Here is a 72089-nt window from a genome sequence, read left to right on the forward strand (position 1 = left end):
TCATCACCTGGTTTATCTCCAACAGCTGCTAACTCATCCTTGACAAGTCTAAGCCTCATGAGGTAACTTGTAACATCTTCTCCCTTGTTCATCCGAGTATTCCTCAACTTTTCTCTGAGAATCAATTTCCTGTTAGTGGTCGCATTCTAGTACAGATTCAAGATGGCGTCCCACATCGTCTTCACTATATCCAAATCTATGATATGCAGAACAATATAATCCTTAACACTGTCAAGGATTATCCTCCTCGCCTTGGCATCTTCCTTCTTATAGGTTGCAAGAAGTGTGGGATCTATAGGTATAGTCACAACTGTGGTAACATATTCCTCGATACCATTCTCTTCTAGCAATAAAGAAATTTTGGCTTTCTAGACACCAAAATTTGAGGCTTCATCTAATCTATCCTGATCTCTTAAAACTATTGAGACCATCTCAAGGGATAAAAGAAATAATAATTCTAAAGAGGTCAAACTAGGTTTTATAAACCCTCGATTTTCTTTCCTTTGCCTAGGGTAAACCTTTTCTATCCTCAACTTGGCTCTGATACCATGTAAAAATTCTATTGTAGTTACTGATTATTAATATCCTATCTAAATAGATTATTTGACTTCCAAATATCCAATAACAATACAACTGCAAGTTCACAAATAAAATTACAGATAGAAAATATGCAACACAATGAACATAGTATTTTTGGACAAATCGTCTCTAGAAAAACCCTAAAGGGAAAACTAGTACTATAGGTGAGGAATTATATTAAACTTCAGAAAATTAAGAGATACATAAAATATCTTGCCTCTTACTGGAAGAGCTCTGGCAATCTCCCAATTTCCCCCGTCGAGATCCTACAATTTCTATCCCCAACACTATCACTATGTCCTTGCTAACGCTGCAAGACTATTTCTAAATCTGCAAATTCATTTGCTATCATTGCAAATGCTTCTCAAGTGTGTTCTCCAAATGCCTAATGACCCCCTTTTATACTACTCCCATTGTAAAACCAACATCCAAGATTAATTCTCAATCACTGGTTGAGATAAATAACACCTTAACAAACCCTCACCAAATTGGTTGCAAGGTGTCTTTAAGAGATTCATCTAACTAAATAAATAATTGTCCCTATTCTAAAAAAATTGTTTAGAAAACAATTATTTACTAAATCCTAGCAAATGGGCAAACATTTGTCCAAGCTATCCCATCTAACACAAGCAATTTGACTACACTCATGTATAGAAGACAACTGAAATGCATATTATGAATCGTTTGTAAGTGAAAGGAAATAGTCTATATTAAATGAAAATTTAAGTGATAGTGGTGGCTACGTGGAAATTATTTCCATTCCATCCCCTTTGAAAAGTACCGACATGCACAACAACAAATGAAGAATTAGATTGTCAATTGATTGGATAAAAGGATGGGGTTTGGTATTGTTTGTATACAATTATCTAATGTATTAGCTAACTATGTTTTCACAAAGAAAATGAGATAGAATCTTGCACTCACCAAAGGTTGTTAAAAACATGAAACCATAAAGGTAATATACTTGTAGATTTAAATTAGCCAAAACACAAATTCAATTTAACTTATAAATTTTTTATAGTTTTTATTCTATATCTATTACATCATGATTCATCTCAATATAGAGGTTACATTTTTATCTACATAAACAATACAAGAAGGTAGTGTTTTATAGAGCTTGTAGCCTCTAAAAACACAACATTTCACTACATCACCAATAAAGAAACTTCTAAAACGTGAAAGTTGCCATCTATAAAAAAATACCAATAAAAACTAAAAATTAATTTAGAATCTCTACCTAAAAATTCCAACTACACTTCTTCATATTATTAATTTCATTTTTAGTTGCACACTTGCATCACTATCCAACATACTCCCCCTTGATGCTAAGCAAACTCACAAATTAAATCTATGTAACTCACTATGCAGTATTACTATCATTATTGTACTAGGTCTTATAGATGCACAAGGTATATGTTTTATAGAAGTACCCAACTCTCTCCTTCATGAGAGATCACAAGGTTTTCCCCTCCTTTCTCTTATAGAGAGAAAAATTATGACACTTCACCTCTCACACAGATTGGTGGCATGGATCCTAACCATGGCAAATGAACTCCTTTCCTAGACACTCTTCACACTATCCTATTCTCATCCTTTGCACTTCCAATAAGTTTGTCACATTTACAATGCATATATTAAATTTCTGACACGAGTTCTTTACATGAGCCTCTCACTGCAACAATTAAACATCAACAAACACCAAGAACCTTACTCTTTGGATGATAAGATCTCCCATTCTCCAAACATATTAATAAATTTTCTAAATGAGATATGTCCATGATCTGATCTCACAAACACATCCAATAGAGTATCAGAAGATCATGCTCATAATCTTAAGCCCTCCCACATGAAGGAGTTAGGCCCATACCAGCTCTGATACCACTTTGTAGATTTAAAATAGACATAAAACACAATTTCAATTTAACACACAAAAAATATTTTATTTATTCAATACATATTACATCATGATTCACCTCAATATAGAGATTACATTTTGATCTACATAAAAAATACAAGAAGGCAATATTTTATAGAGGCTGCTGCTTCTAAAACACAATAGTTGATTGCATCACCAATAAAGAAACTTCTAAAAAATGAAATTCGCTATCTATAAAAATTACCAAAAAACACTAAAAAATGATTTAGAATCTCCACCTAAAAACTCCAACTATATTTCTCCATATTATTAATTTCACTTCCAATTTCACCCTTGCATCCCTATCTAGTTCACTATTAGAATCAAATACTGGTTTCTATTTCTTTTTCTACAATTATTTTCATGTTAGCAACTTTATATGTTTTGTGATGGTCTAATCTTAAAAAATAAAAAATTAACTATTGTAATTTCAAAGGAGAAATCCCTGAGGTAACATAGCACATGCTCCTCAAGTAGATAACTTACAATTTGAGCACTCATGTTGCCATGCACTTAGTTTTAGGCATCCAGTCAACCTAGAGGATTTTCCTCTTAGATAAGCATTCAAGTGAGAGTTTTGTGGGTGAGGTTTCACAAATTATCCTTTCAAAACAAACAAATCTTGCAATTGGATCTAAGTTGGTTGAGAAACAATGACATTAAATTTTGCCTAATTTGAACAAGTTGAAAAAAGAAGAAGAAGATTTAGCCCCTATACCCTTGCTCGTACGACCATATAGTCTTAAAGGAATCATATACGCAACAAAACAACTTTCAAATGCATTCGATATCTTGCAATGTCCCAAATCTTTCATGCATAGTCATGGGTTCAACTTTGCACCTCATCAACTTGTTAGAGTATTTAGGTATTTACTTGATTAATTAAACATTATTTGTTTAATTATTTAAGTTCCCTTCATCTCTTTTACACTTAAGCTAACTTTAGGTGCATATAATTAATTATTATGTGCAAACCTAGGTTTTCCCTTTCCTATTAAAGGTTGAGTTCTTTCTTTTCATTGTATGAAGAAGGATTATTATTGACAATACATTTTGGAGATTATTGAGCTCTCATCTTTGGAGCATATTTTTCCTGTGTATTCTTTCCTTCTATGATTTGCTTCATTGCTTCTCCTTGTAACAGGTTTTTCAGCTTGCAGAGATTATTTGGGCTCTTGTGGTGTTGTATTTTCTCAACTCCTATATGGTATCAGAGCCTCTGGGTGAATTTTTTTCTTCGATCTAGGCCGTACGACCCTGACACATAGATCGAGAAAAAAAAATTAAATTTTTTTTTTCCCTTTTTACGGCATGTAGGCTGAATTTTTGCTTATTTATTAAAAAAAAAGAAAAGGAAAAAAATAAAGGTTTTTTTTTTAAAAAATTTTGGGAAAATTTTTTTTGTGGGTACCGCAGGGTACCGGATTGACAGGCCTATCAGACCTGTCAGTCCGGCCTCTGCGACCCCTGCCGGCGGCCCCTCCGGCACCCACCAGCCCTCACATCTCCCGACGCTTGCTAGCTCGGCCACCTACCGGCTCCTGACCCCCGCCAGCCCAACCCCCTGCGTTCCTCGGCGGCCTTGCTCCGCCTACCGCCGCCGCTTGTGGCCCCCCTGCTCCCCGGCCGCTGCCTGGCCTCCCACCGCCTGATCGGCCTACCGCTGCCTACAACCCCCAGCCTCTGCCTCCCTACAACCCCCTCCGCCTGCGGCCCCCAGCTCCCGGCCACCACCCAGCCTGGCCTCCTCTGTCACCGGCTTTCGCTACCCGGCTCGGCCTTCTCCGCCTAGCCAGCTCGGCCTACCGTTTTCCCTTCCCATCGAATTCCGACCGACCTCTGCCTAGCCACCGGGCCACCACCAGGCCACCACCGAAGCACCATCGGAGTGCTGCTCCCTGGCCACCTCCGCCCAAACAAGCCACCAGACTCCCTTTTTTGGCTTTTTCAGGTGGGGTTTGGTTTTTTGGCCCTATCTTGGGCATACGCAGTCATTTTTTCAAAAATGAATAGGCGTCAGGAAGCTGGTTCCAAGGCCAACCTCATGGTGTTGGTATTTTTTTCCAATTTTTCTATTTGACTATCTTTTTTTGTAGTCAAAGTGAGGTCTCTTTTTTGCACTCCAGGGGACGTAGAATGAGCATCCGACCTCTATTTTTTGAAAACTTTGTATTTTTAGAAAGTGTGTGCTATGTACTTTCCAGCCATCTAAGTTTTATTTCCAGATTCTGCTCCATGCATATTTTTTTTAGTTTTTTGCTTTTCAGCACTCTGATGGATATCGTGGTTGTTTCAGGTCCTAGGATCTCTTCTCTGAGTAGGATGTCTCTATTTTGGTTCACATTTCTATTTCTAGTCTTCTTATCATTGTAGCTTGTATTTATGCAAACACACTGAGATAAAGTGCCATCATGCATTGTTTACTTGGAATCTTGCATATCTTGTGTTTTGTTGTACATGCACTATTGATCAAGTGCCATGAGGGGGTTGATGTTTGCTTGTTGTTTGCCATTTTCCTTTGTCAAGTGAGTGTTCCTTCCATGAAATTCACCTCATGATGATGTGTCTTAGCACCTTTGATGTTCTTGGTTCTTCGTCATGCAGTTGTTTTTGGCTATCCTTTTCAGTGTTCCTGTTGCTCTCCCACTTCTGCATTATGGGGAGGTTTATCTTGTTGGTTCTACTGCTTCCATGGTTCGATTGATTAGCTCTTCAGGCTTTGGTTTCTCATGCCATCTGTATCTTCGATTTCAGTTGTTTTTGCCCTATTTGCCTCCTGATTTGAGTAGTGTCATTTGAGGGCACTCATGCAGATTACAGTCTTCTCTACCTGGTCATGTTCTATTTCAGTGGAGGTTCTTCAGATCAACAGTTATTCTTCGACAGAGTTTGCAGGTTCTTCATGCTTCAATGGTGTTCTTTTTATCTCTTTTTGGAGTAGAGTTTTGTTCCCACATGGTTTTCTCTATTTATCCAGTTCATAGAGAGTTCATTGTATTTTGGTACTTGATCAGGCCTTGTTGTCGGGACCCATCTTTATTGCTTTCAGTAGCTGTTCTACATTTTAGCTTCTCCCTAAGTCTAGCTTAAGGGGGGGTGTTAGAGTATTTAGGTATTTACTTGATTAATTAAACATTATTTGTTTAATTATTTAAGTTCCGTTTATCTCTTTTACACTTATGCTAACTTTAGGTGCATATAATTAATTATTTTAATTAATTATTATGTGCAAACCTAGGTTTTCCCTTTTAGGGTTTCTTGACCTATTAAAGGTTGAGTTCTTTCTTTTCATTGTATGAAGAAGGATTATTATTGACAATACATTTTGGAGATTATTGAGCTCTCATCTTTTGGAGCATATTTTTCTTGTGTATTCTTTCCTTCTGTGATTTGCTTCATTGCTTCTCCTTGTAATAGGTTTTTCAGCTTGCAGAGATTATTTGGGCTCCTGTGGTGTTGTATTTTCTCAACTCCCATACAACTCATGTTAGGGCTATAACTCAAAATCCAACCTTGCAAGCTCTAATACCACTTTTTAGGGAATAACGCATCATATCTTATTTAATTTAATTTATTTCTTATGTAACCCATGAGACAAAATCAAGCATACAATCTTACAAAAAAATATTATTTGTAGATCAAATAGACAAGCTGCAAGATAACATAATAGGAAAACCCTCATGATGGAAAAACACAACCTCTAAAATACATCCACAATCCATTATATTATTCATTAATAAAGTATTACAAATAAATTATAGAGTTACAATGAATTTAATTCTAAAATAATGAGCCCCTCCCATGCATACTCTATTTGTTCCTGAATGAATCCACACAAGCCATGATTCTTCATAGATGCACTCCTTCAAAAGGCTTAATAATGACAACCCACTCACCTATCCAGCCTTTTTATTTCTTATATATAATCAAGCTCGTACAAATACAACTAATGATAAAGTAAAACCATGAGTTCATTAGATCATTGACCACACATTTAGTATTGGGTACCATGTTTTCAATTTATAAATATTTCTCCAATATTAAGTTTGATACATTTCCCCAATGTGAGACTCACATTAAATATTTTTCTCCAATGATACATAAAACACATAAAGTAGCCCTAAGAATGTTAACTCATAATAATTCATGCCCATCTGGGTCCCCCTATGTGCACCACACACATAATAAGTAAATAAACACTATAAACATTATTTAAGGAATACAACACCTTATCACAACAACAATTTAATTAATTTATTAATGATAACCTTCACAAAAGAAAAAATGCTATAATTTTACCCAAAAGTGTAGGTACAACCTCAACAAAATATTCCAACACAATAATGGTTGTATTAATAGAATCCCTGGTATCTATGGAATTACATTAGCACTCATTTATTTTTTTGATTCTATTCTTAGTGGCTTGATACCACTTTAATGGGGACCCAAGGCTTGTATTTATTATCTGTTTATCTTGTAGATCTTTCTATGGGACCCTAGTCATTTTTCTTAAGGTAATAAACTTACTCTCTAATATAGTGAGACCCTCATCTAATATTTTCCATACTCTACTATGACACTAAACTCTTCGCTCACTTCAATGTAATAATATTGGATAGCATCCTTGATTGGATTTCCACCTAGTGTCTCTAAGGAATTCTTCCATATTTTGGTGGCACTTATTATTCCATCGACATTCTACACATGCTCACCTTTTCCAGGAAAATTATATGTGGGAGTTGTAAGGGAGTTTGCATCAATTGATATATTCAAATATCTTATGTATTCTTTGAGCTAAATTACTTGATAATTCATCTTCTTCTTACTTAGTTTATCATATCCATTATATTTAGTATGGATTTTATTAAATCACTGAGGAACCACCTCTCTTACCTAGCTAGTGACCTAGGCTCATTATTTTCATTTGATAATATTGGGGTTTCATGGTCTCTTACTCCTTGTTCCCTAATCATCCACTAAGGTAGTTCTAATTTTACAATCATAATTCCCTAAGTATCAACTTAGATAGTAAATAAGCTTTTGGATCACTTCCTAATATATTGATTATTATTGGGATGCACTTTGATATAGTTTCATACACACTTTACCTCTTTTGTACTATGTTGTTGATCCAATAGGCATTCTTGAGTCACATGTGAAATTTATTGAATTTGGACTAGTACATTGGGTTTCTTAACTAATGCGTTGGGTTCTTTTTAGTTGGTAGTTGAGATAGGATAAACCTTACCTATTGAAAATTAGGAGTAGAAGGTGCAATATTTTAGTAGGAATATGTGTTCTTATACTAGATGAGGACACAATACCCTAAATTGATCTCAATTATATAACTTACACAATATCACCATCCATATGATCAAATTTACTTTCAAATGGAGACTAATAGGTAGATGGCAGTGTTGGATGAGTTATAGGAGGTTGGACTAAACTTTGTGTAGGTAGGGAAATGAGACTTTTTTCAAGAGAAAGATGGGAATTTTATTTATGAGTGAGAGGAGGGGGAGAGGGAGTTGGTTTATAAGATGGTATAATTAATGCCACATCTACAATAATAGGCTCCCAAGATGTTATATTGTATATAGTATCCCCACTCTTCTTTGGAATGCATGATATTCTTCTACCTCCTCACCATCTACGTTAACTTTGATGGTTTTTCTTGGTTCTATATCTCCTTTTTTTTCATTTTCCAATTGCCCCTTTACTACAACTTTATGTAGTGTCATAAATTATAACTCCTCTATTTCAGAATTTTGGGCCCTTGTTTTAAGGTTACTGTATATAGGTCACTTGGAGCATATTTTTGGCCTTGTCACATTAAAATTATCACCATATTCTAATGAGGTGATCTAATCCTATTTCTTGGGAATGTATACTTTGCACTTCTATATTTTGTTTGTCCCTTTCTTGTTGGATTTGGAATGTAGCTCACCCTAGTTTTAGTGGACTATAGCTCATTGTAGCTTAGTTCCTCCTAAATGGGCCCAAAATTGAATATTTATGAGTGTTGGTTCATGACATTTGTGATTTCATCTTGATATTTTGATATCACCATTGGAAGACAACACTAAATGTGAAAATACCTTGAGAACCCTATATAAGGCAATCGTTTATAATTCACAATCTAAGAATTCATAAGCTATGATTCCAATTCAATTTCTTCATTTAAAAGCATATTTGAGTACAAGGAGCATCGAGCTACAATAAATTCTCTTCAAGTATGTTTTCACGATGAATTTTGTTATGTTTTTGTCACATTATTGCATCAACACTTGGAGGACTTTCCTAAAGAGCATTTTATCGCTACCATTATTATTATGAAGGTATAATATTGCCAATTGATCATTTAATTTCTAATTTAGCCTCTACCCTACCAAGGGTAAGCTCTATTTTTATTATCATATCTATTATGGAGGTGGAAACACCAACACACCATATAACACAACCATTTTCCCCTATTCTTTGTGTATAGGTTATAGTGATGGAAATAGGGTAGACAACTGAGAGGGGGGGAATTATTTGTCACAAAAACTCATACAATTTAAACTTATTCTTAGATCCAATGATTAAACATGAAAGGGTAAATCAACAACACATCATAAACACACATAACACGAAGATTCTGATATGGAAAACCTTGTTAGGGGAAAAATCACCATGGGGATGAACACACAAAATAGGTATATATTGTATTAGAAGTATTAAAATGGGGAATGAAAATGCATTCAAGCACACTGCCTAGAGATCACTTCTCAAAACAAGAAGGCTCGCTACCAAAAGGTGATGCTCACTGCCTACAAACAATCATAGATTACATCCAGTAATTATGAACTTAGAAATAGAATCTCTGTAATGCCTGGTTCAGTCCCATTGAAGAACAAAATAAATTTCTTCTTCACACTTCTTCTTTACCTTCAAAAGATGTATACATTCAATGCAAATATGCACTCTTATCTTCTACACCTCAACCATTACCATCAAATGCAAAGATATTATAATTATTTATACATCACATTAACCTTGGAGAAATCATCAAGGTCGGCTCAATATTCATCACCTAATTACAAAGATACAACCACACTCAACACAAAATTACATGTGAACCAAGCAATGTAGGTCAAGACATAGCACGTCCACCCAACTCTTTCACCTTGAATATGTTACACTTCCAAGAATTATGCATCGAACATCCATTATATGCTACAAGCATCCAGTCGACCAAAAACATGAAGAAAATCAATATAGCAGAGAAATATATCAATTACGAGCACAATGATTAATGTTGACAACCAACACAAAAGGCACACGATCCAGAAACATCCACAAGTATCATGAAGTACCATAGCAACATCTACTCCAACACAAGTTACTAGAATCATGAACATCTTCATACCAAACCTTAGGAACACTTACTGCAATGATTATCAACCAAGAAACATCACTTGCAGACCTCCAAACCATGAACCACTTGAATTGACGACACACACTAATGTCCCAAACATACCTCCAAATCTACATATCAAGATATTATAATGCAGAGAAATGTAGATCAAAATACTGTCACCACTAAATAACTAAAAAACCAACCTCAACATAGATACCAATAACTCAATCAAATCTTCATACTAACCTCAAAAATTGCACTAAATCAACTATAGATAACCCTCTACAAACCCTTTAATCAGCAAACTCTAATCTTCATCATGCTGAACAAACTATCTTACTAAACTACACTGCATCACTATCTTAGATAGATAAATATGTTGACATCAATGAAAACACATCTCTCAAATATCACTCAAGCACATATTTTCAACATTCTTCCAACATATAAATCCAACAATAGAGAGTGTATTTTCATAGAGTAGATTGAGTCACACAATTCTAGACTTTGAACAAATGAAAACCCCTAGACTATGTTGATTAGTGCCATAGTCTAACACTTTTAGGATAATTTTTTGACAGAATGATCTACAGTGCATCTTTATTGAGAATCTAAAGCCTTAGTTGACTAAAGAACCTTCAGGTTTTAGGGTGCCTATCTTCATAAGTTATTGTCCTAATTGACCTTGATTCCAAATTACACCACATTACACTTCCTTAAGCTATCAACATGACTATATGTTGACATATTAAGAGGGGAATATAAGGCCTCCTTATTTCTTTTAATAATTCATTGATGTTCTTGGTGCCATTGTAGCACCCATTTTTTAGTCTCATTATTGTTTGGTGCACATTGCAACACCCATTTTGTAGTTGCATTTTAAAATTACCTATTAAATTGAGGTATTGTTTTTTAATATTTTTTATCTTGAAACTCACCTAGCATAACACACCTTTCTAAAGAAATGTGAGACCTTTACCTTAATATTAATTACATGACATAAAACACCTTGTTGGCTAGTGGGATTCTTCATTTTTTGTATGGACCCCTACCATAACATATCTTGCTATTTGCTGGACCATGGCTTCTTGATTCATCAATTGTTGTATTCTCTCATATATTTCTAAAAGACCACTTGTGCTCTTATAATAAAATTTTGAGAATGATATTAGAAGTTGAGACATTTTTTACTTCGAGGTCTCTCCAATTAATTGACATTAAACCTTTTGCTTGATTTTAGTGTTAATGTTGTTTTATTTGTGTATAATTGATTTTTTTTGCATGGATTGATATGATCCTATTCTTGGGGGCTTGATCATCCCTCAAATTTAGTGCCATGCAATCCCTAGCTTGTTTGTTGCTATATCTCTTCATTTTTACTTTATCATGAATATGAGCATAAGTTCATACTCCCACTAATGTGGGGACTAAATGTAGTGTCATAAATAGTAACCCATTTATGATTCCACTCTTCTTTTTGGGTCCTTGCTTTAGTATGGCTCCTTTTGGGTCATTTTGATACTATTTTTGGCCATATCACATCTAAATTTTCATCATATGCTAATAAGGTGTTCTAATCCTATGTATTGGCATGTGCACTTTGTAACGATGTTAAATTTGTCCCTTTTTGGCTCGAATATGGTTCTTAACACTCCATTCCTAGTAGAATTTGACATCTAGTACCTTAGTCTCTCCAAAAGGGGCCTAAACTTGAATATTTGTGAGCATTAGTTCTTACCATTTGTGATCCAATCTTGATATTTTGATATGACTATTGGAAGATTGCTTAAATGTGAAAATACCTTGAGAACACTATCTATGGCAATCATTTATCATTCACAATCTAATAACTCACAAGAAATCATTCCAATTCAATTCCTTCATTCAAGAGTAGAGTTGATTACAAGGAGCATTCATCTATAGAAACCTATATTTAAGTATGTTTCCATGTTGGGTTTTGTTACAGATTTGTCATGTTACTGCATGAACACTTGGAGGAATGATGAAAAGATCATTGCATCACCATAATTTTCAATTATAAGGTATAATATTGTCAAGTCACAATGTTATTTTTTCTTTACCCCCGACCCTATTAGTGGTAAGCTTTCTTTTCATCATCATAGTTATCGTGGAGCTAAAAACACCAACATGGGGTTTGGTTTAGACAAGCCCCTATACAAAAAAAACATTTCCCCTCTTTCTTCGTGTCTAGGTTACAAATCCAACAACATAGAGATAGATTTACATAGAGTATCAATAGACTAAGCTAGACAGTTTCAAACTTTGAATACACAAAACCCCTAGATTGTGACAATTAGCATCATAGTCTAGCACTTTTAGATTAAATTTTAAAGAGAATGATCTATAGTGTATCCTAATCTAAAATCTAAAGCCTCAAATGAGAGAACCACCTTCATGAATAGAGGACTTAGCTCCATAGTCTAGCACATTTAGCTCTAGGTTTTACTAATAGGTTAGCTCCATAGTCTAGCACATTCAACTCTAGGTTTTACTAAAATGTTAGTTTCATAGTCTAGCACTTTCAGTTGTAGGTTTTAGTAACAGGTTCCTCTTTGCATCACATTTATAGATCTATACTTTTAATTTTTCTTTCAAATTTTTATCTATCTTTTTTATATTGAATTTTGTCAAATTTTCACTATTTTACCTAGTCATTACACATCCATATCAAATCAAATCAAACACAAAAAGAGAAAATTATTATACATAACATCAATCTCTCCTTTAGGACTAAAGTTGAATCTTGTTGGCTATTTATTCTTATGAATGATATTGATTTGGGATTTAAGTTTGTCTCTAGGCTAGGATCACATTTCAATCCTTTTAACTTTGGAGGATTTCACATATCAAAGTAAGGAATCTTTGAAAATTTGATCTTGAAAGGGTATTTCAAATAAACTTTGTCAAGATTAGAATTGAAGAGGAATAACAACTAGGTACCTCAAACAAAAGAACCTCAACATTTTGAAATATTGAAAGATAAAAAATTTACGTATTTTTTAAACATGTCAAGCTTAGCTACCTCTTATTAAGGTAAAAGCATTGGGGTCCTTAGATGTATGAAGGCACGCGACAAGGGTGAACTCTAAATGCTTGACATTTTGATGACATTAGCATGACATTGTTAGGAAAAAAATGTTCTTAACCTCTATAGTTTGTTCCTAACAAGGGCACACAATGAATAGTCTATGACCACAAAAAATAAATGAAAAATAATGAGAAACTAAAATAAAAGAAGAATAAACACAAACACACAAATAATGTATTAGAATAAGAAAACAAACATTTATAGAAAGAAACAGTACATGACAACTAAAACATAAAAAATCAACAAACAAACATCTATAGGAAGAAAAACTACATGACAACTAACTATAAGGAAAAAATCTAATTAATAAAGATAAAAGGGCATGTAATGGAGGATGAGAAGCCACAAGAATTCCCCCAAACTCATGACCGTACACACACATGTAACAAAAGTTTCTCTATAACTTAGTTATTATGCTAGTAGCAAATTTCTTGAACTAGAATTACAAATATTCATACATGATGGTTTTCAAATCGCTAAAGAATGGGAGTAAACAAAAAAGACAATAAGTAAATAAAATCAAACAAAATAAAAATAAAAAAGAGCGAAAAGTCAGAAGCTAGTAGGTTTCCAGTAAAGCCAAGCTAGGAAGGTAGGTTGGGATGATGTAATAGCATGCATGTCAAGGTTACAAGGATAATTCGATAGGCATGTCAAGATGAGAAATTGTGAAATTCCAACAATGGAGAATCAAGATGTGGGGGATCATCTCTTGAAAGGTATGTCCAAATGACCAAGTTTGAAATTTTGTCAAAAGACAACATACTAAAAAATACTAAGGAAAACATCAAGAGTTGGGAAATGGAAACAAAGAGAGACAACACAAGTAAACCATTAGATTCCACAAGATAGTCAAGAAAAAACACTAAAAGTGGGGACCTTACTTTTTCATGTCAAAAATTAGACATGGGTGCAAGACAAAATAGTGCCCAATCTAATTACTGACCAAGTGTGAAAACATTTCTCAATATTTTGACTATTATATTGATTTCATTTCCAATTTTAATCTTCTTGAATGTTGTATTAATTTTATTCTCATATTTAATATTTCTTTTAAATATTGAATGAAATTTTTTTATTTTTAATTGTTAATTTATGATCTTAAAATTGAATATTTTTAAATATTTTTTTTTAAATCATTCATATGTTACAATACCGATTATAATACAAACATAATAAACTATATAGAAAGTCACAATTACCAAATCGCCAAACATAAATTGGCCCATAGTTTCCTGCATTATTTGATACTTACAAAACGTATAATTCCCGTGATGCGCGGGACAGCAGCATGACCTCCGACCTCTTGACTGCGAGGGCATTACAATAATTAATTGCTACGTGGAAACAAGGAGCAAGCATATCTGTTCATTAATTAAAGTAGTGAGGGTGATGCGTTATCCAGGATTAAACAATATTGTTCAATTCAGTGGGCATGAATAAACGTGCGATGGTTCCGTTGAATTGCAAAAATTCAAATGCTCTATTTATTTATTATTATATTCTCCTTCCTAGCAAGCCCTTTATCATAAATAATTACCTAGCCCACTCATGGACGCGTCTATTGACTCTATTCTGGTTTCAAAACGGACGCACGTGTTTTATTCCGTTGATTTTGCAATTAACGGCTGCGATTGACTAACCTGTCGCTAACACGCTGTATAAAAGATCTGTTTTGGAACCAGAATAGCTTCGGCCCCCCATAAGAAGATATTACCAGCCACCAAGCAAAATCATGACAGGGTGTTATATTTATTATTTAAATAATTAGAAGAAAAGTGTATTGACGTGTGGCCAAAGGGTCATGATCTCTGTTGATAGTTTAGCTCATGAAAATCTAGATAAGTTATGATATATAAGGAAACTTTAATTGAATTATTTATTTTTATTTTCTAAGTACAAAGAATATAGCAACAACAAGGTTGCAAAAGAATTTTCTGATCTCATTGTTTTCATAACAGATAAGATTAGATTTGAGTATTAAAAGTTACCTTGAATCATAACCAAAGTGCTAATGAGAAAAAATTGGCAAGAAAATAATGCGAATTCCAGGGAGATCCCCAAGAAAACCTGAAAGAACTTCAGCATTACATAAGCAGGATAAACATCAAGGTATGATGGGAAAGAGACCCTTGTGCATAGTCTGTAATACCCATGTAACCATCTGCAACAGACGATTTTTTTTTTCTTTTTTTGTCTGAAATATGATATATAATAATTAATGAATGCACCTTAACAGGACATAAACCTCGAGAAACATCCTCTCAACGACGACAATCTCGAAGATTTTTATGTTATCCAAGGTACCATTAGGTATGCTCATGGAAGGGTGCACCTGCTTCAAAAGCTTGTTCATAAAGGGCTTCTAATTTGTCTTGCAAATATGCACTGCTCAATTATTGTTTCCTCTCATGTTCCCCGTACTATTGAAGATGTTTCAACACTTACTTTGTTTACTCTATGGATGCTGTTTTGAAGAGTGTTGACTTGTTTATTAATTTGCTATAATTGATATATAAGTCCTTGCATATTTTTGAACAAAACCTAAGATGGGGAAAGCGATGAAGCAGTTTAAAAGACGACGTTAGTATAATGTTTACAAATGCCACTTGTCCGATGATTATAACCATTACAAAACTGTTGTATATCTGATTTTCTAAATATAGAAAGGAGTTGCATGCACCGTAAGTCAACAACAGTAGTAGTTTTTAAAACTATCTCAAGTACAGCCTCTTTTCAGTTTAAAAGATTAATTAAGTATAGCAGGTAGATTTCTAAAATTGGTAGTTAATTTTTTATTTATTTTAATAAATATCAATTCTATAACAAATGTTTCAAAATGTTCTAGAGTTTGAGGAAAGGAGTATTCAACAAGTTTCACATGCAAGGCTTTTAATCTCCAACCAATTAGCAGTTTGTCATATAATAGTTTTCAAGCAAGCATTTGAGCATTAGTATTGGCTTTAGATTTTCATGTATTCAGAAGCTCATCTTATTATATCATTTAGATTAAACCTATACCTCAATTTAACATTAAGGTGAGGAGTTAAGAATAAGATGAGGTGAAGAAGAAGATGTGTCTATTTTATAGGAAAGGAGGACTTGAGAGGGGGGTTGAGCACGATAGAGAAGTAATCAACTGTTTCATTGTGAATGTCTTCCTCTTTCAAGAGTAGAGAACCATTTGAATTGATCAACTCATTCAACTTGTTTCTATTCTTATGACAAATAGAAAACTTGTGGAAGAACTTGGTATTCCTATCACCTTCTTTCACCCATTGGATGCAAGATCTTTGTTTCCAATATAACTCTTCTTTTGAAACAATATTGTGAAGATCAGCTCGAAGACACATTTCCATCCTAACTATGTCAAGAGTAGCACCAAAGCATTCCATGTCAAATTGTATATCTTGAAGCTGGGACTTCACATCTTTCTTTTGGGTAAAAATTGAACCAAGGAAAAACAATTGTGATGATAAAAAGGTTGGATTAAACTAAAATAAAGCATAAAAAATCAACCAAATACACAAAAACCTTTATACCTTCACAATGTGATCTCTTGCTCCTCTGATTAGACCTTTGGTGAAGCCAAGGATGCACCACCTCCTTAGCTTGTTTAGATTCGTCCTATGATGGTGTGTTGAAAACTCTTCGCTACACAACAACAAAGAGAATGGATTCCATGATGGATGAATAGATGAATAAGGATGGGTGAATTTTCCTATAATGGTGATGCTTGAGGAAATGGTCTAATCTCAAAATAATAGCATAAGAGTGCACAAATTATGGATGCAAATGAAGAGGAGGAGACCCCAATTTATAGATTTGAAGGAGGAATGGAGGACCAAGATTGATTTGAAATAGAGGGATGCGATTGAAGGAAAATTATGGAAGGGATTGAGAGGACAAGGTGTGGAGACCAAGATATTTGCCATAAATGAATTTCTTGTCTCCACACTCCATAGGGTGCATAAGGAAGAAATCCCAAGTACATTGGGAGAATAAAAAAGAATTGTAAAATACCCTGGGAGAGGACAAGAGAATTAAAAGCTCTCAAATAATGGATTGCATGGGGAAATGAGTAAAGAAAAGGAATTCAAAAAAATTCCTTGTGAAGTGAGGATGCATAGGAAAGTGGAAGAATTTGAAATCCTTGAAATGACCAAAGTTGGTGCATTTAAGGTTGGGGATTGACAAGGGGACAAGTCATTTATGGCAAATGGTTGACTTATTCCTCATCATGGGGATTAGAAATGTGCAAATGATTAGCAAGAGAGATTAAGTAGGTTAATGAAGAATTAGGGAGTAAGTGGACAAGTTAGGAGGATTTGACAAGAAGAGAGAGAATGAGTGGAGGAATTAAAAATTGGAGAATAATGGTAATCAAGCTTGTAGATTAATTAATTAGTTTAAGTCGGGATTAGAAGAAGTGATTTGTAGGAATCACTCGACTTAAGTTAATTAATTAAAATTATTTAACTAAAGGGGACTTAGAAGAATTAATTGTTTAGATGACTTTAGAAGAATAGGGAATAATTTATTTATTTGATAAATCAATTATTGGACTATAGTGACAGGATTAATTAAATTTTAATTAGTTCTAAGAAGAATAAGGATAACATAATTAAATAATTTAATCATGTAGTAAGGATAAATTAATTAAATATTTAAATTTTAATTTGTTTTAGACATCAACAAAAATATAACCATAAATGTATTTACTTGAACTTCTTTGATTCTTCTCTAATAGCTTTTGTTTACAATTGATCCCTAACATAGTCATTCCCTTAACATAGGTGTTCCACCATTGAGCTATCAAATCTTCAAAGTTGGGGTGGTGAGACTACATAGGTTCAAAATGAAAAGGGAAGAGTAGGACAAGTCTATCTAAATCCTACTGGAAGAGGATAAGACAATGTTCCAAATAAAAATAAATCTTAGATGAGAGATGACATGAATTGAAAATATACCAAGAGGCCAAAAGCGTGTATCTACCAAGCCTAATAAATCTTAGATGAGAGATGACATGAATTGAAAATATACCAAGAGGCCAAAAGCGTGTATCTACCAAGCCTAATTTGAATGACACTGTCACCACTATGAAGGTTAGACCCAATGAAGTTCCTACCCTTAAAATCCAAATCAACCAATTTACTCCTAGACAAGAAATCATGGAGATCTAACATGTTGTCAAAGAATTTAGAAGAACCTTCCATTTTTTCAAAGGGTCTTCCATGAACATCCAATTAGAGTTTTTAAAATTCTCACTTAAATCAAGGAGTAAATCCTAAAATCTCCTTCTCATGACCAAGTTATTAGGTGTATAGACATTAGTGAGGGTCCACTACACTGAAGACATACCATTCACTAAAGAAATAATTTGATAATTTTGTCTTGACTCCTAATGGTCCCATTGAGTTAATGGGTTTCTACATAGTTGTTAAATCTCTAGAAGAACCATTATCACTCATAGCTATGAAATTAGAGAAGGGCCAAATGAAGTTGCACACCTTATTAAGGGCATCAAAACTCATTTTAGTTTCCTAGAGAAGAAAAATGTCCAATTTTAATTATTTCATCATATTTTTTACCAAAATTTGCTTATGGGAACCATTTAGTCCTCAAATATTTTGAGAAAGTATTAACATTTCTTGAGTTTCCAGGAGAAAACATTCTCTAAGGTACTTTGGCTACCATTAGCCACATATCTAGTAGCATTGAATTGCCTCAACTCCCTCATTGAAATCCTCTCCAACTTTGAATCCTTTCCCACATCCACAAATTTTATAGCATTTAATTAACAAAGGCTAGGGGATCCTCGAGAAACTAAAAGTCTTTCTGATTTGGAATCATCATTAGATGCAATACAAGGAGAATCAACCACCACTCCTCATTAAAGGCATTCTATATCTAGAGGCAAGGACACCCAACCACGAAAAGGAGTGACCTACTGAGGAAAGATCCAAGAGGCAATCGCTGAGGGGGGAGCCCCTTATCAAAATTCGATATCACAAAGGGAATAATATACAAAATAGGGTATGGTGAGACAAAAACCTTAGGCCCTCTAGCAACTAGAGGACAAACAATCTCCTCCAAGGTATTCTATAGAGAGAGAACAACCTCCAATGAGACTTCTAGAGTTGAATTTATTGCCCCTTTTAATGGGGGTTTCTTGTTTGTATTAATAGCCCATGGAAGTGAAGACTCCATGCACATCGACATCAATGGAGCCACAACAATAGAAAATAATTCATTTCAGGAAAATCCTAAGATAAAGGAGCAAGACCCAGACTCCTCATAAACCAAATTTAAAGCTAAAGTACCTTTACCTTTTGCCCTCGAGAACAACCCTTTACAACAACATATCTTGCAACGAATATTGAGATGGACCTCCAAAGAACAAAGATGACAAAAGAGGGTCAATTCATACTGAATCTATTATGTATAGGAACCCAAATGAGACTCTAGTTCAATATTAAACAAAGGTATCAACAAGCTAAGCACAACACAAGCACAAAACCATACAAACACTAGTCTTGACCTTTGTTTAGTGAAAGTTTCCAACGAAAAAAAATGGCCAAAGGAGTTCACAATACCCACAATGATTTATTCATCCCATAGTTCCAAAGGAAGGCCTAAGAGCCAAACCCAAGTTGGAATAGCCCCTGCCAAGTGGAACTTAGGGTTGAAACACAGGCTCCACTTACAAAGAAGAAGTTTTTTCTTACCAAAAAAATAGGTCCTAGAGGAGAAAGTATATGTGAAATCTTCAATAAGAGAGATGGTGAAGAAAATCATACATTTAGAAAGAGAAAATAAAAAGAGACTATCCTTTAAAGACCACTTAGCTTCCATCCACCTAGGAACCATAGCAACCTATAGGCATCTGCCCAGAAACTTAGCCACCAGAGAGTTATCCATCTTATCCAAATAATGATTCAATGAGGGGTCTTTGATATTAAGACATGCGCCTTTGTTAGTATGATCCACTGAAATCCCATCCATAGAAATGAAGTTCCCACTGTTAAAAAGGTCCTTCTAACTACCCTTGGGATTATTGCCCACTAATTCCATTGAGGAAGGAAAGGATCCACTACTCTTTTCCTTAGCATTGTCCTCCTTTGAAACAAACATAGAACAAACTCCCAAGATGTCCCCACCTTCCCTAGGCAGCCTCCCTTGTACATGTATTTGAAGGAATAGGAGAAGAAAATCCACTCAATAGTCCTCATTTTGAGCTAATAGTTAGAAGGTTCCTAGATCTTCATTGCACCTGTCCTGCCCCTGCAAATTCTTTCCTACACTAGCACCAAAAAAAATCCCACCCATTGCTAGTAGAGCACATTTCAAATTTTTTTGAAGCTACAAGCAAATAAAAACTATGTTCTCTAATATCATTTTTCAACGTAGATCAAAAATAAAATATAGTTCAAATTTGAATTGAACATGATGATGTTTCATTGATTTCCTAGTGAATTTATAAAGATTTGTTTTCTCATGTGTGTCTGATGCCTCCTCAAGTGTTGTGGAAATAATCCCTCCTCTACTGGACAAATCAACAACCAAACATGAATACACCTAGTGAATCGACAAGAAATCTTCCCCCCTTACTCCTTGAAGGGACACAAAATGCCAAGCCCCATCTTTTCTTCAGGGACACAAATTGAGTTCTTCTCATGCAACTAATCATCCTTGAGTGAGAATCTAGCTTGGGATGATAGAAAAACTTCTCCATCCATTGCCTCCAACCTTTTATTGAATGTGATACACTTTATCCACTTAATTTCATATATGATCCTTTTATAACCTTCAAACAAATTTTAAGTATAAGAGGGAAGGTCTCAAATATATATTCAATAATTTTATCAATGATGCATATAAATAATTTCATCACAAATACAATTACAAAGTTTCAAGTTTAAATCTTCCCTTCAATACACACTCTTCACATAAAAAATGTGTTCAATAAAATCATCAATTCTAAATGTAAAATATAGTGAGCATACATTTCAAAAGCTTCCCCTTGAGCAGTTTATAACCCTTGTACCTACTTGTGAATCAACACAATTTGTATAAAATAAATTCACATATACCTTTGTCAATGTCACACCTCTATTCATTCAATGATGACAATGGCTTTTGCAACTATTCATCTTCCCTCTTTCAATTCCTTTCAAAAATATTAGACACGGCAAAACTTATCACCCTTCCATTTGACATTTAAACACTTAGAATAACAGAGATGAACTTTGCAAATTTTACCTTTTAAACAAATTTCCTCACACTTTTATTTAGCATCTTTACACAACAGTGTTGGCATAAAATAAACAATAAAAACTATTCTAACACCTTTAGAAAATTAACAAATGGCCTTATACCACTCTTCATGGCTCTCAAATTTCATGTTAATGGTCTTGGGTTTATTTACCAACTAGTTATTCATAACATAAACTATAATGGATATGCCTTTGACCAGTGACAATTTATCCAACAATAACTCAGAAATTTTTTTATTTTTTTATTGTGGCCTTTCTCTATGCAAAATCAGAATCAAATGACCATACCTTAGAAATGGATTCATCAATTATAACTTATAGTAGATTTATCCAAGCACATCTTGAATCTCAAATTGTTCACTCAATACTTTCTTTGAAATTAACATCCCTAACTTTACTTGTCTCAACACTAAATCTTTCCTTTAATTTTATAAGTAACCAAATTTCATCCTCTATCTTCACATCTTTCTTTTCTTTCTTTCTTTAGGACCATAACAATGTCACTAGCACACTTTCCTTATCCCTCTCTAATTATATTATTCTTAAAATTGTTTACCCCATTATTCTGATACAAGTTCCTAATCCACTTATATTCTCTAATTTTTCTAAAGTTATAGGAAGAGGAATGGTTTGTTCTCTGATACCATATGTGAATGTAGATAAAAAATTAAAAAACATAAAGTTCAAATTTTAATTCAATATTGTATTATATTGATTTTCAAATGACTTTAAAGTCTATTTTTCTATGAATAACTTCCTACGAGAATGCAACTAACCAACTTATTTAATTTATTTATTAATTTAAACTATAAAACTAAAAACGAACCTACACTAATGTAATATTATTCCATAGAAAAATAGTATTAATTAATTAATTAAAAGTTAATGATTGATATAGTGAATAAATAACAAATATGATGATAACTAATGAATTATAAATAAATTTGTTTTCACTTATAACTGACACTTGTAATGATTTTTAGCATCTATACTGGAGTTGTGCAAATAAAATGTTAAAGAAACCTATTTGGTTAAGTCATTGATAACCCCTACAAGACTCTTGAAGGTGTTGCATTTGAATCATTTTCAAGATAGAAACTAATAATTTAATAACTATCAGGTCTAGTACTGAGAATACCAAATGCTAAAGAGTTCCAACCTTATACGTTTAAGTTACAATGAAGAGAGAATAAAATAGCAAACCATCATTGGTTGTACTTATATTTATTATATTTTGGTTTAGTTAGTAGAAATGAGGGAGATTTTTTTAAGATTAATAAATAATGGAGTAATAGATGTAGGATATTTTTTGTATGAATTATATTCATAGCTTGAATTCAATGTATTCTAAAAAAGTTCAAAAATATAAAAAATAACTTGATAAGTTATTTGATAAAGTCGATGCAAAACTATATAGCAAAAGACTTTTTATAGAAGCAAAACCAAAATAGTAGATTTTAGAAAAAAAATTTGTCCAATTTCCAAGCTCCTACATACCAGACTAGTGTGTTTTATAAGTGTGTTATACAATTTATCCAAATATATGAGTGATAATTTGGTATTGGTGGAACTTAATAGAAAATTGTGCAAATTTCATAAAGTACTAGCTAGTAACCATAGACTAGGTGTATCACTTCTAGTTGGCATCAAAATATATATTTGTCTTTACTTTAATGTATAGTGTATTTTAGAAGACAATTAAAAAGTTCTATTTTTTATTCAAATGATAAAGTAAACTAATTCAATCCTTTAGGAAACATAGATAAATCTATAAGCTTTTTATTTAAATATAAATTTGAAATTGGATGTTTTTTGTGATAGTTGTATTGATGAATAAAGTGAGAAAAGGGAAAAAAGTCTTTTAACTACCTTTTTGATAAGATAATTTGAAATTCAAATATTTCTAAAAATATACACATGAAGGAAATGCTCAAGATTATTTTTGTGATACTCAAGATATTTTCTATCTACCTATTCCTAATGTACACTTGTCATAAAAAGATGACAATTTAATATAGGTCATAAGTCAAGGAATTATCAATGGATGCTTAAATTGTCTTGATATTAAATTATAATTTCCAAGTCATATAAGGAAAGCTGAAAAGGATGGTAATACCTCTATGTATACTTATAAATAGAAAAGGAAAATAGAAAAATAAGAGTAATCCATAACATTGAGAATTGAAAACTTAAGTGTCCTAAACCTTGAACTAGAAGAATATGAAGGAGATGAACCAAAACTTGTAAAGATGAACATAACATTTATTGCCAAATTAGATGAGTCATCTAAAAAAGAATGTTGTAAAGAAGTCCTTAATGTTTCTATTCCCTCAATTCATATTTCCACAAAAATTCCAAATTCTTCATCACTCATGATAGAGTAAAATTCTAATACCCCCACTTTTGTCTCCTCTACTTTTACCTATATTTCCATTACTATATCCTATTTTCTCCACTTCTCTATTAGAAAATATTTTAGATAAATTTTTAATACCTCATTTATCTCCAATGAAACATCCTACCCTTTAGAATCCTATTCCTTTTTCTCAATATTTAAGGCTATGTCTCCAAGGAAAAACCCATCATAAATTTCACTACAATTATCTCCTCATATGATATATAAGTTTATTAGAAATATGAAAAAACATCAAAAGAAGTTGGTTATTCACTTATTGTAGTTCCTAGATGGTTGAATATATATGTCAAAAATAAAAAATATATTATTAGACATTTCACAATATAAATAAAGAAGGATGTATTTATCTCTTCCTTATGGGATTCTCAACCATGAATGATAACATGCATTACACTCTTATTTCTAACAAAGATAAAGAGAAATTAATGTTATTATATTATTGATTGTCTAGCGTAAATTTGACAATTATGCAAACCATTTAATCTAATCGCAAAATTATACTATAGGTTACTATTGTTTCCAAAATAAAATGAGGATTATTAGACAAAGAAAAATTTAAAGGATTGTATTAAACAATTGAATTCATATATTAAGAACTTGGTTTTACCTCTTAGCTCCTCCCAATTGCTAATTGTTCCACATATCATGGTCTCCATTAATATTATTTAGACATTAATGGGATTAAATATACTTGAAGTTATACAAAGAAATGGTTTAGTGACTTATTAACATATGGTTATAAGATTATTAACAAAGTTGTGAAGTTACAAAAATAGAATGGAATAGGAGGAGTGGGAGGAGTGGGAGTGCAAGGGTTTGTGGAGGAAGCAATAATGGTGAAGAGGCAGAGGAGGAAGATGGAGATGGGGATGTAAAGATTTTTGTGTTTGATCTAGGTTTGTGTGCTCTTCTCTGGATCCATTGGTGTTTTTTTCATCTCTTTGTTTTCCCTACCACAACTAGGTATGGGGGTTGGGCTGTCTCTATCATTCCCTATTTTGGTTCCAATCTTTGAGTCCTCTTTCCTTTGAGGGCTTTGCATTTGGGTCTATTCTTGGGATTTTTTCTTTTCCTTTTCGTTTGTGTTCTTTTCTTGGAGTTCTCTTGCATTGGGTCTTTCTATAGTGGTGTGTGGGTTGTGGGTGGGAGGCGGTCTTTTCCCCTCTTTAGTTGTCAGTGTGGCTTCTTTTGGTAGTCGCTTTGGTTCTTTTGATGTGCCTTTCAGCGTATGCTTTTTGGACCGATGTTGTTGTTCTTGGATTTTTATCGGACATGGGCTTCGAGGATGGGTTCTCCTCTTTTGGGGCATGTGTTTGGTTGGATGGCGATTTGGTGGATCACCCTATTGTGCGTTTGGGTTGGTTTTGTTCTTCTTGGGCCTAGGATTTGTGGACTTCATGTTCTTATCTTTGTAGGATTTGTTTGGTTTTCCTTCTACAGTAGAGTGTCTTGAAGGAAAGGGTTTTGTTGCGCACAAAGTTATTCTATTTTTTGACTCTTCTTTGAAGTGGTACTGCTTACTGGGGGCTTTTTTCTCCCTTTCTATCATTGTTGCCCTAGTCTCTCCTATTGAGGTGGAGTTGGCCTAGTTGGTATTTTGTCCTAAGGCTCAGTGTCATGTGGGTATGATCTGTGATACACCTCTAGTTTTTAATGGTTTCTTATTTGAAATGGTGATTATTTATTGGGGTTTTCTTTCCCCTTTCTGTCCTTTGTGCCCCAGTCTCTCCTTTAAAGGTGGAGAGCATCTAAATGGGAAGTTTGGTGTTTATTTCTCAGCATCACAGTTTTTCTTCAGATCTTCATATAGAGGTGGTGTCATTTTCTATTGAGTTGAAGATGGTTTTTTCTGGAGCTATTGTGTGGTTTTGCTTGAGGGTTGTCAATGCCTTATTTTTTAGGTGGTCTATTTTTCTGGGTCTTGAGGTTATGGGTGCCTTGTCAAAACCCACGTTTCAGGTTTTGGGAGACTTTCAAAACCCTCTATCTTTGTATCACCGGGTTATGGGAGCCTTGTCCAAATCCATCGATTCAGGTTATGGAAGCCTTGTAAAACTCTTGGTTTAGGTTATTGGTGCCTGACAAAATCCATTGACTATGTTTCTTTGAGGTCTCCTATTTGATGGCCTTGGACTCTTTGGTGGTTCAGCCAGTTCTTTGATGTTCATTTTCTAGTGTTGGGTTGTTGGTGTATCATTGATTAGTCTTAAATTTGAATATCTAGTTGCAACAATGTTCCTTTTGTGGGTTCTGCATCCCCGTAAAATCCTTCTACATGGGGTTTCAGGTCCCCTCAAAACCTATTGTTGTAAAGGGTTTCTCATACCTTCAAAACTTGCTTTCCTCTAATAAAAACCAAAGTCACAAAGTTTTTCAAAAGATGATGAATATTTAGAGATCATTTAAGATTTTTGATTCAATTTAATGATGAACTATGAATATATAGGGACTATCTTATCCAAATAAAAAATACTGAAAAAAAAAAATTAAATTCTTATATCATAAGATATTTTCAATAGAGTTGTTTAATAAAATATTAATAAAAATGAATAAATAATAATATGAGGATTGTTCTTATACATGGAGGAAGATAGAGGATATATAATATTTATATCATGACTATTCACATAAAAATAGATGCACATGAGCAAATTGATAGAATCATATGACAATAAAATACAAAAATGATAAAAGAGTTAATTTTATTATGCCTTTAAAAATTACCTTAACCAAGACGCCAATAAAGAGTTAGATCGATCACTTAATTTTAGTGATGTAGGTCATACCATAAGTTAACGAAGACAATTTCTTTTCTAATAATTCAAGAAATAGGTAGATAAGAAGCACATACAAGCTAGCAAAATTGAAATCCATTTGAGCATGTATCATTTAAATTCCATCAACATAGGGAAAATAATTACAAATAAAATAAATAAGATATTAGAAATATTTTCACAATATCAATATGTTGGAGAAAGAAAAATAAGATATAATCATCATTGAAGGTATGACTATGGGAGAATATCAAGAAAGGAATCAATTCGATAAAAGAAATGATTTTTTTTTATCATTTTTAAGGCTAGATGTAATTGCTAAATTTATTTATTATGTTATGATTAGATAAAATTGGGAGGAGGCCTTAGCCCTTAACATAATAGGCCAAAAAAGAAGACTAGTGGGAGGAAGTTAGTAGTGAGACCACAAAAACCAAAAAAGAGAAGACCCTTTCTTGAGAGAGAGAATTTTGATGAGAGAAAATAAGAGGTGGGATCGAGGGTCCCAACGCCCAAAAAGACACATTTTTAGAACAGAGGAGTTTAGGAAAGCACCCTAAACCATCTTCTTGGAAAAACCCCTTGAGTTGGAACCAAAACAACCAAGGGAATAATTGACAAGAGGTGAATTTCAAAAGGATTCCCACAACCTTTTACTCAAAGGACCACCTTCAACTGAGACTTTCTCACACATGTAAGGAGGCCACAAATATCTATGTACATCTAAAAATATTGTGCCAATATAATCACCTAAAGAAATACCTAACCATCCCAACAAAACATTACACAGAATAACAAGAGAATGGTCAAGATCAGAAAAGTTGAAAGGGTTTTGAAAGACATCCCTTAACCTTTTACAAGAAGGATTCCTCATAGACATAATATTATAGACCACATCAATAGGTTTCTTGTAAACAATACCACTAAGAAGAAAAATCCTTGTAGGAAAAACCATAAGGGAAGATGCCACCTCCAAATTTATTTTTTATGTTATATGCTTCAAACTTCATCATTTCAAAATACTTAAACTTAGAATTGTTATATTATTTTTTAAAGACAAAGTTGTAATTTTTTTTTGATAATTAAATTACTAGAAGGGCCAACACCCATTTTGATTAAACAAAAAATTAAACATTATCTTCAGATATTTAATTCAAAGGCATAGTTTCAAAGCTTGAAGCTCTTATGTCATCATATACTACATCTATTCTATTCTATATTCTATATGAATTCATAACTGTTTGAGTAAAACTTCAAAATAGAGAACTCAAAAATATTAACTATCTTTATACATCTTCTATTACAGATTTCTCTATCTCTTATATATGAATTTTCTCCTCAAGTCCTTCCAAATGGATATATGTTTGTGATCGAGTCTAGGTTCTCATTTTCTTCCATTAAAGCTGTAAATATTATTGTTGTATATGGTTAAGTTATAGAACTTATAATTTTTTAAAGAAAACTAGGCCCAATAGAAAAGAAAGATCTTTGAAAATTTAGAGGTTTCAAGAGAGATAATTTGGGATCACCTTCTTATGTCCTATTTGACATTATTGTTTTCTATTTTTTTAAATGTTGGGATTAGAGTAGCAAAGGAAAGGGCCCAAACCCATTACATAACCGCCTTGAAGGAAAAAAACTAATCTCACAAGGATTGAGATTGATTGAAAAACCAAAAACAAAGATTTTTTAAAGCATATTTTTAATGTTATTTGTAACAACAATTATATTTTTTCTTATATATGATAGTTTTGTTATTTTATATATGGGTACATTTCTTTTGTTTTTGCACATTTTTTGTAGTCTTTTTCATTTATCTATCTGAACTTTATTTATGCTTTTGTTATTCTTTTTTTTGGAAAAAATCTAGAATGTATTAATCAAAGGTTCCAAATAAAATACAGAGAAAATTTCATATAGTCATAGGTATCAGAACAAGAAAAACAAGGAGGAGCCAAGAAGGTCTACCAACAAACCTACAATTCCAAAACCCCATGAATCTAACAAAACCCAAACTAGAAGAACAATAATTAGCCCACATCATGCCAAAGTAGCTATTAAAATTGGAAAACTTGTTCAAGAGATAGAGAATCCCAATCCCAAAAACTTCATCCATGAGGTGTGTTTGAAGCCCATTTAATAAAAAAAATTAAAAATACATTTCATTTGTGAGGAATATGAACAAAATAGATGGAACTAAAGTGTTGAGATAAATCAAGAATTTGAGTATAAAAAGACATGAGATGCCAAGATAAACTCACAAAATTATTATTAGTGAGAAGAGAGATTAAGATTATAGAATCAATCTTACAAACAACAGTCTTCCAAACCAGCTAACAAGCTTAATGTAGCGCAACAAGAAGGGAACAAGCTTACATTTTGTTATTAGTTCCAACACCTATAGGTAGAGAGAGAAAAGATTTACATAGAACTAGAACTATCCCAACAAACACAACTAATCCCAATTGGTCTAGGATTTTCCCTAAAATAATCATGAGTGTTAATTCTAAATCATCTTTTGGATGAGGTGACCAATGACCATCTCTTCTAAACTTGCTAGAGGGCGGTTGCATAGAAGAAGAAGCCTAAGATTTAGAAGTAAAAGAGCCAAGCAAATTACCTAAAATGAAATGTTGGAGAGTCAATGAGATCCTAATACATTGCCACCCCTTTTAGTGGTCCCTTTTCAAGTAGACTAAGGCACCCAATAAATAGGGGCCCAAATTGAAATGTGTGTGAGTGTCAGCTTTTCTCATTAATGATCCTATCTTGATCTTTTCATTTGATCATTGGTTGTAGGCCTACATTTGAAAGAACCTTATGGACTCTATATAAGGCACATCTTCAATTAATCACAAAGTCTAGGTTACAATTTAAATGATCAAGCAAGCACTTCAGATCTGAGTTTTCAGCATATTGATCAATAAACTATAACATTCAACATTCAAGTATGATTTCATGTATGTGATCTATATATATTATGTTATTGCATTAACATTTGTAGAACCTATCTAAAGAGCATTGTATTGCCATCTTTATGTGAAACTCCATGAGAAGTTTCGTACCTAAGGTAAAGTCATTTCATTTCAGCATTTCCATTTTTTTTTCCCTCTATCCCTTTAAGGATACCTTATCTTTTACATCGTCATGATTGGTATTGAGGTAGGAACACCAACACCATTTTTGACTTGTGCAAGCCCTTACACACCACAACCATTCTTCCCTATTTTCATTTGTATAGGTTCAGATCCAACCGCAGAGAGCATTACAAGAGAGCAAAATAGACATCGACAGATATTTAAAAGGATTAGGAAATTGTTGTTTTCATGAAGATCCATACGTTGTTAGTTTGTATGTATGATTTGAAGACCTAGGTAACTTTGATGAAATAAGAACCCCGCGATCATTTAGCATAATTTTTATTCTTTGTTGTGTTTATAAATAGTAGATAGCTTGAAGATGAAGCTGCAGAAACTGAAGATACCTTATGTTGAAAATTTGAGTATTGTATATCAGGTTTATTGTTTTGGTTGTTGAGGTAAATGTGATCTATATCTGAAATTTAATAGGTGTTTAAGATTTGGGAAACTTATGGTATTGTGGTGAATATTTTGGATTAATTTGCATATCTTGGCCCATTTTAGGTAAACCTTGTGGGTTACTGACCTTATCAACAGGAAATCCTGTCTGCCAAAGAGCGATTGATTAGTGCCCACCAATCGGTTCTTCACCTTAGCTGACTATCACGTATGGGGAAATAACTGATACAAGAATAATTGAATTGTTTCCAGCAGAGTTATTTCTTGGAGAACAAAAGATAAAGCTGATATGATATTTTTGATGTAGATTTCTACATTTCATACCCTTTCCTGCCATGTCTGTGGCCTATAGAAATCCATAAATAATACCTACGCGGCAATAGACTATAAGTGAAAGGAAATAGTCCACGGAAAAAGATAAGGATCCATTTTCAGAAACGTCAGTAATTGAATGAAAAAACTTCAGATTATCTGAAAATGTAAATGATGACACCCACGTATGAACTATTTCCATTTCATCCCCTTATAAAAGCTTGGATTGAGAAGCTATAGACATACACAAAAATAAATGAAAGTTTAGTTTATTAATTCATTGGGAAATAAGCTTGGATTGAAAAGTATTTATCTAAATCGTTATACGAAGAAAATCAGATACAATCTTGCGCTTTATCAAAGGTTGCGAATAAGCTTAAAGCGCAAAGATCCTCCTTCAATTGAGGTGCGGGGGTTTCTCCTTTTTCTGCAATTGTATTCATATTCGCAACTTTTACATTTTGTGATGATCTAAAACAAAAATAAAAAGATAGATTATCATAGATTCAAAGTACACATCCTTGATGGAAAACATGGCGAGCTCCTCCAGTAGTTACCATGCAGTCTCAGCATCTCCGTTGCCTTCCACTTTGTTTTGGGCGTGCAGTCGGCCTGCAGGAGCATCAACAACTTTATCACGGTGCCGACCTCCAACATCTCCTTTAAAATACGCTCTGACGGACAGAATCGGCAAAGCGACCAAAGGATCCCTACAGCTTTCTCAGTTGCCGATTGTGATACTCGCAACATTTTCTTAGAGATCGCAGGGATGCCCATGGCGTGATCGGCCATTGCAACCCTTCCTTCGGAGCATCTGCATAACACGTCGAGAAGACATAACATTCTCTCGCAGCTGCTCTTCCTCTCCGCCGTCTGCTCGGGAAGCGATTCGATCAAGATGGAGACTGCCCCTGCCTCGACAGCTTTCATTCTGCTCCGCTGGCTGTTGATAGCCATTGCGGTTAGCACTTGCAGGGCGGCCACTGTAGCTTTCTGACACACCTCCTCCGTCACCAGCTCTAGCAGCCCTTCCATTAAATCATCGTTGCCGTTCATTACAAATTGTTCTACGCTTTTCATTGACGCTTTCTGTAAGAGCATGGCGGCATAAAGGCGAGAGTTGGAGGTGCCCCTCTTAAGAATAGAACCAAGCGAAGCCAGGCATCTGGGGGTGACAAGCGGATCTAAGGCCTCGTCCGGCAAGTGAAGAGAATGGAGAATCCGCAAGGCTTCTTCGCATGCAACCGCGACATCGCAGCAGCATCCGGTTTCGTCGGCTTCTGCGGATTGGCTTTCAATGATGGAAATCAAGGCAGCCGGTGCTTTCGATGAAGCGATGCACCGTTTGTTGGTGTCGTTCTTGTCTGCCAGTGCCCTCAGTCTTTTCAAGGCCTTCAAAAGAAAGGGCGGCGATGGGCAGGCTTCGATGTCTCGCAGCAATCCGTTGAGGTGTTTGGTATCGAGGGGATCGTCGGGTGGCGTGATGCGTGGGACGCCCATGGAGGAGTTGGCGATGCTCCACTGCTGAATGAGGCGGCGGAGGGTGTGGTTGGGTGTGAGCTGCCGGTTGTGGAGGACTTGCATTGTTGCGGGGCAAGTGTTCTTCCGCAACTTATATATCCATTTCTCAATGCTCTCCCTTTCGTAGGTGACGCCCGTGCAGACGGTTACAGGATCCCGCATGATTTGCATGGATATTGAACACACAAAATACGAGGGGACTTCGGCCTCCTGATCCATTCTCACTGCAAACTATATTAATGTCTACTTGTTTCTTCTTACAGGGCTGTGAAATACCTCAGCAATGAATTGAGTTTATGAGTTCGGGAGAGATCAATGGATGAAGATTTTCATACGAAGCAAAGATATAAAAGGGAGGAAGACGGTGGAAGATTTGTGAGGAGGATTCAGTGGTGTTTGGAGAGTTAATATGTGCATTAAAGTCTATCCGGGTGCCCTTTATAAATAGAGTCATCCTTCCTATTGCAAATTTGAAGTGGTTGCTAAAGAGTCAAATCTTGCTTATTTTGTGACGCTCACACAACCTACCAATTCAACGGCTGCTACACATAGCTTGTCATAGTTGTTATATTCGTGGAATAACTTAGGCCGCCCACTAAGCTTGTTGCTTGTCGCTATTACCGTGAAAAATAATCAATGAGAAAATGGACGACTTAAAAAAAAAAAAAAGTAAAAAGAAATTGTTTGACCATGAATTAATATTTTTGGTCAGAGGATTCAGTTGGAATAGTAGGATGGATCTGAACTTTTCCGTCGTACTAGAAACATTTTGAATGCGACAAAACTACCGCCTTATTCTTTTTCATTGGTGACTTAATACTGATATACATATTTTATCAATTTTATAGGTGACTTATACTGCTATTTATATTTTATCAATTCTTTAGGTGACTTATACTGCTATATATATATATATTTTATGAAAGAAGACATTTTTAGAGATGTTCGGTAGTTAGTATTTGTTATTAGAATAGTGTAATTAATAGATTTTTTCTTGTTTTGATAAGTAGGAAATGTATATTGTTGTTCTTGAAGAGTGTTTCTAATATGTTTGAATTTATATTATATTTATGCAGAAATATTGGTGTTTCTAATATGTTTCATTTATATTATATTCATTCATAATATGTTATAGTTTGTGATGCATATTAGATATTGTGTAAAAGAGTTTAGGAATGAACGACATTTATGTTAAAATGAGTTTTAAGTTTGTATATGTTATTAAAAAATTGAACTAATATATTTTTTCTTATTTTGTTAAGTAGGAAATGCACATTGTTGATCTTGAGGAGCGTTTCCAATAAATTTGAATTTAAATTGTATCGATTAATAAAATAAAATTAATCTTAAAAGTTATATATTGTATTAATTACTAAAATAGTTACATATCTACTTAACATATCCCTTACATACTTGATCATCCATTCCCCTATTCGTACTCTCCTAATCCACTTCAAAATTTGCAAACAGTTTCTAGACTTTCAACTATTTACCTACCCCTTTAAACATTGTTATAGATTTCCTTTCCTCCATGACAAGCTAGATACATATATTAAGGGGTCATACAAATACAAAAATCTTGACTATTTGGAAGATTCTCCTTTGGTGAAACCTCTACTAAGCCAATAATCCTCCTTTCTAAATTATGACTTCACCAAGTGTTCTTCTTCATTCCATCCTCTTCCTCTTGATCTTGTAAAGCAACCTCTCTATCTTTGAGGTATTCCTTAATATGCCTCCATCCATCCTTTGCTTTAGCTCTTCTTGCTTCGTGATCATCATTTACTCCCCATATTAGAAAAGGTCTGAAAGGTGACTCAAACTCAGCCGCATGCATCCATGTGCTTCATTCGCTCCTCTGTTACTACCCCTTTGAATGCTCCTTGTAGCTTGGCAACCTCGAAAGAAAATTTGGCCTGCATATATGTTCTGTCTGCACCCTCTACTATTTTCCTTCCCTCTAAATCTCTACTTGCCTCTCTGTCTCCTTCCTTACTCCTTCGATTTAGAGTTTGGAATGGATTTGGACCATTTTAATCCATTCATCTTTCTTTGATTGATGCACTCCTTAGGTTGAGGTGTTCGAGACCGATGACGTTGAAGTTAGTTTGCCAATATGCATAGACGACTTCTTCCTCTGCCATTTCACATTGTAGACGTATAAATCTAACCATTTGATTAAATAAATATTCAATGTTTATTTATTCCATTAAATCAATTCCTTTATTAATTAAATCATATTTAATTAATTCTCCCCCCACATTCTTCTATTGATTAAATAAATTATTCAATTTATTTAATTTAATCCAATTGACCACATTCTAACCTTTAATTAAATAAAGCATTTTTATTTAATTAAATCCCCATTTCCTATTTAGTTAAATTTACATTTAATTTAAATCTTTCTCCTATTTAAATAAATCAAATTTATTTAAAAATCCTTTCAATGCAAGTTGTAACCACTTTTTGAAATAAATCATTTTATTTCAAAATTAAATCCAAAAATATCCTCCCACTTGCATATCTAATCCCCCTTCTAGATTCTTCTAAACCATCCTAATTAACCTAATTACCTCTTAAACATTTGCACATTCCTTAAGGGAGGGTCACTTCTCAAAAATCCCCAAAGTCTTCATAAACCATTAAAGGTTTTATGTCTTCAACAAGCTAACCTCCAAAGTCTTCAATAACCATTAACGATTAACTCAAACTTGACCCTTGGTTAGAGATTTTCTCTCTAACTTAACCCTTCTCTAACCCATGGGTCTCTTTAAGAATTCATTTCTTTGACCATGGTTATCCATTAACTCTTTCACAAGAGTTTATCCTTTGGACAAAAGGATTATCCAATAACTCAACCCTAACCTTACCCCCTAGGGTGACCACCATGTCTTCTCAGGCATTTAATGCCTCTTCTATCTCCTCTCAAGCCTTCTCATGGTGACACTTGTCAACATGAGATTGGGTTGAAAGTATCACAGGGATTCAGGATCATTCAATACTAGCCCTTGTTAAGATTATTGAATCTTAACCATCGAATTGCCCATTTCTTCTATAAATAGGGCTCATTTCTCTCATTATTCATATCCAGGTTTCATATATCTAGATTATAGTCTACTTTCATCAAGCATTTGTATCTCTTTGAAAATTAGTATTTTAATCATTTAGGAGCATATTAACATAGCATTTTAATAATGAATCATGTTATCATAGCTTGTTAGTTTCTTTATCATATCATTATCTTCATCATAACACAACTAATCATATCTGAGTAAGCTTATCATATCATATAGATCTTAGCTGCATCTTGTATATAGATCATTTTCATCCATTATCACTCGTTCTTGGAGTTGTCATTTCAAAAGTAAGTTGCTCAATGATTTGAGAGAAACCATTGACTTGAGGAATCCTATGAGCTACAGAACAATGAGACACACCTTGGAGGATTAGCTTATTTAATTAGTTTATGCTTAGTTAATCTTTATATTCAAAAGTTTCATTGGTGTGTCAGTTTCTAGTTTTTTAAATTATTTAGCTCATTAAACTAAAATCTTGCATACACACACCAATGAAAGACTATGCCTTACAAACCCTCATCCATCACTTCATCCTCACTATCAACATCCTCATCAATTGGGAAAGGGATATTATCTTTCTCGTGCTACAACCGAATTACATCCACCCTATCAAGTCCACACCCCCAATTCGAAGCTCTATCCACAAGTACATTTCCTTCCCTTAGAATATGGGATAATTTAAAATATTGGAATTATTAAAAGAGGTTCAAAATTAGTCGGATGTATCTATTAATCTTCCAATTTTGAGTTTACCCTGATGCTAGAGTATTTACATTTAACCGTGAGTCACCTTCTAGATCTAATCTAGATACACAAAGGTGTCTTCCTAATCCAATCGAAAGAAAGGTCACATGAGCTTCAACCTCATTATTGGTTCCATCCTTGATTCTTTGGGCTCCAATCACTAGAATCACTCCATATCCATTCCAGGCCACACATCCTACCCCAGAAACTCTAGGATTTCCTTTAGAGGCACTGTCGAAGTTTATCTTTACCCATCCTTTATTCGGCATTTCCCATCTCACATTCTTCTTCTGCAAACTATAAGGATCAACCCTTAACTACCCCTGGATAGGCCTAAATTTCAACCAAGGCCATTGAGCTTGAATCAACTTGTCCATCATTATCATAGGATATTTTTGAAAATTCTATTGAGAGGACGTAGTAGTGATAACTTTTAAGATTGCTAATTCCATCCATGTGAGGAAGCGCCACATGGGCTCCTCCTTCCTCGAAAAAACTCCTCTATTTCTTGATTTCCAAATTTCCCAAATCAACAAGTGAAGGAATGATATACCAAATGTAAGAGTAAATAGATGTTACACCTTCTAAATTCCAACTATTGAATCATTCCAATAATTTTGTTGGAATAGGAGTTTTCCATCCAATTCTTCTCCTAACAAAATGCCAATGCTCTGTTCAAAACATATAATGCAAAAGTAAATGGTCTAATGTCTCCTTTGATTTTTTGCACAGACTACATATAAATAGTCCATGAAAGTCCAATTTGGTTAATCTGTCCCCTGATAAGATTCATCCTCTTATTGAAAGTCATGAAAAAGATCTTACCTTTGGGAGATAGTGCTTGTTCCACATAATTTTTTGAGGCCATTTTTCTCCTTCTCCCTCTTATTCCAAAATCTACTACCCTTCTTTTACTAAGTATTTCCCATTTTTTGCCCCACACCAAAAAAACTCATCTTCCACCAAAAAACTCATCTTCAACCTCAATAAAGATAATTATCCTTCTATCTACGAATTTTTTGAATAATTCCTCATGCTGAAATGAGATGGTCAGTTCACTGGTATCCTTCCATTTCCACTTTCATGGCATCTCTCCCTCCTCTATAGAAAATACTACTTAGTCACACACTTTACTCCCTCATTTGCAAATGAACACTCTTTACCAAATCACACTCTTGATCTTCACCCACTTGCTTGTACCCTTCCCAACAAGTACATCCAAAAGTCAGTACTTTTCCCATTACCAATCTGCCAAGAGATGTGGTTTGTGATTACATGTCTACACGAAATAATAAAGTTCCATATTACAGATCCATTGGGAGGATTTTGGATAGTTAAAATATGATCCTTTCTATTATTGTCAAGATATTTTTTCCTTAAATTTTTGTGTCCATTGCTGATTTGGTTTTGAGTAGATATTCTACACTAATTTGGCCCCCATAGCTTCATTCAATCAATGCTAATTTATTAGGCTATCACCCCTTGCTTCTTTCATCTTACATGTTGTCTGCCATGCTAGAAGTATGATCTTCTCTTGTTCATTCTTTTTATTCCAAAACAACTTTCATATTTTATGGCTTATAATTCTAACTTTACCTAGTACTTTAAAACACATCATATAATAAATAAGAATAGTTGATATTACTACCTTAAGGATTAAAATTTTACCTACAATCAGTAACCATGTAATTTTCCATCCTTCCATCTTATTCAAACAACTATCAACAAGTTTATTCTACAAAGGTGATTTGTTCCCTCCTAAAAACAACGGGGTTCCTAAAAATATTTCCGGTGGTAGTCCTGCTTCGATTTCCAAAATTCTTGCAATTTATCTATGCTTGCTAATGTTTGAGTTAAAGAAATATACTTATGATTTGTGTCAATTAACCTTTTTCCCCAAAACCAAATAATATTTGTTCAAATATTGTTTAGTACACCTTTCTTCCTTTAATGATGATTCTCTAAATAGGATTGTATCATGAGCAAATTGTTGATGTGTAGTATTTTCTATATTGGGTGTTATACAAATTCCCTTCCATTTTTCCTCTATTGTAAATTTCTTGATGAATCTCCCCAAAAGTTCATCCATTAAAATAAATAAATATGGGGAAAGGGGATCACCTTGTCTAAACACTCTATTTGTCTCAAAAAAGCCTCGGGGGCTACCATTAATGAGAATGGAGAATTTTGGAGTAATGATGCAAATCCTGATCCACACAACCCACTCCTCATAGAAACCAAAATTTCTCAAGACTAATAATAAGAAATTCCTATCCACTTTTTCATAGGCCTTCCTCATATCTAGCTTAATAATCATTCTATCTACTTTGGTCCTCTTGGTAGTGTGAATGGCTTCATGAGCTAGTATTATTCCTTCTAAGATGCATCTTTGATGGATGAAGCCACTCTATTCTTCAAAGATGATATTAAAAATTACCTTGTACAATGTGTTACTTAAGGATATTGGCCCAAAATCTTCAAAGGATGTTGCTTTATCTTTTTGGGGGATTAATGCTACAAAGGTGTTGTTTAAATCCCTTGCAATATGAGTTTCTTTTCTTGATTCGTCCACCACTTTCCATAGGTCTTTTGAAATAATCTCCCAGAATTTTTGGTAAAATGATGTTAGAAATTTATCTAGCCTTGATGTCTTCACTTCTTCCATAGTGACTGGCATGTAGAGAGCCTTATTTTTCTACTCTGATATGCTAGCCCATATCCCTCTAAGCATTTTTGTAGAAAGATTTAAATCTTCTGGATGTCCTTCTGATGAAATCTTTTTCAAATGCTTAATCACTTCCTTACAAATATCTTCATCCTTTGTAAAATTTATACCATCTTTATTTTGTTTCATATAGATTCTATTTTTATATCTCTTATCTCTTACTAAATAATGAACAAATCTTGTATTTATATCTCTTTCCTTAAGCCAACACTCCCTTGATTTTTGTTTCTAGAATATTTCTTCTCTAGCTAAAATTAATTCATACTTGGTATTTAAAGCTTTCTTCTTGGAATGATCCTCTCTCTCCATACCTGACTAAACTATTTTATTTTAAAGAGCTTCCAATCTTGATTCCACTTGCAACTTTTCTTCAAAGATGTTTATGAAACTAACTCTATTCCATTTTGTCAAATTTTTTTTGACAAATTTCAATCTATTGATAAACTGATAGGCATGTTTCCCTAACACTTCTAGAGCTTTCTTCCACCATTCATCAATCAAATCTATAATCATTGGATATCTAAGCCACATTTTTTCAAATTTGAAGGGACATCAAATGGGAATCGAATCTGTTTGAGCAATCAAGGAAAAAGGTAAGTGACTTGATCCCATAAACAGAACAATGTTTTCTTCAAAAATTAATGACCTCTCTTCCCAAGGACCAACTACAAAGAACCTGTCTATTTTTTTCGCAATGTGTGTTGATCTTGCTCTTTTATTGGTCCAAGTAAAAGTTCCATTTTTGGGAGAAATTTCCATCAATCCACATTTCAAAATGAATTTCTAGAACTCATTATTCACACCTTCAATATCTACTCATCCTCCTCTTTTATCCAAATATTTTAAGATAGCATTGAAATCATCCCCTACAAAGATCACTAATTATTCATGCTATTGAATCACTTCAGAAACTTGGTTCCAATAGTTCTTTTTATCACCAAGCTTTGTTAGGCCATAACAATTGATCAACACCCATTCATTACCATCTATTAAAGATGAGATGTTTGCAACGTGCTAATGATTTGAGTGTTGTTCACTCTTCATGTTCATTGCGTTTGAGTTCCATACCATTACCTAAACCCCATATTTCCCCTGTAGCTTCCACCATTATGCTTTTCCATCTTCTCATATTGTTTTTTTATTATGTAGTAGGGAGAAGGCCCTGAACCTATGAAACAACAAAATCATAGAACAACAACAAAAGCCCTGGCCTCAAACAACTAGTCACAAAGATCCAAATCCAACCCTACAAAATGATAAAAAAATAACATGTCTCTGTAACTAAACATGCTAACTCTAACTAATGACCATCTATCTATCATAATAACTCTAACTAACCACCATCTTCCCCTATTGTTAAAAATGTTATTCGCTTCATATTTCCCTAATTTTTTTTCTTACAATATCATGAAATCTACTTACAATAGGTCAAAGCATCTCTTGATCAGTCATTTCTTGTTAGGGGAATTGTAGCCCTAACATTCCAACTTAAGATCTTCATTGGCCCTCAAGAAGAGAATTCCCCTTCCTACTAAAAATTTTTTCTGGCCTTTTGCACACCCAACCACTTCCAACTTCACTCGATTATACTTCCCGTTGCATTATTTTCTCCTATCGTACAAGTCTATAATCCCAATTTGGATTTTGATATTTTTCTCACTTCTCTAATAGCCAAATAGTCTTCAAAACCCCATAGTTCATTTTCTTCTAAATCATTCCCTACCGACTTATACTCTACCTCATCTTCACTAATCTAATGGCTATCATTTTTAATCAATTTTTCTCCCTCTCTACACTTAATCGATGATTCATGTATATCTTTGACTATGTCCTCTTCATCGACCCCTTTGTAATGAGTTGTCTTGCCCTAAAGCATGTTTGATTTTATCGCCTCATTTCTTCCATTTTGTAAAGATATTATTGCACCTTCCACTTTTGCCAAAGCTTCTTCTACTAGGTCATGACTTCCTTACTATATTCCCCTACATCTCCGATTTGATTTCTTGACTTTAAATCACTTTCCTTACCGAGCCCCTCTACATTCCCCTCATTCTCTTGATTATGCTCCCCTTGGGTTTCATTATGCTTCTTATCCATATTATATCCTTCATTGTAATAGTTTAGTAGGTCACTCTTGATCATATCTAGGTTAGACTTTAGATCTTCCTATTACCCCTATCTTTGCTCATTTCCTCTGGAATGTTCAAATCTGCAGTACGCATTGGGTCACAAAAAATTGCTATTTTATTCATCAACTATTTCAATGTTGTGGATTTTCCTTTTTGTACCATACATTTCCCTTCTATGTCTCCCTCCCCTTTACTAACTCAACTATGCTCCATAATCTCCTCCACTTTTACTTTTTGAATCCATAACCCTGCATTAATTTTGATCTCTAAGGTATTTGACAGTGGAGAATGGGGCTTCCAGCCAATATAGATTCTTGTGTACATAATAGAATATTTTTCCTCAATGGCTTTATCTACTTTAATAAAAACACCTAACTTGTTCCCAATTTTTTGAGGAATATACAAATCCTAGTATTCCCTTGGGAGGTTATATAGTTTCAGCTAGATTGGGATCTCTTCAATAGTTGATTTTAGAGGGTCGAAGTTTGGATCCCATTCTTTAAAATACATCCCTCTTCCTCTCATGAAAAAAGGGTCATTATTTACAACCCATTTTTTGAGTTTTCCATCCTCCCCAATAACCATGTAATAGCCATTTGGCATGGTCTTGATTTCATAGGCAAATTTCTAGTTTTTAGAGAACCATTTCCTTTCATGGCCAAAAGCCAATGAATCCCTACCCATTTAAAAAAAAACATTCTCTCTGAAATAGGATAGTGACCTATTCTAGGCTTGAGAATCTAAGGAAAGCATCATAACTCATTCATGAGTAGTTAATGGATTACACATCTTTTTAGTTTCCTCAGTAGTCACCTAGCCTTTGGGTTTCCATTATTTTTCAAATGCACTCCTATTTTCCTCATTCGTTTCCTCCTTAGTGATGGAAAAGACAAGCCTCCATGGTGATCAACCACCCCTGTTATTAAACATTCTGCAAGGGCTCTGGAAGTTTCTTTTCCTGTCATTGTAAAGGCTTCTCCCCTCCTGTTTTTCCCATGCCTAAGTCTGGGGCTTCCATTCCTTCTATCTTCCACACATATTTATGTTCGCAAAACCCCATCTTCTATACTTTCCAAACATACCACAGTTCTTGCATAACCCAACAAATTTATTTGTCGCCATAGTTGAGTTGAAAAGAATATATCGATTCATAAATATGATTTTTTCTAATATATTTTGTTTTATATTGTATTCATTCCTAATATAATATATTGTTTTTCATACATTATATAAAAGACTATATGAATGAATCATATTTATGTTAAAATGAGTTTTGAAGAGGACATGGGTGTCATGAATTTTTTTTCAAGAATGGCCTCAACACGTTGATCTTCATGGGGTCAGAAAGCTTGGGAGTTTCATTTCTCAACTACATAGTTGGTAGCATTTTAAAAACCTAAAAAATGATATGTGGAAGGTGTTGAAGAAGGGTGTGTGAAATATTATACTACTAGCATTCTATACTATGATAGCAACTTTGCCTCTCACTTTCTCGCCAATGAAACTTTGAACACCAAAGTATTATTAGGGGTCTTCAATTCTTTTTTCAAAAACTATTTCATAAATAATAAATAACTAAGAAGAGAGCTAATATAATAATGGACATCACCATATTTGTGGTCCAAGTGGTTTTGAAAAGTATTGTAAAAGTGAATTAAATAAATTCTATATTCTTGAAAATAAGACAATTATAGTTATTACATATAATTTTAAGGATGTAATATATTTAAATATATTCAAATTTAAAAATATGTGGTTCAAGGATGCACATTTTCTAAATATGATAGAGATATGGTGGAAAGGAGAACAATTTGATGGCTCTAAGATGTTTTTTTTCATATCATGATTAAAACATGTTAAGAAAAGGTTGGTTGAATGGAATAGGGCACATTTCAAAAACATCTTTTAGACTAAGGGTAGAATTGAAGAGGAGTTAAAATCTCTGAATGAAGAAGTAATTAAGAATGGAATGTCTCAAATTGAATCTCAGAAAAAAAGAATTGTTGAGGGAGTATGAAGATGTGTTATAAAAGGAAGAAATCTTTTGAAAGTAGAAATCAGGGGAGAATTAGTTAGAGGTAGGAGATAGGAACACTAAATAATTCTATAATATAACAAATAAAAGGAGAGGGATAAATAAAATCTCTAGACTAGAGTTGGAAGGATTAGTAATTGAGGACCCTATAGTTATTCGAAGTCGGATAATTAATTTATTTGAAAAAAAAACAAAAAACCAAGAGGGCTCAAGGTTATATGATCAAGAGGCTTTCTTGAAATTTATTTTGAAGATTATATCTGAGGAGTAGAAGAGGGGCTTAAATTCTAATATTTCTCTCTCAGAAGTAGGACTTAATTGAACCAATTAAATCCAGATAAGGCTCCATGACCAGATGACTTTCTAGCAAGCTTTTTTCAAAATTGTTTGAACATTCTAGGGAAATATATGTTTGAGGCTCTAAAAGCAATAAGGAATTTAGGGAAGTTTCTTAGAGAAGTCAATAATTCATTTGTAGTCCTCATTTCCAAAAAAGGATAGAACTTTGAAATTGGAAGAATTCTAGCCAATCTTGCTTTGTAATACATTATACAAAGTCATAAATAATATAATAGCGAATAGGCTTAAAAAATTTCTCTCGGATATTCAGAAGAATAGATAGGTTTTGTCCTAGACCGAGCAATATTAGATGGAGTTATTATAAATCGAGATGAAATTCACACTCTTTAGAATATAAGAGAATCTAGAATTCTGATAAAGCTAGATATAAAGAACGCATATAATAAGGTGTATTGGAGATTCTTATATAAAATATTACATTCCTTTGGTTTTCATAAGCAATGGATAGACTGGATTTTTGAATGCATCTCAATTCCTAGATTCTCCATTTTGGTAAATGGGACCCCAAAATATTTATTTGAAGTGTCAAGAGGACTAAGGCAAGGGGATCCTATATTTCACTTTCTCTTAATTCTATTGGCAGAGGCTCTCGGGAGAACTATTAAGAGTGGACATTCCTTGGATCTATTAAAAGGTATTAGAATTTCTAGAAATATTGTAGCTACTCATCAACAATTTGTGGATGATACCTTTCTCTTGAGAACAACTAAAAGAAAGGAAGCCAAGCAATTTCTGAAAATATCAATGTCCTATGAAAAGGATTTGAGACAAGAAGCTAACAAGGAAAAATTAGAGGTTTTCTTCTTCATGACCTCTTAGAAAAAGGAGATGGATACACTAGAGGTTTCAAAATTCAAGAGAGGTGAAATATCTTGTTCATATTTGGGACTTCCAATTGATGAGGTTGTTAGGAATAAAAAATTATGAGACCCTTTGAAGGATAAGATAGATAAGAGATTAAATTATTGGAAAGGGAAATGCCTCTTGTGGGTGGGTAGGTTAGTGATGCTGAAATTAGTGATTTATTCACTCGCAATTTATTTTCTATCTTATCTCTCATTGACAACTAGTGCTAATACATATTTAATCCAAAAAATGAGGAACTTTTTCTAGCAAGGAATGGTGGAAAAGCATAAGATTGGGCCCTTATTGCTTGGGAAAAAATTTGCAAACCAAAAGAGTATGCGGGAGTGGGGTTGACATATCAGTAGTGGCAGAGTATATCTCTTGGGGCCAAAATGGTGTGGAAGATGATTAAATAGCCAAATCTGAAATGGGTTAGAATTTTACAATCTAAATATTTGAATAATTGAAATCCTTCAGAAATGGTTAAGGTGAAAAATACTCCTAAAGAATCCAGGGTCTAGAATTTCTTGTTAAAATGCAAGTCAGTAATAGCAGACTTTGTTTCTTGGGATGTCTATAATGGAGAGTCAAGCTTATTTTGGAAAGATTATTGGGGAGGCTACAGAAGTATAGACAACTTGATCTCAGTTGGAAATGTTATCATGTACTATTAAAAGTTGGATAGAAGAAGATAAATCTATCTTATCCAACTTTGACAAAGTGAGAATTTCCCATGCCTTTAGGGAAGCTAATAAGGTGGCTGACTACTTCACCAATGAAGGGGTTAAGCATATGGATTGATGTACATGGCAGGATTATAGAGATTTGGGAGCTTACATCAGAGCCTTAATTGATTATGATATCATTCATGGGAAAGTTATATTTTTTAATAATGATGAATTGGAGTAGATATTGGTAGAGTGTTATCATTCGATATGGTGGTGGCACCTTAATTATTTCTACGGGTGGTGAGGGATGGCACGTATTGTGGGTGCTTTGGTTTCATTGCTGGCTCTTTGTTCAGGTTATTTGTTCTCTGATCAACAAAATAATTGCCTATGAGAAAATGGGGGGAAGTAGGAAGAGGGTTGAGTTGAACAAATGTGAGAAGAACAAGAAAAATACAAATGTCTAGAGGCATATCGAGACGGGCGGGGGGGGGGGGAGGGGGTTGAGTCCTTTTCTCAAGAAGCTCCATGGTGCTAACCTTGAAATTATAGTATTTCACCAGAAAATTGAAGGAGGATGGGATTGTTCACTCTGGGAGAAAGGTTAAGATTGATGAGAATATCATTGGGGAAATTACTAGGCTCTCTAGAGAGGGGATGAATTTATTTCACGACAAAAAGTTCTTGGATGAAGTGGTCATCAAATTCCCCAAAACTGACAAGGAAAGGGAGGCTGGTCAAAATCTCTAACAGCTATTTTGAAGCTAGGAAGGTTAAGATGCTTTGGAGGGAGGTGCTCAGAGTTATCATGGTGTATATCACGGTGGACAACAAATTTACCAGAGTCTACGGCTACTACTTTTCCCTCCTCAATCACTTTCGACGCAAGGTAAAGATTTGTTTTCCTTACTACTTGTTTTTCTCTTTGAAACATAGTATTAAGAAACACCGAAAAATCCCTAGGAAATATCATGTCCTACATGCGGGCCTTATTCAGTTAATCTATGAGCATTTTGTTAATATGTCGGCCTTGTCTAACCCCATCTCGCCTTTAGCCTAGGAAGGAGGGCCTCATTGATATTAGCATGTATGAGGATGAGGGTAAATGGGACACTGATTGGGAAGAGAAAGAGACTCCCCCCCCATAATATTGGGTCTATGAAAACCTTACAGAGAAAACACTCGAATAAAAAAGTCTCCTATGTGAAAAACCTCATTGGCACTTCTCACAAAGCTAAAAACAAGGAAAAATCCCTCCCCAAGAAAAAAATGGTTTCCTATTCTAAGGACTCCCCAAAGGATTCTTCTGCTACCCCAAATTCCACTGATAGCTCCCATACCTCTTACCCTCAAACTGACAGAGAAAATAGGCCTAGATATCCTGCTAATCTCAGATTTGAAGACCACTACTTCAAGCTTGACCGGGAATTTCTTGATGATATTTTGGCAATTGCTAGAAATGGGGCGATTTACTATTTCAGAATTATTAAGTGGGCTTTTCATGAAATTAAGGACATGAGTATAAAGAACAAGGTTGTTTCTAGTAAGCTGGATGAAATGGAAGCTCATGGAGAAGACGAAGAAGGAAAATGAAAAAAAGATAAAATATTTGGAAGGGGAAATCGACAAAATTGGGGTAACTTTGAATTCCATCATGAAGCAAAGCCGCAGAATTGTGAATAATTCTGCTACTATAATGAACACCTTAGTGGCTAAGTTGGAAAATACCTAATAGGGGACCTTATTTGTGGACTTGGAAGCGGACAAAGGCAAAAGCCAGAAAGAGGATTCTGACCCTTCGAAGAGGACTAGAGCCAACCTAAAAAGAAAAATGGATTTGGCACCTCAAGAGATCCACGAGTTGAAGAATGTGGCTCAGGAGATGAATACCCTTGAAGCTAAGAATGTCGAAAAATTAAAGTCCTTATGTTAGTTTTGTTTGTCGGGTGTAGGCCTTTTGCTGACTTTTGTCTCATTGTTGTTGTCATTTTATGTCTGTTTAGCAGCTTTCTTGTCTTAGTGGAATTTATTTGAATATTTTATCTGGCTTGTAAACTCTGTGGTTACGTGTCCCTGTAAAACCTATTTTTAACTTAATAAAAAATATTGGGAAGTTAAAGTGGGAGAATAAGAAATCTTCCCTAATGGTGACCCGTCTTTAGGATGGGAATGGAAAGGTTTATCTTAGCTTCCTTTACTAGTGGTAAAAACCTCATTGTTAACACAAGTTATTAAGCAATAAGAGATGTATTTTAGAAATGGAGGGGATAAATTAATATGGGCAAGGTCTAAATATGAAAAATATAATGCTAAGGAGGGATATAAAAACACTGCTAATTGGCAGTAAAGGGAAAGATCTAATATCCCTATTCAATTATGTTGGGGTAGGTAGTGTGTGCCCAAAGCAAGGTTTTTTACAAGGGCTACTATCCAAAAGAGAGTTCTTACTACATAAAAATTTAGAAGGATAGGTTATAAAGAACCTTCAACTTGTACATTATGCAAGATTAATGAAGAGAATATAGATCATATCCTTTTAGGATGCCCCTTCTTATATGAATGCTAGAGATGGATGTCTACCAAGTTTTGTTGCTTATTTTAGCATTACTAAATAATTTTGAGGCATATAAAGTCAACCACATCTATAGAGAAGAAAATAAAGAAGTAGATACCTTGGCCAACAAAGTAGTTGAGGGACTGAAAGAATTTTACAAAGTGAATAGTTTATTCATATGTAACCCTATAGTAGATGTATTAATGTTTAGGAGGAAAGGGCATCCAATGGCTAGCATATCATAATATTTTAAATTTGAACATGGTGGCAATTCTACTATGGGGATATTACATCTCTAGGTTGACGCAAGTACAAGTGCCAACTCTACTCCTTGGCGAGTATGAAGGGTAGTCATTTGATGAGGTGGAGTATTTGGTTAAATAGTCTTATACATCATGGCAAATACATGGATTCTCTAGGTTTTTATTTTTCAAATAGATGGAGAGGAGGTAGATGAATGTTAGTTGATAGTGATGAGTCATAAATTCTATCAATTGAAGCTAACAAAATTGTTTGACTTACAATATTTGTCACTCCTTCATTAATGCATAGCAGTTGGTGTGTGTCCTTTTTATCTTCTTTGGTGGTAGTGTTTGGATCAATATTTAAATTAACGGGAAAGCTAGATATGGTAGATCAACTAAGGGATTTGAAAAGACTTTGAAATGGGTGGATTTAATGATAGATTTTATCATAGAATTCTCTTGAGAAGATGACAAAACCTAAATATTATTTAATATAGTTTAGTGAAAGTATGGCATTTATATCTTCTCTTCTACCTAGGCAAGCATTTTCCCTTGTTTTCACCATTATTCTCCTCTCTTTTGTCATGGATTCTCCAATCATACTAGTATCCAGCAAATGACAAATGCCTTTTTTAGGTGAGATTACTCAAAAATGCTTGGAGGAGGTAATCAATTTCTCACATAAGTTAATTTTGTATGCAATAAAATTTGTTTGGGCCTAGAGTTTATCCTTGTTGATCATAGATATCGAGTTACCTCAGATATCTCGATGATGTTTTTGGCCATAATACTATACATGGGAGAAAGGAAAAAGGTTTCGAAAATATTGTGTCGCCCTCTCTTCAAATAAAATTTTCTATATGAATTTGATAGGGTGTTGTTAGTGGTGGATGAAAGACTCATAATCTCACACCCAGGATAATATCTTATGGTTAAAACTAGAACAAGAGAGGTGCCAAGGATTTCAATTCTTACTATATGGAACCAACAAATCTTTGAGGCAAGAGAATTTAAGATTAGGAGGGGTTGGATTTTTTAAAGAAAGTTATGGGTTTCTCGGATTAGGGTTGGGAAAAAGAGAGTCATAAACAATGATGTAAATGTTGCAAGGTGTGTGCACTTGGTCTACTTGTACTATGTAACACAATGCTCGAGTTTTTGAAATGGCTTAATTGCCTCCTGTGGATTCTATAAGTCTAGTGGTTGTATCGGGCATTAACAGGTCGATCTTTTGGTGCAACAACAACCACACTTGTAACAAGTGGTATCAGAGCTTAGTCACATGTTCAAACCCTATCGCTTGCGCTAGGGGGGATTTTTGCAAGGTGTGCGCCCTTGGTCTCCTTGTACTATGCAGCACATCGCTCGTATTTGTGACATGGCTTAACCGTCTCCTGTGGATTCTATAAGTCTAGTGGTTATATCAGGCAATAACAGGTCAATTTTTTGGGGCAACGACAACCACACTTCTAATAGTTTATGAAGAAGAAGTTTGGGTATGGAAATACAAGCATGATGAGCACTTGGATGGTCTAGGAAGTCTGGATTATTTTGAAGAAGATGAGGTGGAGCTGACTTTAGAGTAGGTGGAATGACTCTTAGAGGTAACTGAGCATGTTAAAAGGCATTCACCAACATCTTCCTAGGAGAAAAGAGGTTGAAGCAAGGAGGTCTTCTTTTTTTGCTCTAAACAATATTATTTACTATTTTCTTCCATTGCTAGTTTGGTCTTGTTTTAATATAATCATTATAGGCTCTGATACTATGATCGGTCATGGAAATTGTTTATATGGCCTTCTTGTTTTGTTTTATGCCTTAAAAAATCTGCATTAATCTTTTACTACTCAATAGAATCTCTGGATTCAGTCGTTTACTGAGCACAAACAAATTAATAATAATATTCCATATTAAGATTAGTTTATTATAATTATTACGTAATATTTTTTTTGATGAATAGGCCATCTCTATTATATAAAAATATTAGATTACATATTCACAAAAAAGGGCTGGGGGATACAAGATCACCCTGCAAGAGTCACACGATAGGAAGTCGAAAACAAAAAAAAAAACTATTCATCAAAACACTTCCTCAAGCAACCAAAGTAGAGGCAGTCGAGGGGGGAGGATCTGGATCATCTTTCTTGCCCTATACATCAGCGTGGCTAGGAGTCGGGTCCGAAACAAACCATTCATCTTCAGGGTCTTTTTGTTCTTCTCCTTCCTTTTGCTTGGGAGGTGAAATAGCCAGAGCCAGGTGAAGAAACTTGGAAGTGGTGGCAGTAGGCCACCTAGAGCCATCACCAGTAGCAGGAGCCAAAGTAATAGGAGCAGCAGACGGACACCCCAAGGCAAAGACATGACGCAGAGGAGAAGCCAAGTGATGCCTTCATGCATCATCTCTCCCATCAGAGGAGCAGCGAGGAGCCTAGGACTGCGTGGTCTGAGAGCGTTAGGCAAAGGAACTTCGGCCACGACAACAGCCATGGGGTGGAGTGCGATCGGCAAAAATAGAATTTAGTGGCACACTGGCATCCGCACAAGGGGCATTGCCCCAATGTTGAAGGAGATCTTGTAAGTGGCCCACCTCAAGAGCCACTTTATCTTATTGTACTCGAATTTGCATTAAAACATCATTACAAATGCAAGATTTAGCATAAGCGAGACATTAATATCTGAAGAGTTGTGAGTAAAAAGAACTGCATTTCTATCTTTCCAAAGAGAAAATATGATCTCCATTCTGAAATCATGCCATATTTGGGAAAAAATGAAGGGGATTCTAGGAGAATCTCCCAGAAGAGCCATATGCCAAGAAAAGGGCTCTGGCCGAAAAGGCCAAAAGAAATCATGGATCCAACTCCAATACTATTGAGCTCTTCTACAAAACCAAAGAATATGCATAAAATTTTCTGGGTGACCACAAAAAGGGCACCAGGGATCAGGAACCCCCAAATGCTTAAGTCTGGAACCCAAAGGAAACCCTTGAAAAAGTGTGCAATCTTGGGTTCAGTGATGGTGAACCAGACAACAAGAAACCCGAGTCTCTAGGATTTTTAAGAAGACTGCAAGTGCTACCGCTAGTTAAGAATATGGACCATAGGCAAATGAGGAACCAACAAGAGATAACCCATTTTGGGTTTGTAGTTGGTGAAAGGAGTCCAAGGATACCACTTCCAATCAGTCCACCAAGGTCTGACGGACTGAATGCCAAGCTTATGTAACAAATGAGAGGGTAAGGCCGAAACCAAGAGGTCATAAGTCTATTGATCAGGTCGAGATAGACGAAACTGGACCTGGAGGTCATCCCATAACCAGAGACTCATAGAAACTCTAGAAAATAGATCCTTAGGTGTTAGAATGCCGCATTTGTGAAAACACGGAGCACTATCACCCTAGATTTTGGCCAACAATGACCCTTGCACCTGAAAATAATGTGACCACCAGAGGTTGTGTTGATTGATGAAGATCCCATCACGAAAATCATCACCCACCCACCGAAGCCAAGGCTTAATAGCTTCCCAAGCACGCCAGATGATTTAAAAAAAAAAGTATCCTGGATCTAAACAAGGTCTTTCATAATGAGAAGGGTTTGAAAACCAATCTCCTTCCAAACCGGCCTATTAGCAGGAAATCTCAAAGAAATGCAATGCTGAAGAAGGATTTTCCAAACCTCGTCGCCAGATAAGGCTCTGATGATCCATTTAGCACATAAGGAAAGCCCTTGTTTTTGGGTTGAAATAAGGCCGATCCCTCCGGATTCCTTGGGAAGGCAACAATACTCCCAAGCGACTCTATGAAAACCTTGATGGTTGGATATTACATAATATTTAATAATTAGTAGTTAAGTTTGTTAGTTTATATTTTTCCTTAAAACAATTAACATTCTTAAATAAATTAGAAGATAAAGTAAATATTTATTAGTCTTTAAATATCATAAATGTAGAATGTGGGAAAAAAGTTGAAAGGAAAGGGAGCTTACATGAAGAAATTACCAATTTTAGAAGAACGATTCAAGATGAAGAAATGAATCAACACCTTAAATGAATGTATTTGAATTCCAATCATGTTACAAATAATGCTAGAATATGAACAAAATTACAACCTTGATACCACCAAGCTCTCAATCTTGAGTACCAAAAGAAACTTCTCAAAGATATGAATGACCTCCACATTCATGTTGTTAATAGTGTATAGAAATTTAAAGAGAATAAATAGAGTTGAAATTATTAAATGAACTCTTGGACAAATGATGAAAAAGGTTTGAGCTTTTCTTCATCAAGCACAACCATAGCCTTGAGTGAAATCACTTTCAATAATTTAATTAATGATATTGGTAACAGAAAGTGGAGAGATTAGGCCTGTCTTTCAACATTCTCACAATCATGGGCCCTTCTTTTTATAGGTGAGACATCAAAAGCGATAGGATTTTGTATCCTTTGAACTTTCCTTATGACTAGATAAAGGCCATTTATAACCTCCCTCTACATTTACCAAGCCAAAATAAATTGCTATTTTTAAGGAATACTAATTCAAGAAAAAAATATTTGGGCAATAAGAGATAAAAAGAGAAGTCGAGATAGATGTTAGAAATTAGGTGCCATCCACCTTGTAAATTGTATGCCATTATATATTTTTTAATATCCTTGGAAAGTGTGTCTAGGATGTTGGTGTGAATAAAGAGATTTCCTAGCTATTTCTTTGTTAGCACCTATTTACACATGCTTAAGTTTACTTATAATAGATTCTAGTTGTCATATGAATTAATCTTTTAATATTTTTCATGTTAGTTATCATAGGTGTCATTCTAGATAGACATGATCAACATCATGCATTTAATTTTGTCTCAAGCGTAGTTATACCTACACCATCATCTCTTTCATATCTAAGCAAGATCATTTGTACATTCTAACATATCAATTCATAGAAAGTTTTTGTCTAGCATTTCAATTAAATCTCTTGTGGCTAGATAGTTTCTTGGTCAATCCCTTCAAGTATGGCCAATTTCATGATGGGCTCCTAATCTCCAACATAATATCTTGGAGATTAATGTTTAATGTTTAATCCCAAAAACAATTTGTGATCGTATGTACATAGAGCTTTCATGGTTACAATAATTGATATAATACATAAGTATGAAATGATTGAATTCATGAGTCTTTTCTCTCTACAAAAGATATGTGTATCCTTACTATAAGGAAAAGGTAGTGAAATTCAATTTATTAAATACACATAATCTATATGGGACCACACTTTCTCCACTAACATATGTTAATAGATATATGCATGTGACTTTTTCAGAACATGTGCTCTTCTTTTGTGTTTCATGGTTTGGGCTTAATCAATAAAGGATGATGCATTGCATGTAGGAATACACCTCAAATTATTATAATAGATATCTACCTTATATTTTTTAATCTACTTAGAGAGGTTCAAAATCTATTGAATATTTTAATCGGGATATATAAATGATTTCCAAGCTCTTGAAAATGAATCAACACCATATAATACAATACTTGGCTACTTTAAGACTCTCTACCAATTTCTTTTGTGAATGAATATTTTACAACTTACACAATTTGACATCATTTCTTCATTCTTTGGCACTCTCAATGGTTTATAACTATCATTCTTCCTTTCACAAATTCCACTACAACAACCAAGCTCTAATATTAATTGCCAAAATTGGAAATCTTAAATATATTTTCTCTATTTCAAATAAATGGATCCATAATTCTCTAAATAGATAACATGTATGATAATACATGTATCTTCTATAATATATGACTTCACATGAGAAATGTGTTGAGTGTGATTAAACATAATTTGAATATATTTTTTAACCGATCTAATATATAAAATAATAAATTGTTCATCATAATTTCAAAGGATACATCCTTGAGAGAATGCAAGATGAGCTCATCTAGCACTTGCTATTCATTTTGAGCATCTCCTTTTCCTTACACTTAGTTTTTAGGATGCAACTGACCTATAGAAGCGTGCACAACTTTATCACAACATTGACATGTAATATCTCCTTCATAATACATTGAAATAGATAGAATTACCAAAGTGTCCAATGGATTGTAATAACTTTCTCAAGAGCTGATTGAAATACTTGAAATATTCTATCAAAGATCGTAGGGATATCCATGGTGTGATCGGCCATTACAACCATTCCCTAAATGCGTCTACATAACATGTCAAGAAGACAACATCAAATAATAAGTACTATTTTTTCTGATGTCTTCTTGAAAAGTGATACAATCAAGATGGATACTTATCCTACCTCAATGGCTTTCATTCTATTGCACTCACTATTCATAATCGGTTAAAATAAAAAATAAATATTTAGTTAACACAAAGTAGAAAGATAAAAGTAGAGCCTATCTAAAGAAGAGACAACACAACGAATTACATTACATGGTTCATAATTAAAGACTACATCTTCAAGAAAGAAAAACAATATCATATATTCACTGTTACAATAGGATACATAAACACTCATTTTATACAAATTGATGAGTGACAAATTTTAAAACCAAATAAATGCAAACTAACTTAGCCTTCAAAGGCAACAGCAACTTACAATAACAACATTAACCTTTATATGTGAAAGGAACATCAAAATTTAATAAAATAATCCAACATAATAGGTCTTGAACAAACTTGAGACAAGAACAAAAACCAGAAAAATACAAAGAAGATTTCATTTCAACAAAATGTAACAAATGTATAAAGTCGTCAATTCCAATCTTTGTTCAAACATACCAAACTGAGATTAAATAAAAACAAAAACCAAGTCATTGTATTTATGCCATTATTCTATTCCCATCAAGCTCCTCTCCTTTTGAGAACTTAATATATCGTTCAGGGTGCTAATCAATATTTAGTTTTAAAACAATACAATGCTGGACAATATTGTCCTCTATACCTACCCTTATATTCTCAACCAACATTACACCCTTGCATATCAATTCTAACATCTCACTCTCCTTGACACTTTACACTCTTCCTCAAGCTCATCACCCCCTCTCTCTTCTTTGAATTAATCTTGTCTTCACCAACTGTCCCAAAATTTGATTCCAAACCCAATTTCCCAAAATAAAGTAAAATTAAAATTAAAAATACAAGAAAATATGAAATGGTCTCATCCTCCTACCTCAAGCTCCCTTGGAGACAAAAGAAAACATGTTCTCCTGCACATGAAGTCATCAATGGAATGATACAATAACTTTGCATCAAGAGGTTTTCTCTCATTGATCGCTAGGTATGCACAAGCAATTACCTTTTTGTAACACCTAAATAATCCACGGTCCTTGATCTCTGCTGAGAGGACTACATAAGCTGCATATGCCTTATTGAAATCTGGAGCATCCACTTTTAGATCCTTCAAAATCTCAAACCTAACACTAGTAGCCTGTGCACCATGAAACAATAAACTGTTTCGACTCAACATGTACCAGTGACCTCACTAGCTTGACTACTCAAACAATTAATCACATGGCTCACTCTTGTAATAGGGAAATATACGATTGCAATTAGATTAATGGCTCTACAATTCTTGTTCTTTCTCACTATAGGAACAACTTCAAGACTAAGACTCTCCCTTATGAATTCTTTCTCAAGTTATTCTTCATCCTCAACTCTTGAATCTAAACTGCTTTATTTACTACAATTGCTTCTATTTCTGCAATCTTAGACTTCGCCTCCTTATTTTTAGACATTACTGCAGTTATCTACTCATCTTCATTTGTTTCATTCATTCCTTTCAAGAGACACGTCCCTGCTGCAAATTTCTTAACTTCAACTTCTTGTCTAGTTCCTACAATCACAACATCATTAGAAAATAATTTAGTTCCAAAGCATCCATTCTAATTGCAATCATTTCGAATTTCTCACGGAGCTTTATTTTGTCCAGTTCATCCCAATACTTTTCCCAAGATGGGATTATCATAGGTATCTGCATGACCTACCTTATCTTTCCCTTTAAATTAATTATCTAATCCTTGGAGACTTTAACGTCCTTCACAAACAAACTTTCTCTCACAATATCATGCAATATTTTGTGCCTCCTTCTCAACCCTTTGTAGCTACAGGTCTCCTCTCATTTGCAACATATTCTTCTAGGGTTAAAGCCCTCTATAGTGACAGGCACCTCTTCTGCCACAAATTCAATCCAGGGTATACTTGAGACACTTCCAAGATTCTTTTCTCCTCAAATCTTGTAGCTCTAATACTAATCTAATGATTGATGAATTCTAAAACCAAATAAATACAAACTAACTTGGTCTTCAAAGCAAACAGGAAGTTAGAATGACAACATTAACCTTTATATGTAGGAGAACTTGAAACTTTAAGAGAATAACACAACATAATAGGTCTTGAAAAAACTTGAGACAAGAACAAAACCCAAAAGAATACAAAGAAGATTTCATTTTAGTGAAATGTAACAAAATGGAAACAAATCACCAACTCCAGTCCTTGTTCAAACATCCCAAACGAAATCATTGTATTTATGCTATTATTCTATTCCCATTAAACTCATCTACTGTACAGTGCTTATTATACTATTCATGGAGATAATCAACATTTGGTTTTAAAACAATTCAATACTGGACAATAATGAACTTTGTGCCTACCCTCCTATTCTCAACCAATGTTACACCCTTGCATATCAATTCTGACGTCTCACTCTCCTCAGTACTTTATACTCTTCTCCAAGCCCATCACCCCCTCTCTCTTCTTCAAATTTATCTTGCCTTCACCAACTGTCCTACACTATTCCAATAATTGTCCCCAAAACTAATTCCAAACCGAATTTGTCCAAATAAAGTGAAATTAAAATAAAGAAACAAGAAGATTGGAAACAGTTTGATTCTCCTGCATCATAAATATTTAATTCTAAAAAAAAAATATGAAGAGACGAAGAGGAAAGGAATGGTCATATGACCATTAGACTTCACAAATCCAACAATATCCCACTTAAAGTCCAACCAATATAACTACAAATAATGACATCCCCTTCTTTCCACTCTTAGTGTAATATTATAACTAGGCCAAGAGAAGCTTTGCCAAAATTTATCTTTTTCAAATTCTATTGAAAGACACTGGATGAGCCTTCTCTATGCCATCCCTGAATAAATAAAATTCAATAATTATTTAGCATTTTGAATTTTGAATCATGACAGTACCTTTAGTTTTAATAGTTGATGTATCCACACCTCCACCAAACATTTTAATCTTGACTCCATCCACATGATTGATGATTCCAGAAACATCACTTTTCACTACCATACCCTAAACCACAAAGTGAAAAGTGATGCTGTTAATCTTGACTCCATCCACATGATTGATGATTCCAGAAACATCACTTTTCACTACCATACCCTAAACCACAAAGTGAAAAGTGATGCTGTTGGAACCATCAAGCATATGGAGAGAGTCAAGATGGCAGTGTTTGGTAGAGACGTGGATACATTAGCTACAGAAACTAAGGGTGCTTCCATGATTTAGAATGCTGAACAACTATTAAGTTTTGATGACTCTGATATTGCTTGTAGAAGACTCATCTAAAGTGTCCTTGAATAGAATTTGGAGAAACTAAATTCTTGCAAATCTTCTCTAAACTCGGTTACAATGTGACACTAAGAATGGAAAACAGGGGACATCACTGTTTGTAAACTACAAACTGTATTGGTTGGGATTTAAGTAAAAGATTGTTGAATGTGTGAAATCCAATGATCATCTGACCATTCCTCTCCTCCGCACCTCTTCATTTCTTTGCATGCATTGTGACAGGGCAGGTGTTCTTCCCCACCATATATATCCATTTCTCGATGCTCTCCCTCTCGATCCCTCATGATTTGCATAGATATTGAGCACACAAATAAGGAAGGCACTTCGACTTCCTGATCCATTCTTACAGAAAATAGTACAAATTCTATAACAGTTATGGCGTACAGTTATTATTTCTTAAGAGTGTTGTGGAATATCTCAGTTCATAAGCTCGGGAGAGCACTGTGTAAATATGTATACCAAGCAAGCGCATAAGGGAGGAGAACGGTGAAAGGACTGTGAGGAAGTTTCTTTAAAGCTCTTTATTGATAGAGTCATGCTACCCATTGTAAAGATGCGATCGTTGTTAGAGTGTCAAATCCTGCTAAGGTTGTGTACCAATTCAAACACTGATTATTTTGTGACGCTCAAATAGCCTACCTATTCAACGGCTGCTACACACAGGTTGTCTTACTTGTTAAATTCGTGGAATAACTTAGGCCGCCTTCAAAGCTTGTTGCTTTTTGCTATTACCGTGAACAATAATCAATTAGAAAATGGACTTCAAAAAATAGAAAAATAAAAAGAAATTGTTAGCCATATAACTAATATTTAGGGTCGGACAATTCAGTTGGAATAGTAATGGAGATCTGAACTTTTCCATTGTACAAGAAACATTATGATGCGACAAAAGTACCGCCTTATTCTTGTCTACAGGTGACTTATACTACTATCTATATTTTTATTAATGAAGAGATCTTTAGGTTACTGCAAGTGATATACAGTGGTTAGTATTTGCTTTTAGAATATTGTAATAATATAATTTTTTGGTTTCGTTAGGTTGAAAAGGTATATCATTGTTATTGAAAAGTATTTTTAATATGTTTGAATTTCAATTGTATTCATTTATAATCATTTTATATTGTATTCATTCTTTATATGTTATTGTTTGTGATATATATTAGATTAAATGTAAAATAGTGTAGGAATAAATCATATTTATGTTAAAATGAATTTTGAAGAGGATATAGGTTTCATGAAAATTTGTTCCTTAATAATGGTCTGAGTAGATTGATTTTCATGGGTGGAAAAGTGTAGGAGTTTCATTTTTCAACCATGCCATTATTAACATTTCAGACATCAAAATATAATAGGTGGAAGAGATTTAAGAAGGGTGTGAAATAATATACCACTAGCCATTCTCTACTACTATATCAACTCTACCTCTCACTTTCTCATCATTGAAAACTAAAGTATTTTTTGGATCTTCAATTCCTTTTACTAAATATATTTTATAAATAGTTAATAAATAAAGAGATTCCTTATATAATAGTAGGACTCACCATTTTTGTTGTCCAACAAATTTTACATTTTTCATATAGTGAATTATATATTGAAAATATGATAACTATAGTTATTATATATAATTTCAGAAATATAATAGATGTAATAATATTCAATGTTAAGATTAGTTTACTATAATTATTACATAATATTTTAATTATAATATTCAATAATTATGCAATCATCCATATATTTCTTTAATACCCTTCGGCTTATTCAGAATAGGATTGCCAAGATCCTCAGATTTCAGACCGTGTCTCTTCCTTTGTTGTACCTTGGAATTCCTTTAGATTTGGGGGGTCAACGCGGAGATTTTTGGCAAGAAATTTTGGATAAATTTCGTTGTAAGGTTAATCATTGGACCTATAGGTGGTTATCCTCTACTGGAAGAGTGATTCTTCTGAAGACTGTGGTGCAAGCACTTCCCATTTATAGGTGATTTGTGCAAGCTCCCCCCTCTAGCTTTGTGAGAGAGTTTGATGCTCTTTCTTGTCAATTTCTTTGGTCTGGTAGTTTCCTTTCTTCTAAGTGGAGTTTAGTTAAATGGGACTCTATTTGTAGATTAAGACATGCAGGGGGTCTTGGCCTGAGATCTATTGCTTTGGTTAGCAAGGCCTTGGTGGCTAAGTTGTATTGGAGGTGGTGTAACAGTCGGGATCAGGACTGGGCCAAGATTTTAACCCACAAGTATCTCCCTGGTGCTAATGATCATGAGGTGCCTCGTCTCAGTTTAGTGGGCAGGGACTCTTATATCTGGGATACTCTTAAAAAAGGTGCCCAACTTATTAAAGATGGTCTTTTCTGGATTTGTAATAGAGGCTCTGAAGCTCTTTTTTGGCAGGACTCTTGGGATGGTCACCTTCCTATTTTATCTAGTTATCCTCAGCTTTAGCCTCTTTCCAACATTTTCAGTGATGCTAGATGGGTTAAAGTGGAGAATTTTAAAATGGTTAGGCACATTGGATAGGTTGAGGTGACTTGTTGGAAGAATCCTCTTGAATGGCGCTTGGGTGGTTCAAATGAAGATCAAATGGTGTTCTTGGAGGGTAGGTTATGTAGTTCCCTCAAGGAGATAGATATTTTGGCTTGGGGTCCTAATCCAAAAGGCAATTTTTCTATTGCTGAAGGTTATGCTCAGGTTGATAGGCAATTGCATGGCCTAGCGGATGTTCCCTGGTGGAAGAAGGTTTGGAATAGCTTTTCTTGGTCAAAATGTAATTTCTTTATATGGTTGATTGCTCAGAGGAAATGTCTCACGTGGGAGAATCTTCTTAAGAGAGGCTTCCAGGGACCATCTATCTGTTATCTTTGTATGCATAATGAGGAAGACTGCTCCCACTTGTTTCTTCTATGCCCTTTCTCTAGGGATATTTGGCACAAGTGGTGGGAGGCTTGGCAACATGCTTGTTTTCATGCTACCTGCTTAATTGAATTTTGGGATAGCTTGGGCAAACCCCCAGCAAAGACCTCTTTTCTTCAAGTGGCTTGGGCTGTTGGGCCAACTCTTATTATCTGGAATTTATGGCTGGAAAGGAATCAAAGGGTCTTTTGTGATTCACATATAGGGAGTTCTTAGGTGTGGCAAAAGATAGTTAATAGGCTTCAGGAGACAATCTCGGCTAAATGCAATTTGTCTGTAAATGTTGATCCGGGTGGTTATGCTATTGTAAGGAATCTGCAATTGGAAAACATTAAAATGGACTGTGCTGCTGGAAATAGATCTCATCATGCAAAGCAGCGGATAAGTAGAGATGGAAGGTGGATTCCCCCTCTTGTGGGAATCTTAAAAATTAATACTGATGGCTCTTCCCGTGGGAATCCTCAACATGCAGGTATTGGAGGTATAGGTAGAGGTGATGATGGTTGTGCAGTTTTTTTCTTCTCTATTTACACAGGGCAGCACTCCAACAATCTTATGGAGGCCCTAGCTATTAAGATTGCTGTTGAGCGGAGCTGTTCTTTAGGATGGAGGAAGATTATTTGTGAGTCAGACTCTCAAATTGTTGTGGACATGTTGAACAAACAAAATTTGAATGATGTGAGCTGGAAATTAGCTTCTGTGGTCAGACAAATTTTACAAATGTGTAACACATTGGAATTTGTCTCCTTTTGTCATATTCATATGGAGTGGAATAGAGTGGCTGATTGTTAGGCCAAGTAGGCTTCAGAGCATGTTGATGGTTGGGATTTTAGTGGAAGGGATGGTATACCTCATGATCATCTTGAAACTTTAGTTAGGATAATTCTTGAAGATAGGATGATGCAAGAGCACCCTGTGGTGTAGGATCAAATTCCCTTTTATGTTTGGTTCTTTTCATTGTAATTTTTGAGGCCCTTCGAGGCTCCGGATGAGCTTGATTTTTTGTGCAATTCCAAAATAGCTCGCCTTCGGCTAGAACATCATCTTTTTGAGGGCTTTCCGAAAAGGTATTATCTTTGGAAATCCGACAGTCGGATCTAGTTCCATGGTCACTGGCCTTGTAGTGGTGGTGCTGGTGGTTCCTTTAGTATTTTTTGTTGTTGTCTTGGTGGGCCTAAGGCCTCTTCTTTGTATTTCTATGATTTCTGAATAAATCTTTACCCCGTTTTTTTCAAACAAAAAAAAATATTCAATAATTATGAGATAAGTTTGTTAGTATATGGTTTGACTTTACAAGTTTAACATTCTTAATTAAATTGGAAGATATAGTAAATATCTATTTGTCTTAAAATTTTGAAAATGTAGGATGTCAGAAAAAAGCTGATATAAGGGAGCTTACATGAAGAGATTGCCAATTCAGGAGAACAATTCAAGATAAAGAAATGAACCAACACCTTAAACATATCTAATTGAATTCCTATCATGTTATAAATAGTGCTACAATATGAATAAATTGTAACCTTGAAACTACTAAGATCTGAATCTTGGGTACAAAAAGAAATTTTTCAATCCTATAGATAACCTTCATGATCATGTTGTTAATCGTGTATAGTAATTTAAAGTGAATGAATAGATTTGTAATGCTTAAATAAACCCTTGGATGAATGATGACAAAGATGGGGACTTTATCAAGCACATCAAAAACCTTAAGGGAAAACTCTTTCAATAATTCAACAAATGAGTATTGGTAAGGAAAGAATGTGATATTAAGCATGCCTTTCAACATGTTCATGATAATGTGCTCTTCTTTGCACATGTGAAACATTGGAAGTGGTAGGATTTTGTATCCTTTTGACCTTCCCTTACCACTAGATAAGAGCCATCCATAACCACTTTCAAGATTTACCAAGCCAATTTATTTTAACAACTATTAAGGAATACTAACTAGAGAAAAAGTGTGATGGTCTAGTGAGAGAGAAAAGAGATCAATCAAGATATATGCTGAGAATTAGGTGACATCTACTTTGTAAATTGTATGTCATTTTATATTTTTTAATTTTCTTGGGAAGTATCTCTAAGAAATTAGGGTTTTATTGAAGATTAGAATGTAATGTTTAATCCCAACTATTTTTCATAATACATTTATAGGAAAGCAGAGATTCATTATTAAATGATGGGAAATGAGATCTTAATACAAAATTTGAAATCTAAAGACTCCAATTCATTCTCATAACATTGGGGAACAAGAATATGATTAGCTACTCTCCTAAAAGAGAACTAGCCTTTGAGATTCATATTTCCTTTTGTTGCAAGAGAAATGAAATAGTGAAGTTTGTATATGTGATCCAAATGAATAATAAAAAATTGATTGAATTTAATAGTAAATAGTAAAAAGCATAAATAGTAAGATGGATCTGGAACAAAGACACAGAGGATTTGAAGATGACAATGGAACATAGATACACTAGGAGCCCTAGTTTAGAAAGCTTCACAGAATGGTTGGCAATCAAGAATCTATGTATGTATAAGCCTTTAAAACATATGGCTCGAAGTAGCAAGATAGGGGTAGATAGGGGTGTTAGATGCCCTAGTCTAAGTCTTTTCATTTATTCAAAATGGGGCACTATCGATCTCTGTCTACTTTAATCATTTGTCGAAAAAAGTGTTGTGTCATTTAAGATCTTACGGCTCTCATGAACCTTATATTCCTTTTGTGGGATCCTCTCACCCTTACACGGGATTATGATCAACATTGAAACTAAACCATGAACAAGCATAAATTAATCAAAGCTATAAGAAAACATTAAGAACAAATACTCTATGTATAAAACAATGTAAGAGGACATTGGACCAGAGAAGGTTTATGCATAAATTGATTGCACTGGCCGCGCTATACTAGGGTTTTCTTTCTGTATGATATGCTGTTTTGCGCTTCCTTTGGCAGTGAACTACTGGCTATGGGTACCACATGAGCAGTGTGGAGGAGGGATCAACGCCTTAGGGCATTATGTTTTATATATGAGGGACACTATATTAAAGCTCAGCAAATTTCAATTTGAACGCACATGTGTTTTGCATGTAACCAGTAATGAATAAAGTCAAAATGAAAAAAAATGCAAGGAGGCAGTTATAGCAGAGGGATTTAAATCATATATATTAAGCTTATATTTTTAGGTTTAAAAGTGTTAAATATTTAGAGTTGATTTACATTTCTTAAGTTTAATATGTTGCTTAAAGTGTCTGATCAAACTAAAAATACTTTCTTAGACTTAAAAGTATTAAACATTCCAAATTGACTAACAATCTCAATATGTTGCTTAATGCTTGAGGTTTAAAGCTGACCATTATAAGAAAATGATCTCTACCATTCACTTGGATGAGCAAATTTTTTTGCTGGAAATGAAAGGAAACCCAAATGTAAAATGTGAAATGCATTTTGAGTGCAATATGGTTTTTGGAAGCGCTGTCCTTTTCTTTTTTTAAGAGAAGAGGAGGTGTGATGAATTCATGAAATGCAAATTATTTCTTATAGATCAAGGTGATAAATGTCTACAACAGATTGTTGTTTGTGGGTATTGTGGTTCCCTCCTGCATTATTTAGGTGATTGACATTGAGAGGAAGACTTCTTTCTGTTGGAATGTGAAGTTCAAATTGGATTCAGCTTGTAGTAGTTGAGTCATTTTGTCCATAATTTTTTACTGATAAAATCAAAATTTTCCACGTAAACCTGAATGTTATGTACTATTGTTTTTCTTTATAATTTTCTACACTTCTTATTTTTCTAGGGAAATATGTTGCAGACCTGTGCCATCAAGCTTGTTTTCCATAATAATTCACGATGAAAAGAGAAGTTGGATGTGAATGTGGGTTCAAGGCGACCAATGAGGGGAGTTCGTTTGAATCGCCATACAACAAAAATGAAGATGCAAATGTTCCATCTCATTCCACTGTTTATATCGATAGGTCAATGAAGAGAGAAAGTATAGAAGAGATTGTGTCGTCTGCATTTATTCAATTCTTGGCTGCAAAAATGCAAGTTCTGATATCAATTGGTTGTGAATGGAGATTTGAATGTGTAATACTGAGTATGGATGACTCTGCTACTTTATGTTTGTATTTAGATTCTAGATATGTGACTGGTAAATATGCGGATGTGATAGCTTAGGACATCAAAATTAGGTGCCGTACTGAAGATCAAATCTGATAGAAACTGCAAAGAATATGTTATCAAAGTGAGGTGCACGAGGATGGTTGGTAATGAAAACGGGGCAAAAAACAGATTGTTTGCAAGAAAAGGTCAGAGTGTAATGTGTAGGTTGGAGTTTGGCTTCATCCCAAATATTTGAAAAAAGGTCAAATATGGCATTATGGTCACCTAGCCTTTCGAGGGTAAAAATGCCATAGAATGAACATTTCATGGATTTATGAATGAAAAGAGAATTTAAATATTGTGTGACTATGTTTTAGGCGATTTGCAATAATCTATATGTGTGAATTTTTTACGTGGGAGTAATTTATTTTACCTTTCAAGGTATAATCCAACAGTCAATTGAGCTTTTAAATAAACGTAAATTTCAATCATGGGAATGCATCAAGAAAGGAAGGAAAATGTAAATTTCAGTTACAAGCAAAATGAAGGCAGATGATAGGGAAAAAATGGTGAGAAGAGAATATTCCTTTTTGTTTCCTGCTGTAAATCAAGGAGAGTGCTAAGTGTCATCTTCAGATTTAGAAAATGTAAATGTTGTTTCATTTTCAAGGGTTCCATTCTCCAAGTTCTAAAATTGTAATTTTGTACACGGTATTTGTCTAGGTTCTAATATTTTTTATGTTTTAGTGTTTAAAGTCGTAATCAGTTTTGTTTTGGTAATGGCAAGCATTTTGGTTTGAATTTTCGGATTAATAATGTCATGCAGTAATGTCTCTTGGATGTATACATTATCATTTCAATCAAATTAATAAAGGATTATAATGGTTTTTGTTACACATTTTCTGTAATAAGTAATTTTTTGATAGCTTTTGTTCAAGGAATAGGTTAAATTTTTCTTTTTGTCAAATGTTAGAAATAGTGTGTTAGATTCACAATATCAAAGTAGATTATCTGTATGTCATTTAGAGGCTTCATTATTGTAATACAATAATGATTTAATGGTCACTGATTTTGTGTTCATGTCCCTATCATATGGGTTATTGCATTTCGACTCTATAATGGTCAAGACACCAGCCTACTATGTTTCTTTTGTGCAAACCTTGGAAAGAATCAATGTTAACAAATTTGAAAAATCATTTTCATTTCATGTTTAAAATTTATGTCTATTTTTCTATATCTTTGTTGATCTGAATTATGGATTCGGACGACAACACCAAAGTGAGAACCTGAGATATTGTGGATGAACAAGATAACACATAATTGAAGCAAACCAAAAAGTGATCTATTCCATTCAAAAATCCAACATACAGTAGTTCATGAGATTCCAAGGGTCACAAAAACCCCTTGAGAATCGAAACCCAACAGTCACATTTGTTTATTACATAGTAAAATCTAAAACTATGAAAAATTTCAAAAAACTATATGGAATTTTTGTCCTAGCTTTAACTAGGCATAACTTTCTGCTCGAGACTCAAAATTACGAGCAATTTAACTCGTTGGAAAGGTCTCCAAGAGTTACAAGAAAAGTCCTAAAAGATCCAGCCTATGGTAACATTCTAAAGGGCAGGCCAAACTTACAAGGGCTGAAAATGCTCCGAAGGCCTTAAAAAATGACAATAACATATAGAAAAACTTTTAAAAATATATAAAATATTTCAAATTTTCTTCTGATCATTTGTGGAGATTAAAGAGCATAGATGTTATGTTTGGGAATTATTTAGTTCTAACTCCTATTTGTATTTTAGATGGCGATAAGTTTACTTTATTAGTTTTCAATGTTATTTAAGGAGCAAAGAGTGTTGGCATGTTGGCATAACTGATAGAGATGACGATATATTAAATGACTGTTGGTGATGATATATTGATGGACTATTGGTAATGATATAACTATGATATGATGCCTTATGATTAGTTTGGAATGTATGCTTATGACATAGTAATTAGTCTATGACTAGAACCGCATCATGTTTGGAGAACTAGAAGTCATGTTTCTAATTGACTGTTGTTTATTCAATGTAGGGTTTGAGAATCGGTATCTAGATCTTTGACCTGTGATGTTTTATGGTTTGGCGGTGAATCTTATCTATCATGTTCATAAGTTAGTGGTGATGTGTCATAAACTGTGTGTGATGATAAGATTGCATTTAAGCGCATACAAGGATCAATTTTCTTGGGAAACAACGAAGTGCTTAGCAGAATGTGTTAAGGGTTTGACAGCTTATCACATCGATGTGCAGTGATGTTTTATGATCATTCAACGACTGTAATTGTCTTGAAATTTGTTGTAATGATCAATATAATGATCTGTAATGTTTTGTAATGATCTGATATGATCTATGATGTAAATTTGATGTATTTTAAATATTGTTAGGATTTTGTAACCGACCTAATTGTAAAATGTATTTAGGTCAAGTTTGAGAAGGTTTAGTGTGTCGGGTAATCAGAGAAGGAGAGTGTGTCGAACCAGATTGAGATGTCTGCATGTGTGAAGTAGATTGGAGCTAAAATGGATCTGTATTAGCAAGCAAAGAGTGCATTGATAAGATCATTTATCTGTTGTTTCCTAATAGTTGTAGTAGTATCAAAATCCCTTAACCAAGTAGGTCCTAACATGCCTAATCTTGTAAATACCTTAACCGGGTGGCTCATTAATTTGGGTTTAAATCCTTTAGCAAGGTTTCTTCTAGCAGGGTAGAGATCCTAACACTTAAGTAGCTACCGGTAATGTTTTGGTAAATTTGTTTTGGAGACTGTTTGATAAGTTACTGATACTGGTTATGAACTACTTTTGGTGAAGTTTTTTTAGATTGGTAAAGATTATAATTTATTTTTATTACTGATTCACCCCCCTCTCAGTAACAACCAGATCCTCACATTAACAAAGAGATCATGTAGTTGAATGCAATAAAATGTATAATGTCATTTATCCAACTATCTAACAACCATCCACATATTAGAGGTCTATAATGTGTTGTTAATTACAAGTTTTATCATTATTTTAGACCATTCAATAGGAACACCCTCTTGAGTCTTATAGAGCTCAAGGTGCAGAAGACAATTTGTAGCCTTGTTTCTTGGCCATTCTTGTCTTCAATTTGATAATAGTGCAAGTTTGTCATCCTAAATTCGTAATCCCATGGTTTAGGCATTGTGTTTATTTATATGATTGAGGGTTGCAAGAAAAATAACCAACACCCCCAACATATGCAAGTTGAGGTGATTCCACAGACAAACAACATCATGCAAGAGCACATAAGGGATCCAAAGGTTCAGAGTATTTCAATATGATTTTTTTTAATCAGGCATCATCCTCCAAATATAGTGTAACTACAAGTACAAATAATGAAGAGAAAATAAGAAGGAACATAGGTTTCTTGGGTCAACATGAAAGAGACCTAAATGTTAAACACTTTGCATCATTCACAAAAGGCAACACAAGAGCACATGTATAGCAAAAATACATTTACAAAAAAAAGAAGAATGTCATAATAGGGTTGATCCCTTTATATCCTTGTAACAATAGAGATAAAATGACATCAAAAGAGAACTTAACAAATAAAATACATGCCATGAAACACATCACAGGGAGGCACATTACTTGTAATAAAATACAAGACAATGGATGCCACACTTTTGAGCCAATCGATAGAACATCATTTGCCTCTGAATCTTGTTCATCATAAAGTAATGACAAACAATATGCTAAAGGAGGTACAACTACTATAGTACAAGGAGCTATATCTAGTTGCAAGCATAGACCATTCCCTAAGGAAGGATCACTATGTGTGTTACTAGGAGCTAGAGTCAATACTTTAGAAAATATTAAGGATAACTTATAATCATTCTCTAAAGTTTCAACTATGTCATACAAATAATTATTGTGAACAAGGATTGTGAAGTGCGAAGAGAAGGAGGCCATGCTGCAACGATAACCATTGAATAGGAGGGTGGACCCTACTTCAACCAAACTGGTGACCAAAATGAAAGTGGCCCACATGGATGTTTGACCCAATGGATCAATGGGAGATGTTAAGGACATGGCATATACAAGACAAATCGGATGTTACTAACATGGCATATATGCTTTTCTTAACCTACATACAAAGTCTCATTTCTCAGAAGACTTAAACCCTTACGGTTGCTCAATGTACACCTCTTCATCAAGATTTCCATTTAGAAATGCATACTTTGAATCCATTTGATAAACTTTATAACCTTTGTATGCTAAAAATACTAGAAACAATCTTATGGCCTCAAGTCTGGCAATAGGAGAAAATGTTCCTCAAAATCTATTCCCTCTACCTATGAGTATCCTTTGCAGAAAATCCCAACCATGTTTCTTATCACCTTTCCATCTTCATTCATCTTGTTTCTATAGACCCACTTTGTGCCTATGACATTCTTATTAGTTGGCCTTGGTACCAAATCCCAAGTTTTGTTCTTTTCAATTTGCTAAAGTTCTTCCTCAATTGACTTTATCTATTTCTTACTCTTGCTAGCTTCATTGCAGTTCTTTGGTTTTATATCAGTCATTAGACGAAAACTAACTTGTTCATTGTTTGTAGCATGCTTCCTTCTTGTTTGTACACCTCCATACTTGCTGCTAATGATTTGATCTTTAGGCTGATACTTCTGCACATACTTGCTGGGTGGTTTCCTTGGATTTTTCTCTTTTCTTTCAGATTCTTCATCTTCATCTTCATAATATGGTTCCTCAATCTTATTTACATCTTGCTTTCCTTTTTGTAAGTCTTCATCAATTTTTATATTCACACTTTCAACAACCTTCTTGAGATGTTTCTTGAAGAATTTGTACGCCTTTTTGTGTGTTGAGTATCCTATGAATATTCCTTCATCACATCTTTGATCAAAACTTCCTAATCCATCCTCATCTCTTTTGATTAAACACTTACTTCCAAAGACTTTAAAATGCTTGACTAGTGGTTTCTTGTCATACCATAACTCATATGGAGTCATTTTGTTGTTCACTCTCAGCTATACCTAGTTTAAGGTGTATACTGTTGTGTGGACAACCTCTTTCTAGTAGACATTAGAAAGAATTGACTCATTTAGCATTGTCCTTATCCTGTTCTTCCTTTGCGTAACACCATTTTGTTGTGGTGTTCTATCAATTGAGTATTGTCTTTTAATTCCATGCATCTCACAGTAGTCTTCAAACTCATTTGATGCAAACTTACCTCCTCGGTCTAATCTCATACATTTCAACTTATATCCACTTTCTCTCTCAACCATTTTCTTGAAAATCTTGAACCTGTAAAAAGATTGTAACTTATCCTACAAGAAGGTAACCCATGTCTATTAGAATCAATGAACACTGAAGGGGGGGATCAGTGTTATGCAATTTTTAACTCTCTTGAGCTGATTCTTAAACCACTCAATGCAAATGAATAAAAGTGTAGAAACTCAATACAAACAAGCACAAAACCATAACACCAAAACTTTTACGTGGAAACCCAGAAAGGGAAAAACCACTGTGGGAATGAGACCCACAATATTGTGATCAAAAGTAAATAATATTACAAGGGGAATGCACATGCATTCAGGCACACTTCCTAGAGATCACTGCTCAGTTGAAAGAGAGGGCTATAACCCCTGAAGGGCTCACTGTCCTACAAATATTTACAAATAATCACTTGAATATTTGAACTAATGAATAGAATCTATAAATGCCAAAGTGCAGTTTTGGTAAAGCACAAAGTATCTTATTTCCACTATTCTAGTACACTGATCTGTTTTGTTGTTCAGTCATACACAGGAGCATAAATCCAAAGACAGTGCATGTGAAACTATGCACAAAAGCTCATACAATCTTCGCAGGCCAATATCGAACATAAAAATGATCTTCATAATGATCTTTGTAAATGCAATATTCCAATAGGGCTCCCCTTGAGAATATACAAAAAAATTTACTTCTCTCTCCCCCTTTGACATCAATGGCAAAGGTAGGTATCTTCTCAAAGTTCTATATACAAGGGTATACACAAACAACTTACAAATATTTGAAGATGTCTTCAAAAATGGTCCTCAAGGACTGCAAGTGATCATCCCAACCTTTTTTCAGGTTCCCCAAAATGTTGATGAGAGAACTAAAAAGATATGCCTGCATTTCTGCTCCCTTGAGGTATGAAGGAACACTCTTATTCAATGCATTCATGGCATACTACTAAGTGCTAAGTAGAGTATCCAACTAGGGAGTGATTAGGTTCTTTAGCTCTCCCACTCTACCAACTATTTTATCTTTCTCTTGATTCAGACTATTGATTTTATCTGGTAGAACCATCACCTGATCTTTATAATGACTAGCAAAGATGGCCTGGGGGGCATAAGACTGAGATATACCAGCCAATTGTCCTTCACACTCTTTGATATTCTTATCTAGCTCTATAGTGAAATTTGACAATAGAAGACATGACTTGTAGATTTTTCCTCCTTCGTCTAATGCTTCTTGAATGTTGTCCACACTGATAATTAGACTAATCCTATCTCCTTCAACCATTCTCAAAAATATCCTTAACCTCATAACATTGAAATGGCTTAATATTTTTACTTTGGCAGCTTTCTCTAGGGATTCAAAATGGGAGTCCACTGACTTAAGCATAATTCTCATCTTGTCGGAGGGTGAATCAAGTGTGTCTTGCTTGAAAGATGGCAAAATTTTATCAAGAACACTTGTAGCTAAGGATATAAGGTTTTTATCCTCAGTGTGGGACTTCAATAGGTCTTCACTGGCTTTAGCTTGGGCCATTGCTGCAAACTTGAGTGCTTGAATAGGGGATAAGGAATCAAGATTGATAGGTCCTTGGATGATATTTGTACCACATATTTTTTGTTTTGCCTTTTTAGATTTCATAGTGTCTCTTGCCACCAAAACATGTTCATCCTCACCTTCATCCTTCTCATTACCAACCTCCTTAACTTCCTTCTTTGATCAGTCATCACTAGAGATTCTGAGCTGCTTCACCTAAGTCTACAATCTATTGAATGTTATAAATATCATCTGCATTAGTAACTTGTTTAGTTGTCTATTCATCTTGTTTTACAATTTTCAGCTCATCTCCTATGGGTGGCATCACAAGGACTTCTAGAAGAGAATTTTGAACACTTTCCCACGATTTCTTCGAAACTACATCATAATTATACTTTTGAATTATTTCCCTTAAAGTTTACCATGTCTCCTTGTGTACATCCTCATTCTTTCCAATCATTACTTTATTTACTCTGGTTTTTCTTCTAAATCTTTCTTTATTTACTTTAATAATTCTATCAACTTCTGTGTTGGCAATTACTGGATAGAGTTGCACTATCTCATATTCCCTTATTCTCTCCTCTTCTATTCTAGCAGTTTCTTTTCACAAATCCAAAATATCATACAGACTCTTAGGAACTTCAGATGTAATTTTTAGAAATGCCTTGCTATACTTATTCAAATATACAATTGTAGCCTCTTCTAGTGATCTCTTCCCTTTATCATCTAACCGACCATAAAATTGAGAAATAAATTTGAGATTACCTTGTTCTATTATTGCATGCTTCACTTTCTTAGAAGTTATGCTAGATTTTTCAACTGAACAACTCTTTGCTTCTTGCTAGGCTGACCTTCTCTGGATGGTTGCATCTTGACAACCCTGGTAGTAGTAGCACTCTTCTTGACTTCTCACACTGCTTCATCTGATTTAGTCTCCTCTTCCATAGTGGCTACCACATAAACTCTTCCTGGTTTCCTTTTCTTCCTCTTCTTAGCTACACTAGAATATGCAACTTTCTTGGGACTGGTTGCCATTGCACCAAAATATCGACCTTTCAATGCCTGATACAACCACTAGAATTATAGAATCCATAGGAGGTGGTTAAGCCATGCCACAAACACACCATTTTTGTTGCACATATACCAAGGGTGCACACCTTCGAAAAATCCCCCCTAGCACAAGTAGGGTTTGAACCTGTGATCCAACTCTGATACCATTTGTTGGCAACAACAATGCAGGAAAACTGAGAGTGGGGGGTGAATCATTTTTTACCAAACTTAAACAAATTAACCTGAACTTTAGATTTGATCATTAAAAACAAGAACAAAGATAAACACCACAACATCAACACACATAACATAGATTTTTGAAGAGGAAAATCCTATTAAGTGAAAAACCACGGTGGGAAACTACCCACAATATGATAATACTCTACAGTAGCATGTGAATATTACAATGGGAATGCACATGCAT

General features: G+C 34.3%; 1 protein-coding gene across 1 annotated transcript; it reads right to left on the reverse strand.

Annotated features, from left to right (window-relative positions):
* Positions 1-30654: 30654 nt before the first annotated feature.
* On the reverse strand, positions 30655-32059 carry LOC131038181 (E3 ubiquitin-protein ligase PUB23-like). The gene is made up of 2 exons (XM_057970527.2): positions 30877-32059; positions 30655-30746 (listed from the first exon to the last, which is right to left on the reverse strand). The coding sequence occupies exons 1-2, from the start codon at positions 32057-32059 to the stop codon at positions 30655-30657; spliced, it is 1275 nt and encodes a 424-aa protein (XP_057826510.2).
* Positions 32060-72089: the final 40030 nt, after the last annotated feature.

This window comes from Cryptomeria japonica, chromosome 11, assembly GCF_030272615.1.
Source record: "Cryptomeria japonica chromosome 11, Sugi_1.0, whole genome shotgun sequence".
In the NCBI taxonomy this organism is placed as follows: domain Eukaryota; kingdom Viridiplantae; phylum Streptophyta; class Pinopsida; order Cupressales; family Cupressaceae; genus Cryptomeria; species Cryptomeria japonica.

Bases quoted from the DNA above. Each gene is read 5' to 3' on its own strand.
- LOC131038181 (XM_057970527.2), bottom strand. From the start codon at position 32,059: ATGGATCAGGAGGCCGAAGTCCCCTCGTATTTTGTGTGTTCAATATCC. The intron at 30,747-30,876 runs GTAACTACTGGA...ATACAATTGCAG, and splicing joins GGAGATGCTGAGACTGCATG to AAAAAGGAGAAACCCCCGCA.